Here is a 71213-nt window from a genome sequence, read left to right on the forward strand (position 1 = left end):
CATGTCATATTCTTCTCAGAGGTTCTAGGTCTCTCTAAATTAGTGTCTTTTTCCTCCAAGAATTTTCCTATAGACTCTCCTTTGCCCTTGCCTTTCTTCATTATCCTAAAACCTTGTGTTGGGGAGGGGCTGGTTGACTGGGGTTCTATGTCAGGATCCGTAGAAGCTTTACTCACCGAGTGTAATATCTCCAGCAGGCCAGTAGAGGGTGCTGGTTGCTTTCTCTGGAGTGTCTGTGACCTTGACTGAGGCCCTCTCCCTTGCCCTAGCTGGAGTACTTGAATGGGTTAAATACTTTCTTTCTTTGATCAATAGTGGGCTGTAGCCTGGGATCAGGTGATTTGTTCTCCCTATTGTCAACCCAGGTAGCTCTGATGAGGAGGCCTTAGCCTGGGGCAGAACTTGTCTGTAATTGTGTTTGTTCTGGGAAGAGGATTCAGCTGAAATGGAGGCATGGACTCTGACTTCCTCCTGACCTGAGGGGCTCAGGGATTGTCTTCTGCAACTCTCCTGCTCAGGAACTAGTCCTCCAGCCCTGCCTGGCAAGTTCCAGAGGGTAAGCACCACTACTAATTCCTCTGCTTCCTAGTTGACCCATGTCCCATGGTGGATTAGGCTGTAGCCCTGAAGCTGATCAAGCTGGTCAGTTTCTCAGGCCCTCAGGCTATGGGGCTCCAATCCCACCTCTAATCAGTCTAATTCAGGGCTGTTTCAGGCTCCCAGGCTCTCAAAGGCCCCATGCTCCCACCAGAGTCCACCCTCTGTGCCTGAACTAACCTACCATCTCCAGAAGACTGATACTGAAGTGGATGTTCTTCTCCTGGCTTTTCTTTTAGGTTTTGTTGATCAGATTTCTGTTAAGAGGTTTGTTTCATATTATTTATAATGGAAGATCAGGAGACTTTAGAACTCTGCCTGTCTTCTCTCCACCATCTTGGCTGGAATTCCAGGTCAAGACTATTAATCCTCTACTTAATTCAAAAATCAATATAGGATGGCAGAGAAGGTATGGAAGAAATCACAGATTTTCTTTTCTTTATTTATTTTTGTTTCTGTTTATTTTAATTCTTAAAGAAAATTTCTTTACTGCTAGGGAAAAACACACTTGAGCATGCCACTAAAAAAAAACTAGGAAAAGAACAAAATAAAAAAACCCCAAATTGAACATCAAAATGAGATCCTGAAAATCAAAAGAGAGATTAATTAAATATTAAAAAAAATCAATTGGGTTAAAAAAAAAGAACTATATTTTATCCTTGAATTGTGAGTATTAAATTCAACCTCAAATGCTTATGAACAGTGGGACCAATGCATGTCCAGTTCCTCAATTTATTCAACTTTAAAATGGGGACCATAGACAAAGCAATGGTCAAACATTCCAGTATCTTTGCCAAGAATTTTCCACTAAATGTGGAGCCATAAAAAGTCAAATATGAATAAAAAACAATTAAAGAAACAAAAAGAATTAATTATATGAACACATAATATAATTAAACCAGTGGATATTTTAATTCAAAGAAAGAAGTAAAATGATATGCTGAATTTTACACACAGAAAAATTTCAGATTATCTTGTGTTCATCTTTCTCATATTGGATAGTTCTTTTACTTCAAAGCAAACAAACATAGCTTTGGAATGCATATATATACATATATGCATATATATACAAACATATATACATATATATCCAAAATAGTTCCAATTTACTTATATATCTAGAAACATCTATACTTAAACTTGTTTACCTATAAGCCATCCTCAATATGCAAATTATAATTTTTCTTTTGGCAAAGCAATTGGGGTTCAGAGACCTGCCCAAAGTCCCACAATTAGGCATTCATATAAGTGTCTGAAGTCATATTTGAACTCAGGTCCTCCTTTATTCACCATCTAGCTGCCCCCTAACATACAAATTACTCTTCAGAATTCTTTAGAACCATTAGAACATTTTAGGTGATTTTGAATTTCCAACATGTGTTACTAATTCCACTTTAATAAAACAGCAATAAGAATAACACACAAATAACTAGATTGTACAAAGCAATCCATCCATTATTACATTATTCATGAACCCACAGATCTATCCCCAAAACTGTCATACTTTTTGACATTTTCCTGATTGCCCTTGAAAGTAATCACATTCATCCCAGGGTTTAACAACACAGCTTTTAAATAGTTTATTTCCAAGAGAAAATTAAATATTGCAAATACAATCTCTTTGCAGTTAAAAAAGAATATCACATAACTGATAAATACATCTCATTCACCAATATGTTACCTTACACTGGGGCCCTCACAATTGCTATTTTTTCAGAGCACCCCCCCACACACACACACACCAATCAGTTGTCTGCAGTTACCAAGAAAGAAGTTCACATACTTGGCTTCCTTAAAATGAAATATAAATTGTTAATATACATTAATCATAAGATTCTTATTTAAGCCTTTCATTTCCCTTAGAATAAGAGAAAAATGGATATACCACTATATTTATACTTTTGTCTCCCAGACCTCTTTACAAAGAACCTCTCAAAATCCAATCTCATACTTATGATATATATAAAACGTAAATACAATAACCTCTAAAGGTCCCAAAAGTTTAGACTGATAACAGCTTCAGAATATCTTATAGAGAAAATCTAACCCTCACATTCTAAAAGCTCCATCTAAAATAAAAATAAAAATTTTAGCATTATTAGGCTTAATATTAAACTGAATTAGAACTTTTTCCCAAAAGAAATCAGTAAATATCCCTGATAACATAGGTATATTTCCTCATAGTAACAAAATACTACTTTTTCCTTAACCCAAAGGTGTTACAATAAAGTTTAAAAATCCAAAATCATTTAACTCCTTTCAATAGTTATGATAGTGTTAATATAGTTTATAATTCCAAAATAAGTTAACAATTTAGGTTATTTAATTCTTCCTATTCTGTACAAATTTTGTCAAAATGTAACAACACTAATATCCCTCTTTTAAAATCCTCAGTGTGCTTCCCAAAACTCTAGTTCAGAAACCTGAAACAGTAAGAGTCATTACTTTAATGCCAGGTGGCCTAAGCAGACCTTCATTAAACATGGTTTTAATAGATTTCTCTCCAATCCCTGATTATATAATTTCTTTCTTTCCTAATCACAAATCCCACCTGTCATGGTATCTCTTTACCTTTAGGACTAAATTTCCTGGTCCCAACCCCTCCTCTCTCCATGTGTGGGTGGGTCTTGCAAGTTACCCCAGTTCAGATTTCAAGTGTTTACATAATGGAAGATGGGAACAATACTACCATGTGTCCAACCCACCAAGCCCTTTCCCTAACCCAGGAAGAAAGCATGGGATCTTTCCCAGACACTCATAGAGATAAGAAATCTTCCCTCCTCCAACTTCCCACTCTTTCTCTTAAAAGTTCTTTCTCTCAAACTCTTCTAAACTTTTCCCAAACCACAGCTTTTTCTCCTTTAGAATCCCCTTTCCCTTTTATCTTTAACTACACACCAGTACAGCTACAACCCATTCAGTGAGTGAAGGACTGATCTCCACAAGGAGGCTGCTGTGTACCTATTTCCTTCTCCCTCAGGTTCTGAAACTCCTGGACCCAACTCCCAACTCTTTCAGTTTAAAACTTAAGCTGAATCCTCAAACCCAGAAATGTCTAAAACAGACACTGACACAAGACAGGAAATAGAACAAACACACGCACACTTCCAGGAGAACATTCAAACTCATTCACACAGCACTACATCAATCTGGATCCTTGGCTTCCAGTTAGCAGCTACATGGCTTCCCTGCCCCCAAGTTTGGAGGCAACCTTCCTCCTTTAAGATTTTGTGGAAATTCCTTGAGAGGGAATTCAAATTCCACTCCTTCAGGGCACCCTATCATCCTCTGGCCTCTCCTTGGAGATACAGCTCCTGCATGGAGGACTTCTCTGGTTCTGGTCATTGAAAATGATGACTAAAAATCACCACTTTTTCATGGTTCTACTCTCAGACATTTTAATCATTCTTGGCAACAAACCTGACCTAATCTTCTCAGGAATCTTTGTGATATTTCCCCAGCAAAGAACACCAAGAAAATGAGTTTTCAATCAAACCATTTACATGCATTACTTTCTTATGTTTTTTCTGGAAAATTGTTATAAATGCCTCAAAGAATACCTAGTCCAGAGTGACTAAAATGGTTTTTTTACAGATATTTTAACAAAATGACACTTCTCCCTCATGATGGGGGAGAGGGGTGAAGAAACCTCAAACTACAAGCTCTTTTATGCAGTTTGAAAACCTTTGTTCCCACCCTTTCAAGTCAACCATAGGGTGGAGTCACAAACCTTATTAACACATTGTTTCCTATTCATTTACCCACCCTGCTCATTATACTAATGAGCAAGAACAGCTAGATCTCCTGGAGCATGCACAAAGAAGGTCAAGACTGTTGGTTAAGTTAAAAGCAGGTGGGGCAATCTCATCACTTTTTGATTAGATTTGAGGTCACCTGCCCATAAGGCAACAATAGGCAGAGCCCAGTCTTTGTAATGTCAGTTTACAATCCTTCCTTCACATTCTTGTGTAACCCAAACACTCACATTTTCCTTTCACCATGTAGATCTTTTTCCATTGTCCTCTTCTGAACAGGTCTTTTAATCTTTGTAGGAGCTTTCTTTTCTTACTAATTTTTTAGCCTAGTTCATGGTTTTTTAAATTTTGTTCTCCTGTCTATTTACAGTGGGCAATGTCCCTAGATTCTTGTGCTGGGGACCAGTGGGCTGTTCACTGAATTTCAGCTATGGGACTTCAGATGCAATTGGACTGATCACTGTACTAGGGTTTCTTAGTCTAGCTGTGTGACCTGTGCAGGACTTCTGTGGTTCATGTCTTGCCTAATGTCTTGAGATGGTGTGCTCAAAACTGGTCTGCTGTACTACTAGCTTTCTGAGCCATGACTAATTGGATTGGGTTCCTGTTCTTTATTGTGACTGAGAGCTTCTTTCTAGCTTTCACTGGCCTGTAATGGGTGTGCTGTCCTTCCCCTGAAGGAGATAGAACATTTCTGAAGAACTTTGAGGATATCCTTAGCTCAAAAATTACTCCATGCTGTCTTTTTTGTGGGTTTTATCACTCCAGAATCAGTTTAGAGGTTTTATTTAATGTTGCTTTTGAGGGAAGCTAGGAAAACTCAGGGTATTTATTGACTTCTCTCTGAGACATGACTCTGCCCCTTATCTTTTGTCTATTCTCGTTTTCAGGTTCTCACTTTCTTTTTTTTTATCTGTGCTTCCTTTACCAGGGAGTTGATTTTTCTTCTGATTTTGTAATGTCACTTTCATTTTTCTTTCCAATGTTTTCTCTATCTTTTTTGCTTGATTATCAATTTTTTTTGAATTTTTCCTTGACCTGTGTCTCATATTTTTGAGTCTTGGTGTGCTGGAATTTTTACTTTGTTCATTTATTAGTTAATTTTTGATCTTCCTTGTCACCATAGTAATTTTCCATGGTCAGATGTGTTTCCTGTTATTTGTTTATGTGTCTTTTCTCCTTTTCACAAAGTTTTCTGGATATAGGAAACATTCCAAGGTTCAGGGGATTTTGTGAAGTTTTTTTGGACATAATTTTTGGGGCCTGTAAATTTTCAGTTTTTTGAGGTGGTATGATATAAATAAATTGGTGTTTAATAGACTGACCTATGCTCTGGTCTCTACTCACAAGCACAATGAAGGTCAATGATCTGCTGCAGCCTCAAGCTCTGATGTGCTACTACTGCTACTGCTCTTCCTCGTCCTGGGACTGCTACCCCAATGTGCAACCCAGATATGAGTAATGGCAAAGCAACCACTCTGCCTTGTCCCCCCAGTCAGTAAAGTGTTCTTTTTAATCTCTGTCTGATTATTTGTTCAACGCCTTTTAATCACTATGTGTTCAGTGCTCCCCTATTATCTGCTGACTGAACTCTCTGGAAGCAGCTTAATCAACTTATTGATTAAGGTCCCTCAAGGTCTGTATCTGTTTTGCTGTGGACTAATCTCTGCAGGAACACCTTTCCAGCATTTTTAAAATTTCAAAATTAAAGCATTGTTTCCCCTAGGAGCTAAGATTATATTGGTTAAAATAGTATGTATACAGATAAGTATATGCAAATGCATACATACAATAGATATTGAGTGCAGCAGATATTTCCTGCCATTGGTTAGATAATTGTTTCACTTTATTTGTTTCGATGTTCTGCCTATCCACAATTAATTTAGGACATTATTTAAAAGTGGTCAGCCAGAGTGCTTTCTGTGGGGGGGAGGGTGGAAGGAAGCAATATTGGGGGAAAATTGTAAAACTCAAATAATATCTTTAATAAAAATAAATTTAAAACAAAATAAAAGTGGTCAGGGGAAGCTAGGTGGCACAATGGACAGAGCACTGGTTCTGGAATTGGGAAGACCCAAGTTCAGATCTAACCTCAGATGCTTAATAATTTCCTAGCTGTGTGACCTTGTGCAAATCACTTAACTCATTGCCTTAAATAAATTTTAAAAATTTAAAACGTGGTCAGAGGAGTTTTATAAAGAGGTCAGGAGAGTCCCTGCCTTCTTCTGCCATCTTCATTCTATCCACATATAAAGTTATTTGGAATAGGAAAGAGCCCTGAGTTTTAAACAACAATGATCAGCCACTTATAGAAAAATTTGAAAAGAGTACATTAATATATAGGTGTATGCAAAAAAAAATACTCTCACAGAAACCCTTGATGGTACGACAAGTACAAGAATTTAATATAGAGAGATTTATATGAAGGTATGTTATTACTATAAGTATGTTTGACCATTTGACTTACATTTCTATTAAGGATCATATTTTAATGCTTTAATAATTAATTTATTTTCATTTTCATTTTTTACTTTTTTCTATTAGATATGTCTTTTCATTTTTTCTCATCCTTTTTGACACTATTCATTCTCAAAACCAGATGTTAGTGCTTTGCTGCAAATGTATTTTACATTTCTTTTCCATGCTCTATGCAAGGTGAAGAAGCAAGGCATATTGTATAGGGAACTCAACCTAGCCACAGGTTTAAATGCCACATCTCATGCATTTTAGCCCTATCTTGGGTCAAGTCTATTAATATAAGCACTTTAGATAATTTTAACACCAAAATTGAGAAGAAGAAGAGGCATTCATTTAATGTAAGATTTGCTTGGCCTTTTCTGATTTTAGTTTTGTTTATTTTTCAAGTAAATTTTTTAGGTGATGTTAAAAAAATAAAAGTACTTTTTCCCATAGGGAGCTAACATTATATTGGGTAAAATAGTATGAATACAGATAAGTATGTGCAAATGCATACATACATATACATATACACATATACATACGTACATAAAATTATAAACATTTCATTAAAAATTGAGAGAAACATAGAGTAAGCTCCTATATTATCCATCCTAGCAGTGAATTAAAGGTAGAAAAAAGGGAGATTTCCCTGTTATTGAGAAATCTTGTTCTTCTGCTCCATTTCCTGAGCCTGGGGTCTAGTCTGGTACTCAGATTTCAGTATGGTAAAGCAACAGAGTCCTATCTCAGCAATAGCAAAGAGACCTCTTCACTTTCCCCTGAGCCCCATACCATCTGTGGGATGAGGTTTCTGGAAAGAGCTTTTGGGTGGCACCTCTTGCGGCCAGGTCTACACTAAGGCTTATGCTGGACTATGCTCCCCTCTCACACTTTTGAGACTGATTTTTCTTTCTGACTTTCCAACTTCTCCTTGGTAATCCCTGAGCTGAGAGGTCTAAAAACTTTACTACTTCCATGGACCCAGGCACCCTGCTGTTTATAATCTGGATGCTCTGCTACCACCTGGGCTGCATTTGTCTTTTCTAAACCTGGTATAACACTTTATGTAAATCTTCACAGTTATCTGGCTGTAAAATGTTTTCACCCACACATTTTTGGGTTTGTCCACTCTAGAATTTGATTACAGTCATTATTTAAAAATATTTGGAGTGGTTTGGGAAAAACCTCAGGCTAGTCATTGCCTTTACTCTCCCCTTATACTAGACACTGCATTCTTGATGAACCAGGACCTAAAATTACAATGAGCACATGTCATTATTCCTCTGTTATGTCAAATAATTGATGTCTTATACATATACAGAAGAGTGGCATGAACATGTCTGCAGTGTTTCTTTTTACCTGTTTTTTAAAAAAATTATTTATTTTTCCAATTATATGTAAGGAAAATTTCTAACATCCAATTTTGTAATTTTTTCTCTCCCCCCTTTTCTTTCTTCCTTCCCCACCCTACAATAGGAAGCAATCTGATATATTATACCTGTACAATTACATTATCTCTATATCCTATTACTAATATTATAAAAGAAAATGGAAAAATATAAAGATTCAAATAAAAAGTCAAAATAGTACTTCTTGTACATTCAGACTCCAAATTTCTTTTTCTGAATGTAGATTACATTTCCCATCACAAGTCTTTTAGAATTGTCTTTGATGATTGTATTGCTGAGAAGAGCGTTCTATCATGGCTGATTATTACATAATGTTGTTGGTACTGTGTACAATGTTCTCCTGGTTCCACTCATTTTATTCTAGATCAATTCATGTGTTTTCAGGCTTTTCCCTCAAATCTGCCTACTAAGTATTTCATGTGGAATAATAATATTCCATTGCATTCATATACCACAATTAATTCAGTCATTCCCCAATTCTTTGCCACCTCATAATAAGCTGATTTCAATACTTTGTTCATATGGACCTTTCCCCTTTTTTATGATCTGTTTGGGATACAGATCTACTAGTGGCATGACTGGACCTAAGGGGAGGCACAGTTTTATAACTCTTTGGGCATAACTGCAAATTGATCACCAGAATTGTTGGATCAGTTCACAACTCTATCAATAGTACAATTGAGTCCCAATTTTCCCCATCATCTTGATCATTTCCTTTTTGTTTGTCATATTAATTAATCTGATAAATATGAAGTGATACTTTAAAATTCTATAAATTTTTATTTTTTAAAATTAATAGTGATTTAGAAATTTTTGTGACTTCTTGTTGATATTTGTTCACACTTGAGAATGGAGGATTGGAGAATGACTAGTGTTTATATTTTTTTTATTTCTCTATTCATTTTACAATTATGCCTTTATTAGAAAGACTTGATATAGAAATTGTTTCCTGGTTTTCTGTGTTCCTTTTAAATTTTGTAGGTCCATATTGTTTCACAAAGAACTTACAAAATAATGTATCTTTTAGAATCACATTTCCTGGCCCCATTGATAATTAATTCCTCTGAGAGTTCATTTCTGGGCTTGGAAATAGGTCCCTAAAACTTTATAATAAGCAATTGAGATCTATTTCTCATGACAAAATAAAGAGATAAGAGGTATAAACATAGATGATCATTTAAAGTCATTTCTGAATTTGGTCTTAAAGACACGTTTATAATCAATGAGACCCCCTTCATATCTCAATTTGAGATTTGGTTTATTTTTTTTTCTTTTTCAAGAACGTAGTTTTGAATGAGGTTGAGTTTGACTAGATTAAAGTTGAGGGAAATTCAAGATGCAAGAATCTTGAGAATACCTCAAAAAAAAAAGATAGACATTATGTTTTTACTATTGTCACCATCTTCCTATCCAAAGATGATATCAACATGCAAATGAGAATTCTCTTGAATGCATGGGAGAGCATCCTGATTCATACATCATACTAAGGTAAATTCCACAACTCTCCAAAAACTCTAATGGAGCTGATATTATGTTTCATGTTTTCAGTAGTGACCCTTTACAATGATTTACTTGATGTTTTTTAAATTGATGACATCTATAGAATAAGATTTAATTCTTAAAACACACCTTGAAGGAAACCGAGAATATAGGTTAATTATTATATAAGTATCTGGATTACTGTTAGTCAAAAAATTCTATTTTTTTTCATTCAGTGTCTGACCTTTCACCTTTTAAAGCCTTATCATCTTTCCATGTAAAATGAAAATATTAACATGTCTAATGGTTGTCATCTGGAGTTGGGTTTAAAGGCAGTTCTTGATGAAATGTAAATCATCATATGAATGGGAATAATTTCCTGTTAATTGTGCAGTGAACTGAGGGACAAAGATGGTATAACTAACCATAAGTAACAGTGGCAGATGTAGAGATTCTAAGTCAATACAATGCTTATGTTAGACTGCACTGCTGTTAAAGAACAAGAATAATCCAACATTTTAAAATTGAAATTCTTGAAATGCATATTAATATACATACATGTATATATATGTATACATGCATGTATGGTGAAATATCATGACAAAACATAAATCACCAGTTATTGCTGAGTAAATCTAGATCTCTCTTCTCTTAAAGACTTCAGATACTCTTGAAGAATAATTTAAAATTCAAAAATTTAAGTGATGCTTTTCTGTATTTCATATTGTTTATGTACATGTGCTTAAATCGAGCACAGATGTTTAAATGAAAACTAAAACAAAAAGCAAAGGGAAATTTAGAAGGAAAAAGACAGGATTTGGAATCAGAAAGCCTAAAGACATGATTAAAAATTTAACTGGATGGAATAAAGTTTTCTCATTTAAGAAAAATTTTTAACTTCAAATTTATTTCATTTAATATATCAAATATAGTTGAAATCAGAAGAAAAATAGTGACAAAAATCCCCTTACAATACTTTAAGAATGGGCAAGAATCCTTGAGGATATGGGGAGAAGGATAATCAGACATGGTTAATTATTTCACAATTATATAAAGTATTAATTATCACAATAGGTTAGCAGCTACAGTAATTATTTAAATAAAACCTGTAAAAAGTGTGGTGACAATCTTAGCAGAAAGAAGATAATAAAGTTTAAATGTATTTGATATATAGAATTGATGTTACCTGGTAAGTGATTTTATGCAGGTAATATAGGAAAGGGGATATTCATGAATTAAAAACAGGATGATAATGTTATGTATTGTAGAGAAAATAGGTTAAAGTATAGGAAAATAATTTTATTTTACTCTACAGTGTTTTGTATTCCTCTAAATATATCGGATGAGGTGTCAGGTCTATGTGTATTCACAATGTACTTGCATCTATGAAAGGAAATGTTAGCAACAAGCATGAGAATGTTGTGACAAACAAGAAAGTCCAAGTCAAAGGTGTGAAGGATGTTAATATAAAACAAGAAGGCTGTGCTTGATGATTCAGCAAAGGTGACAAAGAAAGAACAATTAGACAGATAAGATGAGAATCGGTAAATGACTGTACCATGGTAGTCAAATTGGGGAAAAATATTTAGAAAGACAAAATCATTATTATATGTATTTAAAGCTAATAAAAGTTACATATTTCAAAAGTTCAGAAGAGTGAAGGAGGATAAAGAAGAGACTTGTAAGTGATTCAGTGGTTCCGAAGTGTACCATTCACTTTACTACTTACTGGATCCTTCCTTTATGATTGATTTCATTCAGGTGGAAAGGGGATAAAGAAAAGAGAGAATCAGCATCAATTAAGCACTTATTATATAGCACGAAGTTTGATAATATATTTTTAGAAATATTACTTCAGTGGGATAGAGAGTTCTTATAAAGCTTTTGAATGTGTCAAGGGGAAATACTACAAAAAATTCTGGATTAAAATGATAAATATATGGAAGAAAATATCTGACTTTTTAAAATTCTTTTATCAGTGGTATAATAATATAATTCTGAATGAATGAATAAACTATATTTTCAGTAGACTTCAATGGTCATAGATCTCTAGGAGATAGAATGGCAAAGGAGAGAATAGGATTGTAAGGAATAGAATTAGAGGTTTTGAACATTCATTTTTGATGGATGAAAGAGACAATCAATGATCCCCAAAATGATTGTCTTTCACAATTAAGACTACTTTGAGATTAAATAACATAAAATTTTAATGGATCCATTTACCTCAGAAATATACCTGCAAGGTATAGAAATCCTGGAAACTATGAGTGAATAAGACTGATTTTAAACAAAATAGTATGAATGGCAAAAGTGAAAGAAATTCAAAAATGAAAGTTAACATAAAGGTCAACTGGGAACATTTAGGAACAAGATCAATACTTTGGCTAAAGGGAAATTTTGGACAGAAGAGATATGAAGAACTGGGAGAACAGAAAATATTGGAAGGATTGGATTTTTTAGAAGTAGGGATAGAATAGAATAACGGAGGTTAAAAAGAGATTTCAATGACTTCAGATAAATTGAGAGAGGAAATTTAAATCTCAATATCACTGAGGTTTTCTAGTTAAGTGATGAGGAAGTCTAAACTTTGAGCCATGTTTTATCTTCTGAGCACATTGGACTGTTCATAAACACAGCAAGTGACTGATAAATTCTTATTGACTAAGTTGATGAATTTAATGAACTGATAGTCAAGGGTATACAAGAAAACAAGCATGTTGAAGTTTCCAGTTATAAAAGATAGCTTTGAATTGGGTAAAAAAAGTAAGAACCAGATACTGAACTTTCAAAAAATAATGGAGGATTATCTAGAAGGCAGTTGATTATCTTAAGGAAGATCTTGGTAGCGATGGATTAAGATAACATATATATATATATGGATTCATTAGATATCAATTATATGGTGATAGAAATGTAAGATAGATATTAGATAGACAGACAGACAGATAGAACCTTAAAAGAAAAGGATGTAGCTTATTAATTGCAGTAGAAGGAGGCAGAGTCTGAATGTGCTAATGAAGAATGTTTAAATCAACTCCCTTTATTCATCTACTATATTAATTATAAAACAAAAGCACAAAGAAGTCTCAAATTCTATTTCAGATGGTAGAGAACATTACTGATTTTTTTTTCTGGTAATCTGATTGCTTTTATGAGTGAAACACAGAGTATTATAGAAGTGATTGAGAAAGAAGGCATATTTGCTAAAGATCATATTTATATTTAATATGGAATAATACAAAGGAATCTTCAGTGAAGAAAAATAAACTGAGCTTCTCCAGGTTACCAACCAAATCCAGGTTTTCATTTAATGCATCCTTGACTGTTGCTGAAGATATCACACTATAGTGGCGGCTAGGTGGCATAGTGGATAAAGCACCGGCCTTGGAGTCAGGAGTACCTGGGTTCAAATCCAGTCTCAGACACTTAATAATCACCTAGCTGTGTGTCCTTGGGCAAGCCACTTAACCCAATTTGCCTTGCAAAAACCTAAAAAAAAAGCAATCACACTATTCTCTCTCCTTCTACTCTTTTGACTCCTTCTGTCATGCAGTCCAGTGACAACCTGAGATGCCTTTATGTTATGAATATAATAAATAGAGATATATAAATTTCAGAAGATTACCAAGGAATCTAATGGAATTAAGTAATTATCAGATTTTATGCATGTCAGGTTAATGTCTTTCACTCCATTCTGTCTTTTCTGTTTATCTTGACCACAGTTTCCAAAATATGATCCTATAACTTCCCTCTTGAGAACTGTCATTGGTTCCTCATTGCAATAGTGATAAAAAACTGAGTACTTCATTGTGGCAAATAGTCAACAGACTACCATTTGATTCTTATCTCTAAAAATTTTAATATATGGAAATGTCAAACCAGTCATATAGGTCTGTTCCCTTCCCAAAAAAAGCCTGAAGTCTCTTACATTCAACATATTTAAAAAAAGCATTTCTTATTTCTTGTTATATTGAAACTTCAACATTACTTGGAAGAGATGAAGTTGTTTTTAAATGATTGCTAAAAATGTTGTTCACTACCAAGCCAGAGGAATGTGTATTTATGAAATAGACAACAGACAGAAGCATTGTGGTTTTGATATAACTCTGTGCTTTTTGGTGTCTGTGTTTGTGTTTGTGTATGTGTTTTGTGTGTGTGTGTGTGTGTGTGTGTGTGTGTGTGTGTGTGTGTGTGTGTGTGTGCAGAACAAGTCAATACAGAACTCAAAGATTTCAAGATTGGAGGAACTTCTGAGATCAATTTATGCTCATCCTCCTAAATATTTCCAGTATAGTCTTCCCAGCAATGTGAAATCCAGATATTGTTGAAGACCAGAGCATGAGAACCAGAGAACCTATTTGCACCTTAAACAGCCATTCTTTTTCCCAATTGCTCTGATTTTAAGATTCCTCTTTTATCGCCATAACATAAGAAATATATATATTCAGTTCAATGAAATTAATACTGCATTGGGCATCAAAGAAAATAAATGGAATGGTTTCAAATCACACCTTAGTTATTTAATACTACTGACCAAAGAATTCAATTAAAATCTTTTTCCTTGGTGCTATGTAAAATGAGTGGAATGAAATAAATGCCCCCTCCATGTTCCATTTTTGTAATAAAACTATGATGATATGACCACTTTACAACTTCCAGCACTATGTTTTAATATATACAGGTATATGGAACAAATTCAATTCCTATTACATCTGACACCTCTTATTTGCTCTCTAAATCTTTTCACTTTGTTTCAACTTGCAAAATTCCTTCAATTGATCATCATAAAAATTTAAGTTTATCCACCTCAATCATCTCCCCTTTGGAAAATCTACCTTTGTATCAATGTCGTTCCTATAATATCATGTGCAATTGAACAGAATATTCCAATCGTGCACCATTCCTGGAAGAGACAAAAGGGACTATATCTTCTTCATTCCTCTAAGCTAGGATTCCAATTTCACACATACACACACACACATACCCACACACACTGATCACATTAACTTTTACAAAACATTGCTAATTCATATGGAGTTTATAAACCTCAAAATCAAGGGAGTGTGATTGTCATTTAACCAAATTTTTATCAGTTTGTCACCATGAAATTGATATTTTTAAAGCCAAGCAAACAAATGTATTCGATCTTATCACAACTTATTTAATTTGCCACAAGGTTTTAATCTGTAAAGGATTTGTGGAAATACACACACAGTCATGCTGTTCTCTTTCCCTCCTAGACTGGAGGTTATGAATGTCAAAATGTCAGATTATGAATGTCAAATATGCCTTTATCCAAGTCAATATTAAAATATTACACAATCTAGGACAAAGCAGAAATGTCTATGCTCTTAATGGACATGATTCTAAGATAATATTAAATCAATGTTTGATCTTTGTTTCCTAAAATTCAATGAATTCCCAATCTAAGTATATTATGAATTAGGCCATATCACTTGGTTTTGTCTACGAAAATACAAAACAAACCAAGAGAGATTAGATGGAACAATACTTCAAAATGGCTCTTTAAGAGTTAAAAAAGCATTGTTCTCATAAGTTCTGACTGAGCTAACAAATATAGGGAAGGGATCAATTCATCCAACCATTATACATATTAGGAAACTGAGACAAAGAAAGATTAAGTAACATGATCTGGATTATACAACTAGGTAGAATAATCAATAGAATGGTGAATTTGAAATATGACACAAATGAGTTCAAATCTTGTTTCAGAAACTTACAAGGTGTGCTGTTATGGGAAATGGTTTAACCTCTCCTGGCTTCAATTTCCTGATCTTTTAAAATGAGTAGAAAAATAAAAATTTTCTTTAAAGAGTTGTTCTTGTAGTAAAATGAGATAACATATATAAATTCCTTTATAAATCAATTACAAGCATAAAGTAAATATGTATTATTTTGCCAATAATCTATAAATGCTAGATACTATAATGAGTAGTGGTATTCATGTGAGAGGGATTTAAATTCAGGCTAACTGAAAATCAGAGTCTGCTCTCTATGCACTAAACCAGATGTATCTTCTCTAATTTTAAGATTCAAAGGGTGTGAACTGACTACTTCAAGGTCACCCAGCAATGGAGGTTAAAGGGTTAGGACAGAATGTAGTCTAGGCTAGGTTGTTTCTACAACTTTCTAAAATAAAGTCCAATAAAATTAAGGCTCAACTCTTACGGAAAACTGTGACTTTCTTTACAGAAAAAACATCTCTTGTCTGAATTTAACAACTCCATGGAATAAATGGATAATGGAAACAATGTGACTGAATTTATCCTTTTGGGACTGACTGAGAATCCAAAGATGCAGAAAATTATTTTTGTTGTATTTTTCTTTATGTATACCATAACCATGGTGGGTAACATACTCATTGTCATCACCATTATCAACAACCCTAGCCTGGATTCCCCCATGTACTTTTTTCTTGCCTACCTATCCTTTATAGATGCTTGTTATTCCTCTGTTAACACACCCAAATTGATTAGAGACTCACTTTATGAAAAGAAAACCATTTTATTCAATGGCTGTATGATGCAAGTGTTTGGTGAACACTTCTTTGGAGGTGCAGAAGTTATTTTGCTGACAGTAATGGCCTATGACCGTTATGTGGCAATTTGCAAGCCCCTACACTACATGACCATCATGAATTGGCGGTTATGTAGCATCTTGATGGTTGTAGTATGGATAGGAGGTTTGCTCCATGCAACAATACAGATACTGTTCATAGTCAAGATACCATTTTGTGGTCCCAATGTCATAGATCATTTTATGTGTGACTTGAATCCTTTGTTGAACCTTGCCTGCACTGACACTCACATCCTTGGTCTATTTGTTGTAGCCAATAGTGGTTTCATTTGCCTGTTAAACTTCCTCTTGTTAATGATCTCTTATGTTGCCATATTGAGTTCTCTGAAGACTCACAGTGCAGAGGGGAGACGCAAAGCCCTCTCTACCTGTGGTTCTCACATCACTGTAGTAGTTTTATTCTTTTTTCCCTGTATTTTTATCTATCTGAGGCCTGCAACAACCTTTCCCATTGATAAAGCTGTTGCAGTCTTCTATACAATGATTACTCCGATGTTAAACCCTTTAATCTACACACTGAGAAATGCCCAGATGAAAAATGCCATCAGGAAACTATTTAGCCAGAAGGAAAATGTAGCTGGCTAGTTAAGAGAACGTCATAAAATCAGGTTTGAGTGTGAAAAAGCGAAGAGATAAAAGAATAACAAATTGAAGGAATTAGCATCCCGTTAGAGAATGGCTGAGCAAATTTTGTCATATGAATATAACAGAATGTTAATTTTGCATAAGAAGTTATAATGGATGGGACTTTCATGAACTGCTGCTGTGTGAAATAAGTACAACTGCAAAAAACATGCATTCTAATAGAAATCTGGTATTCTGATCAATTATAATGAACTTGCTTAATGTTTCACAGTAAAATCATCACAGCCAATACTAAATGACTTGCATTCATCCATGTCCAGAATACGGACCAAAGCTTACCATTTTCAATTTTTAAAATTTGTTTTATGTATTATGGGTTTTTCCCTTTTTTGATATGATTCTTCTTAATAACAATATTAATATGGATATGTCTTTAATATAGTTATACATGTGTAACTTGATTGCTTTCTGCTGAGGGAGGGAGAAGGAAAAAATGTGAAACTTGAAACCTTTTAAAAATAATTATTAAAAACTATCTTTTCATGTAATTGGAAAAATAAATGAACCAAAGAAAATTTACATCATATCCCTTAATTTTTTGAATTTATACATGTATTTGAAATTTAAATAAAATGAGCATCAGATGTTTTCTTCAGAAAAGAAAATGATAATACAGGAGTCCTTTTCATTAAAAAGATCAATCAAATTTTGCAATTATTTTGTATTTGTCTACTCCATCTAAAATGCCAAGAACATAATTTTTAATTAATTCTTACTAAATTCTAACTGAATTCTTGGTATAGAGGCATATTTAAGCAAAAATAAAATTATTGGTGCCCTTATGAGGCTTGCATTAGGTTTTGGGGAAAGCCATGAACAATAAGCAGTAAATATAAAAGAGATACTAAATGAATACTAAGCAATTTTGAAGGGAGTCCTTTAAATTGGGGTCTTATATGAAATTAGGGTCATTTCATAGGAAAACATGACACTTTGTCCAAGCATGAAATTTTTCAGAAAGTATACTAAATACAGAAAAGAAGATATTGTCTACCAGTCATGGGGACCAGAAATTATAAAGGAGAGGGAATATAGTATGTGTGGAGGAGCACCAAGGCCCATTTTGGAATGTAGAACCTGGGAAGGAGAGCAGTATTGAAATTCAAAGGATGACAAACACATTTGGGAGTCACATCTCTGAAACTCTCCTCCCACAATGCAAGCATTATTGGGTTCCAAATCCATCCAACCGTGCTCTAAAGTAACTTACATTTGTTCTAACTCTCCATTCCTTTTACAAAAATAGAACAAAAATCTTGGTCAAATTTACTGATAATATCTCAGAAAACCATGCATTACTCATTAATCTGATCTATCAAGATATATTTTAGATCTATTTCCACATTGATATAAATTAAGGAGATAATCAATATCTTTATAATTTATAAAAGTTTTATTTGGCATAACTTTTTTTTAGGTAAAGAAAGAATAGACTTTGTGTTGACTATTTTTCTATTCACTCCTTAATTAACTGGATGTAAAAAAGTGATCTCAAAAGCCATGGAGATTATTGCTCTCACCTTTTCAGAGGGTTTTGAAGGTTAAAATTATTTTGTAATAATACAAGGTATGTTTATTTCCTGAAGAAAAAATTCAATTGCTTTAATACACCTGACCAAAGGGTTTCTGACAATGACTTGCATACTTGTTCTTCAGTTATAGCACTCACTCATACTCCACTCATTTCCTAAAAGGCCCCGTGAATTATATAAGTCTGTTAAAGCTCAAGCACATGGTGAAACAGTTTAGTGCAGTTTGTAAAAGTAGGACAAAAATCAAGAAAATTAATAAACATATTAAAGAATGCTGCACCTCGGTTCCAGTCTTCGTTTTTAGTTTTAGTTCTTTCTGGTTCTCAGCTCTACAGAGCTGAATCAACAGGGACATTAGTATTTTCTAATACTTTCTATTTTCTATTAAGAGCTATATGGTACACTAAAGGAATTGTGAAGTGTTGTTGAGGCTTTGATTGTATCTTCATTAGTGGTCTGGACAGCTTCCTTCTATAATGTTTCATTGCCTCTGCCTGGACTGGTTCTCTATTGTATCTCCATCACCAGGCTCTGAACAAGGATTTTGTCAACAAACTGACCTGATAATCACAAATTTAATATAACTGAGACAGAAAGGGTGAACATGCCTTTGTGGGAACCATGACATCCAGCTCTTCCCCTTACTCTTCAAAGCTTCCAAAAGCTATTTACAAGGTCAAGATTCTGAAGGAAAAAAAAACAAATCTAGATCAGGTTTAATGAACTATGAAGCATGGCTATGTCCTTAATTTGAGTTATGCAACCTTTTGTGTTTAATATTTTATATGAACAAAATTGATCATCATAAACTCCCATTCAATTAACATTTTTATTCCTTTAAGTTATTATTATGAGAACGGCGGAGTTGAGAAGTAGTCAGCCAAATGGGTCATCAGATACAGATATTCATTTGTATACATAGACACACAAACACACAATGGTTACGCAGTTCTGGAATAGAAAAAAGGTACATCCCTGGGATAGTATTAACAGAAAAGGAAATTTTCAGCATATAAAGTTATAAAGGGACAAGAGTCATATAGCAAGTATGATTTATATGTCTATTATTAGATATCATAACAGGCTATTGAACTGTGAGGAAAAGAGTACTTTCTAGGTCATACCAGCATGTATATTGGAGTCTCCAAGTGTGAGATCAATAATAGCAATAGAGAGGAAGTCTTGATCAAAAAGTAAATTTCTTGAGAAAGTAGGGAACTGAAAATCATTGTATATGTCAGTGCTAGAAGGATGAAACGGGGTGAAATTCAAAAGAGGAAAATTGAAGAATAAGGGAGAGTGAGAAAAAGTAAGATGTGACAGAAATCAAGATATGCTGCATTTACTCATATGCATAAGAAAGAGACTTCTGGTCAGGATGGCACAAAGGAGTTTTAAGTGTGCTTGTTTCCCCACAGAATCTACCTGAATCTAGTCTCTTAGATTTTTTGTATTGGAGTAACCCACAGAAGTAACCACAGAGGAGAACATCTTAAGCAAAATCTGTCATGGAGCAGTGTGGGCTGGGAAGAGGGCAGAGAGCCAGTCCTGGGGTGGCCGGACTAAGCTGAGAGCCCCAATGAAAGCTTTTGCTATGTCCCCATAACAGACTGGGAGAGCTCCAGTGCAGTTGCCCAGTATGTTCCATCTTGCCAGCTCAGTTGTTCTGGATGACTTGAGCCTAGAACACTGAGTTTTCAAGGGAGCTCTGGTGTTACTGGGGGAGGGTAAACACAGAAACAGTTCCAGGTGTTTGCATCTTGCCCTAAGGCTGAGGTATGGACCATAAATCTTTCCAAGTTCTGATTATCCAGAGAAAGCCTCTTTTATTCTAGCCCTGAGAGCCTAGCACAGATTGTGTGAGGACAACCCAGATCCAGGCCCAACTTAGGGAGTGGGCCTCTGACCCCTCTTACAGACATTTCATAGAAACTTCTGGCTTACTGGTTGGTCCATAGAGTATCTCCATAGATTTCCTAACTTTAGTAAGCAAGGCCTGCAGGGATCTCAGTAGCTAAGTTCTGCAAACTTAAGGTCTCCCTTACCATAAGGAAAACTAATATTCAGAAAAATGAGTCTTCTTGCCTTGAGAAATTAGAATCCAACAATATGTTAGTCATAAGAGTCAAAATTGAAATAAAAACACACAAGAAGGCTTAAAATAAAGGTCTGCAGCAAAAGCCAATCTTTTACCTGAGGTTAACAAAGCAAAAGCAAGGGTAACAATTAACAGTTACAAAGAGGTAACATTAAAACTTTTTATTTTAGGAAGAGCTCAGAAAAGACTTTATTTCTCAAGTACATAGAACACAGACTCAAATGTATTAATAAAAAATTAAATAAGAGCTATTCTTTAATTCTTAAATGGTCAAAAGATATAAAGACAGTTTTCAGAAATAAATGAAAGCAAGCTACTATAATATTTAATAATGTTCTAACACATGAATGATTAGAGAAATTCAAATTAAAGTACCTCTGAGAAACCGACTTACACTTATCAGAAATAATATATGTTAGAGGTAATTAGAACCATTATATGAATTAATAAAATGTTAATGGAATATTAGACTAGTCCAGCCATGCTGGGAAGCAATTTGGAACTATTCTTAAATGTTTATAAAACTGTGCATTTATTGACCCAAGAATAGCACTTTTAAATTGATATCATCAAGAGACTAAAGAAAAAGAATCTAGATCGACAAAATTATTTTATTGCCTCCTTTGCAGTGGCCAAAACACCGCAAAACTTGCCTGACCTAGTTTTTGCATAAGATTGTGATGGAGTACTATTGCAGTACATGAAAAGATGAGGAGATATTTGTTCTTTCAGCTACACTTGACATCTCCATATGACTAATTACCTCACCTCTGCCCTGAGCTACTGCTACATAGAGATATCTGCAAAAGATCCCCTTCTCAGTTCAGTTGAGATCTCCCTTTGGAAAGTCATTCCTATTTGGGAATATGACACCCACACCTAGGCATGCTCCTATACCTCACTGCTGTTGTTAATCTCCTATACTCGATCTCTCCTTTAGCTTCTGCTAACTACAATAGTATATAATAAATCTTTTTGTCCTTAAATTAAAGAAAAGATGAAGGGATAGTTTCAGAAAAATTAAGATACAGCCTTCATAAACTGATGCAAAATGAAGTGGTCAAAATCAGAAGATCTTTGCACACAGTAATAGCAGTAATATAATAATGATTAACACTGAAATACTTTGAATACTGTTCTCAATAGAGTAATCTAAGACAATTACAAAGAACTCACGATGAGAAAATTCTGTGCACATCCAAGGAGACAACTGATGGACTCTGAGTGCAAACTGAAGTGGGGTCTTCTCACTTTCCTTTTTTTTGGCAATCTAAAATTATACTTTCTAAGATTTGACATAGATAATGTCATCAATCTTGCCTTGTCAGTTCGTAGAAGAAAGCGTGGGAGGTAGGGAGAGAATTCAGAACTCACAATTTAAAAAAGAAAATATTATTAAATAAAAATTTTAAGAAGACTTAGCCTTTCCCAATCTCTTGGTTTTTAACTTGTATCCACTTTCTAAGACTTGTTTAGTATAAAAGAAAAATGTATACAACTTTCAAATATGATGTGTTCTATTCAGTTCAAATTATCTTCGTCATCCACAAAATTTTCATACATACTCTTGAAAAGAAATTTTTCCTTCCTTTGGTTCCTCTCCTTGACTTATCTGTCTATTCATTGTCTGCCTACTCTACTGAAGTTTTGTGGTATCAGAAATTTGGCTACAAACTATCTCCACTGACATTCATAGACTTTCTTTTCAATGAGCTCTATATTCCTATCTAACTGAATTATTTACAAATTCCAGAATATTTCTGCTTCCTTGTACTCATACAAATTGTCTTTAATAATAATGTATCCCATTCTCCTTTTTTCTAAAGATTCTCTTCTTCAGAGCAAGGCTCCAATAACAACTGTGTTGTGATGTTCATCCTCATGCTCCCTTTTTAAATATCCTTTCTCTCTCTCTCCTTAAATATCCAATGATAATACTTGCATGGGCATACATTATATCCAGTCACCAAAAAATAAATTTATTTGAAAGTAGAGATAGTTTAATTTGCGACTGTTCTTCCTGTAAGCCAGCATATCACATTATACATATTAAGATATCAAAATCTTTTGGAGATTAAAATGAAATTGGGGTGCAGATAGGTGGTGCAATGGATAGAGCACCAGCCCTAGAGCCAGGAGTACCTGCGTTCAAATCTGACCTCAGACATTTAATAATTACCTAGCTGTGTGGCCTTGGACAAGCCACTTAACCCCATTGCCTTGCAAAAAAAAAAAACCTAAAAAAAATGCAATGGGACCAATTTCCACAAGATGTTGTCTGAAACTCTCTCTGTATTCTGAATTTCTTCTTCTGTCCCAACTTCTATCTTTTCATTATCCTCTTAAATGTGACAATCTTAAAGTTTAGTCATGACATGAGCAGGGTAGCATGCAAGGAGAAAGATCACCTCCTACTCCCAGTTCAGAGGAAATACAGGAAAGGGGACCTTGGAATTTTCAAGATATTTGGAGATACCCCATTTCCTGGCTAAGGCCCAGAAATTAGGCTGAGCGCTGAGTTTAGCATAGCAACAATCCTTTGAGCTCACCCTGTGATGTTCTCACCCTTTGGTACCAGGTGTCCTCTGAACTTGAAGCATCATCTGCTTTATCCATGTTCTGACCATGAAGCGCTGCTATGACTCAAACTTGTTACATTGTTTCTGTTTCCCCTCCTTGCGCTTGCTACAACTTTGGTCCCTCGCCAGTAGGGGCGGGGCTTCAGCACATGGGTCTGTGCTTAAAGTTGTTTTCCTCAGTTTGAAATTATACTTTGGGGGGCAACCATTTGATGCAGTGGATAGAGCATTGACATTGGAGTCAGGAGGACCTGAGTTCAAATGTGGCCTCACACTGTGGCCTCACACACTCAAAATTGCCCAGATGTATAGCCTTGGGCAAGTCACTTAACCCCATTGCCTTGTAAAAAAAAAGAAATAAACTTCTGTTTGATACTGACTATACTGTCTCTACCCTAATTTATTCAGCTCCAGTCAGCCACAGATTCCAGACCAATTCCAGACAACGATATGTCTTAGTGGGAAGAGTCATGATAGTGAGTGATGGTGCAGTATACTTTTCCCTAGCCAAACAACCTCAATTGCTGGTCACCTACCCTCCTTATTTGTATTTCCTATTAAGACTCAGATCTAATCTAATAATACATGTTTCCATCATCTATGAAAGCCCAAGTGTGCATAAAATTCAGCAAGTCTCTCACAAAGAAAATAAATGCCCCAAACCCTCAGTTGGTAATATGTGTTTGTTCTCAGATCATCTGAGCATTTATTTATGTAGATTTTAGAAAAAAAGAAAAAGACATGAGAATGTGAAATTATAAAGGAGGAAATCAGAGCCCTTTGGGTATATAAAGATTAACAACATCTTTGCCTTTGGATTTCTTTGTGTTTCATGAATCTTCTTCCAACATCACAATCGAATTACAGTAAGATTGGCCAAACCTTGAGTACTTATTCAGTTAGTCAGTCAGTAAAGAAGAGTTTAGGAAGCAATCACTTTGTATGAGGATCCATATTTAAGAAAAAGGCAAAAACACATTTCTCCAGAGACCAGTAAATATCCCTTTTCTAAAAATGGAATTATATTAATTGCTTAAATTATAGTGAGGTGTAAATCTTTATGAATGATATTTGGGCAATTAGTTTTTAATATTGGGAACAAAGTAACTGAAAAAAAGATTAAAGCAGGTAGTATTAAAAAGGAATCCCTATGGAAATATCGGCAACCCTTTGCAGAACTGACTTCTCTATGTGAGATGAAATTGAAATAAAGCTTTTAATCTTCCTAAGGGCCATGAAAATATACATTTAATTAAAAGCAAAAGGTAAAATCATAAGAATTATTGACATTTATCTCTCCATATTATGATTTCCAAATGACTTAATAATTGAAACATTTGAAAAAATGAATAATTATTCCCAATCTCTCTCTTTTTCTCTCTCTCTCTCTCTCTCTCTCTCTCACACACACACACACTCAAACACACATATATATTACTTTATTTCATATATCTAAAATCATTTCTAATCAAATACTGTGTCATACTCATACATGTTTATAAAATAATGATACCAGCTTTGAGAAAAGGAAGAAGTCATTTTTCTCATAATTTCAGAAGATCAAAAATAAGCCCATGGTTTAATTAAATATTTTATTTATTATTCAATTACATGTTAAAATAGTTTTAAACAATCATTATTCTGAAAAGTTTTTGAGTTTCACATTTTTCTTCCTCCATCACTCCCCCCCTTTCCCTTACAGAAATATAGTCTAATACAGCTTACAACTAATATAGGTATATAACTATGCTAAACATATAACCATACTGACAATTATATATTTGTCCTTCATTCTCTAAGAAGACCATAACCTCAGGGAGATGATAAGAATTGGATTTGAATGAGGAGGGGTTGTCCTGAGTTACCAGTCTCACTTTCTCTTCCAGAGTTATCTGGATCCAGTGGTCAGATATGAATCAGGATGACTGGAAATGGATGTGAATATCAGGCACTCAGGATTAAAAGACTTGTCCAAGATCACATAGCCAGTAAGTGTCAAGTGTCTGAGTCAGGATTCAAACTCCCATCCTCCTGACTCCAAAGCCAATGCTCTGTCCTCTGTGCCACCATATTAATCATATTGTGACAGAAGAATCAAATTGAAAAGGGGAAATGAACATTTGAGGAAAAATATATATGATTCATAAGACAACTTTTAAAAATTAAAGATAGTAAACTTTGGTCTGCATTTAAACTCCATAGTTCCTTCTCTAGATATGAATAGTATTTTTCCTCAAAAGTCTTTCATAATTGTCCTTAATTATTCTACTGCTATATTAAGCAAGTCCTTCAGAGATGATCATCACACAACGTTTTGGTTATGATCATTTCATTCACCATTAATACAAGCAAGTTTTTGTAAGTTTTTCTAGCATTTTTTGAAGTCCCTTTTGTCAAGATTTCTTCTAGAACAATAGTGTTCCATCCTATTCATATTCAGCCAGTCTGCATTCCAAGGCCTGGCTCTCTATTTCCAATTCTTTCCTTCTATGTAAAGAGCTCCTATAAATATTTTTGCATATGTGGAGTTTACCCTTTTTGTGGTCTCTTTGAGATTCAGATCTGGTTGTGCTCTTGCTATTTCAATGTTTAAGCACAATTCTATTGTCCTTTGGAGAGAATTCCGAATTCCTCTCCAGAAAATTTAGATCAGTTCACAACTGAATCAACAATGGATGTGTCCCAGTTTTCCCACATTACCTCCAACACTGATAATTTTCTTTTGTTGTCACATTGTTCAATATGATAGGTGTGATTTGGCACCTCAGTGTTGTCTTAATTTACTTTCTCTAAACAATAATGTTTTAAAAGATTTCCATATGATGAGATTAACTTTAATTTATTCATCTGAGAGTTGCCTTTTCATATCCTTTGACCATTTTTCTAATGGGGAATGATAATTCTTATAAATTTTACTCAGTTCTGTATTTATTAAAAAAAATGAGTCATTTGTCAGAAACACTCTCCATAATATAGTTTCCCAAGATGCTCTCTTCCTTTGAAACTTGGTTGCATTGCTTTTATTTGGGTAAAAACTTTTCAATTTTATGTTATCAAAATTATCCATTTTGCAATTTTCTCTATCATTTCTTTGATCATAAATTTCTCCCCTTTCCATAGATCTGACTCATAAACTATTCCTTCTCCTAACTGGCTTATGGTATCACCATTTATGCCTGAATTCCATATCCATTTTGACCTTATCTTGCTATAGGGTGTGAGATTTTATCTGTTCCTAGTTTCTAGCATGTTATGATCCAGTTTTCCAGCAAAAACTGTCCATATTATTGGTCAGACTAAACAATACCCATTCACAACAAAAACAACAAAAAAGGAATACAAAACAGACATTCAAAGTTTGTCTCAACACCAGTGGAGATTGTACAGAAACTTTCTATGAACTATGAACATCAAATATGGTTTCTTCCATGGAATGTGCCAACTTAAAATCAGGCAAAACAGAATTTTAATGGAAATATTTTCTTCTTATGTTATATGAAAGTGTGTTTTAAAACCTTTTCACATATGTCCTAACTTTTACATTTCTTGTCCTGAAGTACCTCAAAAGCAGGTGATTCATTTATCCTTCATTATCTTTAGAAGAAAATTCTATCTTAAAGGTGAAATACATGTTGAATTGCCTAAATCTGCCCAGGGCAATCTGAGAACTAGCTAGGACTCTATTCAATGGTTCTATTTTTTAGATTCAGGTTTTATTATCTACCACGTAAACTTACTTAATTTTATAGAATGTCTTTATGCTGAATCAAACATGTTCTTTTATGCAGTCTCTAATTTCTTGTATTAGTTATACTTTCCAGAGTCAATAAGATCAAGACTATTACAATTGTTTTTCATATTTCAAGAAAAATATATATTTTTACCTACCTCAATATCATTATCATTCTAAATCTACATCTATTATAATACTTAACATAGCTTCATGTTATTCATGTTGCTGAAGAAGAATCACATCCAAATGGAAAAGAAAAAGAAAAAATCAAAGAGAACAATTTACATATGTCAAGATAATGTTTCATTTTAATTGAAGATACTGAAATTTGGTCTGCCTTTAAAAATTCACACTTCCTTTTCTGAATATGGATGGTATTCTCCATCACAAGTCTTTTAGTACTGCCCTTGATTATTGAACTTCAGAAATGATCAAGTCCATCCTAGCTGATCCTCACCCTAAGCTTCCCTTAATTTGTATAATATTATTCTGGTTCTGCTCACTTCATTATTTCTTATGAAACAATAGTATTACATCACATTTATATACCACAAATTTTTAAAAAATTTAAAATTTAAAAATTTAAAAAATTAAAATTAGAATCAATAAGTGTTTTTGCCTTTTTTTTGCAATATCTTTGGGATATAGATCTAGTAGTGGTATTGCTGAATCAAAGGGTATGCATAATTTTATTGCCCTTTCGTTTTTGCAAAAAATAAGTGCTTTTCGTATACTCAGTTAATAGTAGACTAAGAAAATTGAGACTAAAAAAGGTTAAATGACTTGCCAAGGGCCACAAAATTATTAACTTCTAAAGTAGAATTGTGCTCAGGTTTTCTTTAATTCAAGTTCAGCATTTTTAACAAGTGTAACAACAAAAATTTATTGATATTGAACTTCTAAGTATGATGAGATTGCTATTTTCTTTAATAATTACAAAAATTTCTGCTGTCATTTTTCATGTTATCTATGAATATACACATTTATTTATGTATATGTATACACATTAATGCATACATACATGAGATAGTAAGAAATTAAAGATGGCATTTAAATAGTGAACTTGAACAATTGAGAGGATAGTGTTGTTCAATATAGTAATAGAGAAAGTAGTAGGTGGGGGCAGATTTTAGGATGAAAGATGATGATGAATTCTATTTTGGAGGTGTTAAGTTTAATATATATATATATATATATATATATATATATATATATATATATATGTAGTACATCTTGTTTGAGATGTCTGAAAGGCATTTGAAGATGTAAGACTATAGATTACCAGAAAGATTGACACAGGAAATGTAGTTTTGAGATTCATCATCATAGAGATGATATTTAATTTTAGATTGAAGTTAATTCCATTGGAACAGATAAGACCTTGAAGTGAAAAACCATGCGGGGGGAAGACGATCATTTCATAATCCCAATGAATGCCTTCTATTTGGAGGTGTGATTTGAAGGAAAATCCAGGAAAAAGTTAAAAAAGGAGTTGTTAAACTTGGAAATAGTAGTGTCCTGAAAATATCTAGAAAAATAAATTTTCAGGAGTAAAGAATGATCAAAAGTATCAAAGGCTGCAGAAAGTTCAAGGAGAAAGAACATAAGAAGATTTGACATCTAAGCAATAATTAATAACTTTGGAGAGAACAATTGAAATATAAAGCCAGAAATTAAGTTTAAAGGTATTAGAGATAAGGAGGAGAGAAAATGGAAATATCATAGTTGGTTTCCAAAGAGGTAAGCTACAAAAGGCCAAAGAAGAAAAGGACAATTAGAAGTGATGGAAGCATTATGGCCAGATTGGATTTCTAGCAGGAATGCAGGGTTCATTTTATATTAGAAAAGCAATCAGCATAATTGACCATATCAATAATAAAATTAGCAAAAATCACATGATTATCTCAACAGATGTTGAAAAATTTTCTGACAAAATACAGAACTCATTACTAATAAAAATACTAGAGATCATAGAAATAAATGAATTTTTCTTAAAGTGGTGAGCAGTATAACACTACAATCATTAGCAAGCATGATATGGACAAAAGCCAGAAGCATTTCTAGTAAGATCAGGAGTAAAACAAAAATGCCCATAATCATATCTATTATTCAGTGTTATATTAGAAATTCCAGGTTCAACAATAAGATAAAAAAAATTAAAGCAATTAGAATAAGCAATGCACGAACAAAATTCTCACTTTTTGAAGTAATTTTTGTTATTTTTTTGTTATTTTTAGAGAATTCTAGAGAATTAACTAAAAATCTACCTGAAACAAGGAACAACTTTCATAGCAGCATATCAAATAAACCCACATAAATCATTAGCATTTCTATAGATTATCAACAAACCCCAATAGCATGAGATAGATTAGAAATAATAAATATTTAGGAGTCTACCTGCTAAGATAAACACAGGAACTATATATAAAATATTGGAAAATACATTTCATGCAAATAAAGTAAATTTTAAATAATTGGAAAAATTACTGGTAAGTTGGGTTAATAGTATTAAAATGACAACTCTACCTAAATTATTTCATAGAGATAAAGAAACAATAATATGTATCTGAAAGAATAAAAGCTCAAAAATATTAAGAAAATTAATGAAAAATTGCAAATGAAAGTAACCATACCAGTTCTAAAACTATATTACAGAGTGACAATTATCAAAACTATTTGGTACTGTCTAAGAAATAGAGTGGCAGATCAGTGGAATCGATTCAGTATATAAGGTAGAGTAAGTCAATAAGTAATATAATCTACCCTTTGATAAACTCAAAAACTCCAGCTTCTGGTATAAAAATACACTATTTTAAAAATAAAACGTGCTGGGTACAATGAAAAAAGTATGGCAAATACTAGTGTAGGGTGATTCAATAAGCAAATTAGAAGAAGAATTCTTTGCCTATCCGATATAAGGAAAGGAGAACATTATAAAGTGAAAAATGGTTAATGTATATACAGAATTAATGCAATGAAGAATAGAAGGAAATCAGAAAACTGAGAAAAATATTTTTTTCTGGTAAGGAACTCATTTCTAAAATATATAGAGAACGGAGTCAAATTTATTGGAATGCAAGCCATTACCTAGGTGATAATGGGTAATGAATGTGAAAAAGCAGTTTTCTGATGAAGAATTTAAAGCTATTTATAGTCATATGAAAAAAAATGCTCCAAATTATTATTGATTAAAAGAAATACAAATTAAAGAAATTCTGTGACAGTATTTCATATTCTGATAGGTATTCCAGTCTCATAATTTGTTATTATTAAAGAAAAGGGAAATGATCAATGTTGAATGAGGTATGGGAAACTAGGGCATTAATGCACCATTGGTGGATTTTTGAACTGATCCAACCATTTTGAAGAGTAATTTGGAATTGTGCCCAAAGATTTATAAGTTTATCCATATCACTTATTCAGTCATACCTCTACTAGAATTCTATTCCAAGAGATCATAAAAAAAGATTCTCATCTAGAAAGACATTCATAGCACCTCTTTCTGTAGTGGCAAAATATTGGAAACTTATGGGATGGTCATCATTGGGGAAATGTCTGAATAAGTTGATGAGCTGAACTAGAAATGATGAGAAGGCAGATTTCAGAAAATAAAACTCAAATGTGAATTGATCCTGAGTCAAGTGAGGGGAACCAGGAGAACACTGTAAACAGTAACAGCAACCTTGCATGCAGATTAAAGAAAATTCTGATTTCTGATGGAAAATGCCATCCACATCCAGAAACAAGAAATTTAAAGTATGAATGTAGATTAAAACATGTGATTTTTTTTAGCTTTTAATTCTTTCTTCTTTCTCAACATTTTTTCCATTTGCTCTCATTCTTCTTTTACAGCAGAAAATATGTGTGATATAGTTGTACATATGCAGCCTATATCAGATGTACATGTATAACCTATATCAGATTACTTGGAATGGGTAGAGAAAGGTAGGAGAGAGAAAACTTTACAAAAATTAATTTTGAAAACTTTACCTATAATTAAAAAATAAATTACTTTATTAATAAACAATTTAAAAAAATAAGTAGATGGATTAAGTGACTTTTTCAGCATGTTGGTGAGCTGTAGGAAAGGATAAAAGCAAAAAAGGGAATTAAAAAGTGGACAGTTTATTGAAGGAAATTCGATGAATCTGATCATTTTATCAAATAGAGGGATTAGGTTTGGTAAAGAATGAGACCACTTCATCACTTGAAATAGGGGTGATAGAGGAGAGAGTAGATGGTACCTCTTGAGTTACAAGAGATAAGGAAGGAAGGAGAAGAATTCATTCAATGTGAATATCATCACTCTTTCTATAAAATATGAAACAAGCTTTTTTGCTGATTGTGGTACTAGAGAGAACCATGGGAAGTTTGAGAAGAGCAGTGAAATAGAATCTTGAAAAGGGAGGCATAATAGAATTGCCTAGTAGCAGTGATGAATCATTTGAGATTATTTAACAAAAATTACTTTGGAAATCATCCCTTTCATCATTTTTATAGCATTATGGCATAATAAATCAGAATTTCATCCAACACTCTCCAATTGATTGGCATGTCTTCATTTCTTTTTTAAAACATAATAATATTAAATTCTTTTAAAATTTCAATACAAAAATGGGAGCACAAAACATTTCCATGTACACAAAAGAACATAAATAGAGCATTCAATTAAAAAAACAGGAATTTTATTTTTGGAAAAAATGTAATAAATACTATACATTATTTTTAATTTCTCTCCTATAAGTTTTTTGTTTTATGCTGTGAACTTTTCCCACTGTTCTCCCACCTCCAACTCTACTCTAGAGGAAGTTACAATTAAATATGAATATTCTCATATATACCTGTGTATGTAAACACACACCCAAATAAATCAATATTTATATATCTTCACAAACTTATATATCTGTAAAACCATAATTACATCTTTTTATGAGTTCTTTATTTGGATGTTGTTAGCATTATCCTTCATAAGTCCAAGTTTTTTAGTCAGCTCATTTCTTTTAGTGCTGTACATCATGATCATTTACCATAACTTGTATTTAGACATTCTCCTATTAAACAGCCTACACTGTAACCAGTGTGATAAGTATAAGATGATATCTCAAATTTTTTTTTACTTTAAAATTTTCTCATCAATAATGATTCAGGGCATTTTCCATATATTTATTCTTTAATCTAAAATTGATTATTCATATTCTTTGACCATTTATTTAGCAGGGAATGACTCATTCTTATAAATTATTGTTTTGTCTAATTCTTATAAATTTAGCTATGTTCTTTAGAAGACAATTTTCCATTCATAAAAGGTGCTCCTTTAAATATATATGTATATGTATATTTGTTTATGCATCATATGTAAATTCATTACAGTTCTTTGTGGTGGCAAAGAAATTAAACTGAGGGTAATATATAAAGATGTATATTTCACATGTACAAATATAAACAGACATGTATACTTGTGTAAATCTATTTCTCTTTGTAGCAAATCTTTCTACAATCCAAATGGGCACCTTTTCTCTTTTATTCTTATCTTTTATAAAAAGTATCTAATAGTTGGGTTAAAAAGTATACATAGTTTGACAACTTTTGTTATACATTTTGAAAGTTCTTTCATGAATGATTAGACCAGCAGACCTTTCCAACAAAAATACATCAGAATACTGGTTGTCTCACAATCCCTCCAGCATTTTCCATTTCCCATTTTTGTCAACTTTGACAGTATGATGGATACGATGTAGAGTCTCAGTGTTATTTGAATTTGAAATTTTCTAACTATTAGTGATTTAAATGATTTTACCAATGACTATTGACAACCTGATTTGGGACTTCTTACTCCTAAAAAAGGCTGTTTTTATTCTTTGAACATTTATCATCTAGGTAAAGCATACCTTGATTTGCCTCTCATTCTAAAGGATTTTAAAAAAGGTAAAGGTGAAAATCATCACAGAAACAATCTGTGTTGTTCTTTATAAGGCATTTCTTCATTACGTATGCTTGACATCACAAAAAGAGTTGCTTTGTTGATGTTCACTTTAAGTGAGTGGAACTGAAAGATTGAGATCTTTGCTTTGTTGCAATAAGTATAAATGAAAGATTAAGAAACAATCAAAACAAAAGAAAACAAGAAACTTACATACAACAAGAGCAATAATAAAGAAAAGTTGGTTGTTCCTAATATACCCTGTTCTATCCAAGTTTGTTGTTGAGGTTCAGACATTTTTTCATTTATATCTAATTCTTTGTAATACCATTTGGGATTTTCTCAGCAAAGACCGTTAGAGTTGTTATTCTACCCTCTCTAAATCCTAAGATGCCTACCTAATGCAAAGGGTTAAATGACTTATGTAGGATCAGAGAACTTCAAAAAATGTGAAGTTAGATTTGAATTCAAGAAGATGCCTTCTTTTCCCCACTAGTTAAATACAAAAAGAGTTTTAACATGCACTTCCAAAACCTTGACTTCCAAATTCTCTCCCTCCCACCCCATTCCTCCTCATTGAAAAAGCAAGATACTTAGCATAGGCCAAAATGTGCAGTCATGAAAAACACCGCTACTAGAGTCATCTGGTAAAAGTAAGCATAATTCCCCCCCCTCCACAAAAAATGAAAAGAGAAATCTCAAGAAAAATAAAGTAGGAAAAAAACATGCTTCAGTGTATATTCAGACATTAGCTCTGTCCCTAGGATAGCTAATATTCTGTACTGTAAGTCCTTAAGAGACTTGCTGAGAAAAGGTAATTCATTCACAGCTGATCATCCTGAAATATTGCTGTTACTTTGTACAAAGCATATCTTCCATTGTATCTGCTCATGTAAGTTTTTTCTTTACTGAGACCATCCTGTTCATCATTTATCACAACAGAAAAGCAATAAAAAGTTCTTTTCTTCTGTATTTCTTCTTTTGAATATAGAACCAGCCGAGGCACTGCTAGGCCAAAGGGTAGACATGGTTTATATCCCTTTGTGTTTTGCTCCACAAAATCACTGAATTATTTCATAGCTCCTACATTTTTCTGCTATTAGCCAATCTAATAGGTATTTATTAATTAATACCTCAGAATTGCTCCACTCAGATTTTTCCTATCAATAGTAAGTTAGGACATTTTTGAAAAATGATTTAAGTAGATTTCATTGATGATCTCATCTGAAAACTGTTCATCTCTCTTGATCATTTATCATTTGGGGAATGGTTCTTTTTTATAAATTTGACTTGGTTTTCTACATTTGAGAAATGAGGTCTTTATCATAGAAACATATTTCAATATTGTTTCTTACAGTTGCTATTTCTAACTGTATTTCTATCCATCTTATTTTCCCCACCCCCATTTATTCTTTTCTCTCTTTCCTTTTACCCTGTCCTTCCTCAAAAGTTTTACACCTGAATATCCTCTCCCACAATCTCCCCTCCCTTCTATCACCTATACCCCTCACCCTCTCTCCATCCCATTTCTCCATCTATTTCCTCTCCTACCTTCCTCTAGCATAAGATAGATTTCTTTTTTATTTTTTATTATATTTATTTTATACATTACTAAAATATTCTTTAGAGTAAACTTAATGCCCCCTCTCCCCAAAAATATTGACCCTCATGAGCAATAAAGTAAAGGAAAGAGAAAAAAATTAAAATTAAAATAAAAAATAATAATGGGGCAGCTAGGTGGTGCAGTGGACAGAGCACCAGCTCTGGAGTCAGGAGCATCCAATTTCAAATCTGGCCTCAGACACTCAGCAATAACCCAGCTTTGTGACCCTGGGCAAGTCACCCCAACCCCATTGCCCTGCAAAAACAAAAAAATATATAGTAATAATAATAATAATAATAATAATAATAATAATAATAATAATAATGAAGATGATATTGATAATGATAAATGTGCTTCAGTCTCTGTTCCAATACCACCAGCTCTGTTGTGGGTGGATCACATTCTTCATCATAAGTCCATCACAGAAAAGCTACTCTCATATTTTTCCACTGTTGCTATTGCTGATTGCAGCTCCCTCCATTCATACTTCCCCATTATCATACAATATATTTTTTCTCTCCTCTCACTCTGTGCCTTTCTTCTTAAATGTGCTGTAGTATAGTTGAGTGGTGCAGCAGACTGATCACCAGCCTTGGGGTCAAGAGACCCCGAACCCACATACCATGCCTAGGGCCCAGCAACTACCTGGCCCTGTGGTCTTAGACAGGTCATCCAATCCCAGACCCTAGAAAGAAGTAAAAAAGAAAATGTGTTATATATGACCATTTTCCCCAATGGTCCACCCTCTCCTCCATCACTAACATCCCCCCTTCTCCATGTCCCCCTTTTCTCCTTCTTACTCTAGATGTCTATACCCCATTGAGTAAATATGCTGTTTCCTCTCCAAGCCAGCTCTGATGAGAGGGAAGGTTCCTTCATTTCCCCTTGCCTTATCCACTTCCATATCATTGCAATAGTTCATTGTAATAAAAAAATTTATATGAAATTATCTTAGCTTATTTTACCTTTCCTTTCCCTTACTCCTATTACATTTCCCTTTTAGCCACTGACTCCATTTTTACAATATATTATATCTTCAAATTCAAATCTCTCCTGTGCTTCATCTATAAAAGCTCCTTCTACCTGCTCTATTAAATGAGAACGTTCTTATAAGTATTATCAGTATCATTTTTCTATGCAGGAATACATGCAGTTCATCATCAACTACCCCATATTACCCTTTTCCTCCACTCTCTATGCTGCACCTGAGTCCTGTACTTGAAGACCAAAATTTCTGTTCATCTCTGGCCATTTTAATAGGAACATTTGAAATTTCTCTGGTTCATTGAAAGTCCATCTTTTTCCCTGGAAGCGGATGTTCAGTTTTGCTGGGTAGTTGATTCTCGGTTGCATTCTGAGCTCTTTTGCTTTCTGCAATATTATATTCCAAGCCTTACAAGCCCTTAATATAGTCACTTCTAAGTCCTGTGTGATCCTTACTGCATCTCCATGATATCTGAATTGTGTCCTTCTGGCTACTTATAATTTTTTTTCTCTTTGACTTGGGAGTTCTGGAATTTGGCTAATTTTACTGGGGGTTGTTTCTTTTTGGATCTCTTTCCAGGGGAGATCGGTGAATTCTCTCAATTTCTGTTTTGCCTTCTGCTTCTAGGATTTCTGGGCAATTTTCCTATAGGAATTCTTTAAAAATGATGTCAGTGATCGTGACTTTCAGGTATTCCAATAATTTTTAAATTATCTTTCCTGAATCTGTTTTCCAGAGCAGTTGTTTTTTCCAATGATATGTTTCACATTTTATTCTAATTTTTCATTGTTTTGGTTTTGAATTATTGTGTCTTTACTTCTTGTAAAGTTAATAGTTTTCTTTAGCTCAATCTGAAGGATTTATTTTCCTCAGAGAGCTTTCTTATCTTTTGCCATCTGGCCAATTCTGCTTTTTAAAGCATTCTTCTCAATAACTTTTTGAACTGTTTTATGCATTTGACCTAGGCTGCTTTTTAATATATTATTTTCTTCAACATTTTTCGGGTCTCCTTGACTAACCTGCTGATTTGTTTTTCATGTTTTTTCTGCATCTCTCTCCTTTCTTTTCCCAATATTCCTTCCATCTCCCTTACTTTATTTACAAAATCTTTTCTGAGTTCTGTCATAGCCTGAGCCCAATTTCTGTTTCTTTTTCTTGCAGTCTTTAGATGCAGGAGCTTGTACTTTCTCATCTTCAGATTGAGTATTTTGATCCTTCTTGGGATCATAGACAATGTATTTCTCAATGGTGTTCCTCTTTTTCTCAGTTTACTCATTTCCCCAGCCAGTGCCTGGTTTGGGGGTGCTTCCTGAACTTTTGAGTATTATTGGGACATTCCCCCTCCACAAGGATTTCAGTGTGTGAGATTCTGTCTTCCCTCCTGGTCTGTGAATGACCACAACTGCACCCCTCTGCCACAGGGATGAGGTAGGGGGACCCTGCTATGAGGCCTAGACTGTGATCAGGATCTGAATGGGGTCAGAGCCCTAGAGTCCTGTTGCAAGTACAGAGGATGGATCTCAGAATTCTCTCTCCACTCCCCTACCTTTGTTAGGCTGAGCACTCAAGGCCCAGTTGCCTGGGGGCCTCCTGCCAACTGGCTCCTCCTGCTTCCATTTCCTGGATCTGGGCAGCTGCCACCCCCCACTGCTTGCTGAGTGCCCTGGGCTTCACAAACTTGCTCTGGAAGAGTTTTCCCACTGATCTTCCAAGTTGTGCCTGGTGCTCCCCAGGTATAGGCTGGGAAACTGACCCTGCTGCCAGGAGCCATGGTTCCCAGGTGTCCTGGGGCTGCCTCCAGGAGGTTGAAGTTACTTTACTCTGACTGACTGTCCTTCTAAGCCTGTGGCACAGAGTCTTTCCGCTATTTTCCTGGTTACAATGTTCTGGAGAACTGCCTCACTAGATCACTCTGTGGGTTCTGTCTCTAGAAATTTTAGAGTCATAGTTTTATGAGTTTTGAAACATTATAGAGAGAACCCCTAAGAGAAGCTTTTCTCCTGTCGCCATCTTGGCTCTGCCCCAAGATAGATTTCTGTACCCAAAAAAGTGCATATTTTATTCCCTCTCTGAAACAATTCAGAAGAGTAAGAATCACTCACTGCTCTTCACCTTCTATCTCATCCACTTGATTGCCAAAGATTTTTCTTTCCTCTTCATCTTTTTAATAGTAATTTCATTCCCATTTATGGCTTGACCATATATAGATATAGATATATAGATATATATGCATATCTATCTATCTATCTATCTATCTATCTATCTATCTATCTATCTATCTATATTCCTTCTAACTTCCCTAATAAATAAGAAAGTTCTCATGAGTTATCAGGTTCATCTTCCCTGAAATATAAGCATTTAAATATTACTAAGTCCCTTATAATTTACCTTTTCTGTTTACTTTTTTATGTTTCACTTGAGTCATATTTCAAGAGCAAATTTTCTGTTCAATTCTGGTTGTTTTATCAGAAAAGTATGAAAGTCTTCCATTTCATTCAATGTCAATCTTTTCCCCTGTAAGAGTAAGTTCTGAGTATATGTGTGTGTGTGTGTGTGTGTGTGTGTGTGCGTTTACATATATATATATATATATATATATATGTATATATATATATATATATATATATATATAATTATCCAAGCTCTATTTTATCTTCTGGAATATCATATTCCAAGCACGACAGTCCCTTAATATAGAAGTTATTAAATCTTTTGCTATCCTGACTGTGACTCCATGATACTGGAATTGTTTCTTTCTAACTGTTTGCAATATTTTTTCCTTGACTTGGGACTTCTGAAATTTGACTACACTATTCCTGACAGTTTTCATTTTGGGATCTCTTTCAGGCGGTGATTGGTGCATTCTTTCAATTTCTATTTTATCTTCTGCTTCTTATCAGGGCAATTTTCCTGGAAAAATACTTTTTCTGTTGCTTTTGGTGTTGCAAGGCACTGGGATTAAGTGATTTAACCAAGGTTATGCAGCTAAGTAAATATTAAATATCTGAGGCCTGATTTGAACTCAGGTCCTCTTGATGCTAGGGCTGGTGCTCTTTCCCTTGTGCCACCTAGCTGCCCCGTCCTGGATAATGTCTTGAAAAATGATATCTAGATTTTGTTTTTTTGGTCATTGCTTTCAAATAGTTCTTTAATTTTTAAATTTTCTCTCAGGGATCTGTTTTCTAGGTCAGTTGTTTTTCCTAATGAGATATTTCATAATTCTACTTTTTCATTCTTTTGTTTTTGTTTTATTGTTTCTTGATTTCTCACAGCAATCAGTTTCCCTTTGCTCCTTTTTATACTTTAAGAAATGACATCCTCCAAAGAGTTTTTGTATCTCCTTTTTCATTTGGCAACTCTGCTTTTTAAGACATTCTTCTCCTCATTGTCCTTTTGGATTACTTTACTTTTTCCATTTGGCTCAGACTGGTGTTTAAGATGCTATTTTCTTGAGTATTTTTTGTATTTCCTTCACCAAGATACTGACACAGTTTTCATGATTTCCCACATTGCTCTCATTTCTCTTCCCAATTTTTCTTCTCTCTCTTACTTGATTTTCAAAATGTTTTTTGGATTCTTTCATGCTTGAGACAAATTCATATATTTTTATTGGAGGCTTTGTATGCAGAAGTTTCTATTGGGATATCATCTACTGAGTGTGCATTTTAATCCTCCATGGGACATATGTAATTGTCTATTGTCTGATTTTTTTCTTCTGTTGTTTACTCATTTCCCCAGCCTATAGTGTGATTTTAACTCTTTGTTAAGTTTGGACTCTGATTCCAGGATACACTGTCCTAAATTTTTGAGGGTTTTTGCAGCTGTTTTCAGAGATATTCCCCAGGGACCACCAAGTTTTCAATTTCCTCAATGACTCATGAGAGGCTCTAACTGTACTCCTGCTCTGTGCTCTGTGTATGACCACAAAAACTTCTTCTGTTCTGGAACTATGAGAAAGGTCCTTGCTCCACTAAGGTTATAGACTCTTGTTCTTCTGCTCCATTTCCTGAGACTGGGGTCCTGTCTGGAACTTAGATTTGAGTATGGGAAAAGCAACATAGTCCTATCTCAAGTAGAGCAAAAAGACCTACGAAATTTGCCCTGGCCCCCTTACCTTCTATGGGGCTGCAGCCCCTGGAAGGAACTGCTGGATGGCTCCTCCTGGGGCCAGGTTTTTTCTTCTGACTTTCCAAGTTGTCCTTGGCCATCCTTGAGCTGAGAGGTATAAAAACACCACCACTTCCATGGACCCAGGCACTCTGCTATTTTCTGGATGCTCTGATGCAAACTGAACTACATGCATGTCTTTTCTAACCCTAGTGTTGTAAACTCTTTACATGAATCTTCACAGCTGTCTGGCTGTAAAATTGTTTCACCCACACTTTTGTGGGTTTGTCCACTCTCGAATTTGGTTAGAATAATTATTTAAAAGTATTTGGAGTGATTTGAGGGAAACTTCAGGCTAATCACTGCCTTTACTCTGCCATCATGACTCTGGTCCTCTGAAAATGAGTCTTCTTAACTCTATATCCTCCATTCTATGCGCTGCACCACTACCTGCCCTGTTTCCTCCAAAACCTTATAGGAAAAACCTTTCATTTGCATCTTTAATTGAAACACATAGTCATTAGATTTCTTCTTATTATCTCATTTGCCCACAAATTTGAAGTTGACAAATGCCAGATGAGTTGACACAGTAAGTGGGGAATCACCTGAAGATCCATAGGAATTCAATTTCACTAAGCTCATATGAAGGGTGTAATAAGGATGTCACATTTGTATGACATTTTTCATTCTTCCCCTTATATTGGACACTGTATTCTTGGTGAGTCAGACCCTAAAATCACAATGGGAACAGGTCATTATTCCTCATCTTGGTCAAATAATTGATGTCTTACATATATAGAGGTGACATGAACATGTCTGTAGTGTTTCTTTTAATCTGTTTTTAATTATTAATTAAATTATTAATTAATTAATTAAATTATTAAATTATTTACTTTTCCCATTATAAGCATGGATAGTTTTGTAGTTTTTTTGTCTCTCCCCTTTACCTTCTTCCTTCTTCAAGCTACAATAGCAAGCAATCTGATATATTATACCTGCACAATTATGTTATCCATATTATCATATTACTAATACTTTAAAAGAAGAAAAATGGAAAAATATGATAATACAAATAAATATTCAAAATAGTATACTTCTTCTATATTCAGACTCCAAAATTGTTTTTCTGGATGAGGATTATATTTCCCATTGCAAGTCTTTTAGAATTGTATTTGACCATTGTATTGTTGAGAAGAGCTTTCTCTCATGGTTGATTATTACATAATGTTGTTACTGTTCTGGTTCCACTTATTTTATTCTGGATGAATTCATGTGTTTCCAGGTTTTTTTCCTGAAATCTGCCTACTCAACATTTCATATGTAATAGTAATATTCTATTGCATTCATATACCATAATTTATTCAGCCATTCACCAACTTTTGAACACTTTGAACATGTTGACCTTTCCCTTTTTTATGATCTCTTTGTGATACAGATCTGGTAGTGGCATGACTGGATCAAAGGGGATGCACAATTTTATAACCTTTTGGGCATCACTGCAAATTGCACACTAGAATGGATGGATCAGTTCACAACTCCATTAATAGTACAATTGTGTCCCAACTTTTCAACATCTCCTTGATCATTTCCTTTTTGTTTGTCTTATTAGCTAATATGATAAGTATGAGGTGATACTTCAGAATTCTATTAATTTTTCAGTTTTCTAATTAATAGTGCTTTAGAAATGTTTATATGACTTCTTGTTGATATTCTTTGACTATTGGAGAATGGAGAATTGTAGAATGACTGTGTTTATTTTTTTATTTCTCTATACAGTTTACAAATGATGCCTTTATTAGAAAGACTGGCTATAAATTGTTTCCAAGTTTCCTGTTTTCTTTTTAAAACTTTGTAGGTCTTTAATTTGTTTCACGAAGAACTTCCTAAAATAACGTATCTTCTAGAATCAAATTTTCTTGCCTCATTGATAATTAATTCCTCTGAGAGCTCAGTTCTGGGCATGAAAATAGGTTCCTAAACTTTATCATAAGCAATTCAGCTCTATTTCTCATGACAAGGTAAAGCGATAAGAGGTATAAACATAGATGATCATTTTAAGTAATTTTGTATTTTGTCATAAAGACATGTTTAGAATCAAGGAGCCCTTGTTAATATCTCACTTTGGGATTTGGATTATTTTTTTCTTGTTCGAGAACGTAGATTTGAATAAGATTGAGTTTTACTAGATCAAAGTTGAGGGAAATTCAAGATGCAAGAATCTTGAAAATACCTCAAAAAAAAGATGGACTTGATGTTTTACCATTGTCACCATCTCCCTATCCAAAGATGATAGCAACATAAAAATGAGAATTCTCTTGAATACATGAGAAAGTATCCTGATTCATACATCACACTAAGGTAAGTTCCACAATACCTCCTCCAAAAATTCTAATGGAGCTGATACTCTGTTTCATGTATTTAATAGTGACCCTTTATAATGATTTACTTCATTTTTCTTAAATTCATTTCATCTATAGGATAAGACTTGATTCTTAAAGGAAACTATGCAGCAGAGAATCTAGATTGATATATTTTTAAGTATTTGGATTGTTGTTAGTACACAATTCGATTTTTTTCATTCAGTTTCTGACTTTTCACCTTTCGAAGCCATATTTTCCTTCACTATAAAATAAAAATTTTAACATGTCTAATGGTTGTCATCTGGAGTAGGGTTCAAAGAACAATATTGATGAAATGTAAATCATCATATAAATGGGATTAACTTCCTTTTAATAGTCCATCTAACTGAGGAACAAAGATGGTGTGACCAAGTATAAGTAACAGTGGTAGATGCAGACATTCTTAGACAATGCAATACTTATATTAAATTGCACTCCTTTTAAAGAGCAAGAATAATCCAAAATTTTAAATTCTTGAAATATATATATATATATATATATATATATATATATATGTATGTATAGTGAAATAACATAACAAAACATAAATTACCAGTTATTGGTGAGTAAAGGTAGATCTCTCTTCTCTTAAAGACTTTAGGCTACTCTTCAATTATAATTTAATATGTAAAAACTTAGGCAATACTTTTCTGTATTTCACATTGTTTATATACATGTGCTTAAAATGATCACATATGTTTAAAAGAAACCTAAAACAAAAACAAAGGGAAATTCAAGAAAACAAAAACAGGATTTGGAATCAGGAAGGTTAAATACATGATTAAAATTTAACTGGATGGAATAAAGTTTTCTCATTTAAGAAAACCTGTTAACTTCAAATTCTATTGCATTTCATATATCCAATATTGATGAAATCAGAAGAAAAATACTGACAAAAATCCTCTAATGATACTTTAAGAATGGGCAAGAATCCTCGAGGATATGTGGATAAGAATAATAAGATAAAATCAATATTTTATATAATTAAATATCAATATAGGTTAGTGGCTATTGTAATTATTTAAACGAAACTTGTTAAAGAGTGGTGACAGTCTTAGTGGAGAGAGGAGAATATAGTGTAGCTGCCTTTGATAGAATTTATGAGACCTGGTAAGTGATTCGATGCAGGTGATATGGGAAAGGGGATATTTAAGGACTAGAAACAGGATGATGATCTTATAATATGCATTGTAGAGAAAAGTAGGTTAAAGTGTAGGGAAATAATTTCATTTTACTCTACAGTGTTTTGTATTCCTCCAAATCTGTAAGATGAAGTGCCAAGTCTACCTGTGTTGACAATGTATTTGCTTGCATCTATGAAAGGAAATGTTAGCAACAAGCATGAGAATGTTGTGAGAAACAAGAAGGCCCAAGTCAAAGGTGTGAAGGATGTTAATATAAAACAAGAAGGCTGTGCTTGATGATTCAGCAAAAGTGACAAAGAAAGAACAATTAGATAAGATGAGAATCGGTAAATGACTGTACCATGGAAGTCAAATTGGGGAAAAATATTTAGAAAGACAAAATGATTAGATTTATTTACAGTTGATAAGAGCTACATATTTTGAAAGTTCAGAAGAGTGAAGGAGGATAAAGAAGAGATTGAAAAATGACTCAATGGTTTCCAAATGTACCATTCATTTTATTACTTCCTGCATCCTTCCTTAATGTTTGATTTCAGTCAGGTGGGAAATGGAGAAAATCAGCATCAATTAAACACTTATTATGTAGCATGAAGTTTGATAATATTTTAAAGAAATATTTATTTAGTTGAAGAGAGAGTTCTTGTAAAGTTTTTGAATGTGTTTAGGAGAAATACAACTTCTTCAAGAAAGCCTGGATTAAAATGACAAAAATATGGAAGAAGATATCTGGCTTTTTAAAATTTTTTATCAGTGGTATAATGGTATAATTTGGAATGGATAAACTATATTTTCAGTAGACTTTAAGATTCATAGAACTCTAGGAGATAAAAGGGGAAAGGAAATTATAGGATTGTAAGGAAAAGAATTACAGGGTTTGAAATCCATTTTTGTCACGGATGAATGAACCAATTAATGATCTCTAAAAAGATTGTATTTCAAAATCAAGAATACTTTGAGAATAAATGACTTTAAATTATAGTGGATGGACGTTCTCTCTTTGGCCCATTCATGATCAGAATGAAGACCATTTTAAGCAACTAGACTGTGGACATTCCAGAAAATGTTGACATTTCTCTGAAGGGTCAGACAGTTATTGTGAAGGGGCCCAGAGGAATCCTCCGAAGGGATTTCAACCATATCAATGTGGAACTCAGTCTCCTTGGAAAGAAGAAAATAAGGCTCCGGGTGGACAAGTGGTGGGGAAATTGAAAAGAACCTGCAACTGTACGCACAATCTGTAGTCATGTGCAGAACATGATCAAAGGTGTTACTCTGGGTTTTCGTTACAAGATGAGGTCTGTGTATGCTCACTTCCCCATCAATGTTGTTATTCAAGAGAATGGCTCACTTGTTGAAATCAGAAATTTCTTGGGTGAAAAATATATCCAAAGAGTACATATGAGACCAGGTGTTGCTTGTGCGGTTTCTCAAGCCCAGAAAAATGAGTTGATTCTTGAAGGAAATGATATTGAACTTGTATCAAATTCAGCTGCCCTGATCCAACAGGCCACTACAGTCAAAAACAAGGATATCAGAAAGTTTTTGGATGGTATCTATGTTTCTGAGAAAGGCACAGTGCAACAAGCTGATGAATAATTTGGAAAAGATGCCAAAGGCTGTGTCCTGAGCAATCAACACTTATTCAGATGTCAAAATAAAAATACTCTTTGTCATTTGAAAAAAAAATTAGTGGAGGCATTTATCACAGTGATCTTGTATCTGCCAAGGTATAGAAATCCTGGAAACCATGAATGAAGTAGACTAAAATAATAGCAGTATGTGAATGGCCATAATGAAGGGCATTCAAAAATAAAAGAAAAATATAGAGGTCAACATTTAGGAACAGGATCAAGATTTTGAAGAAAGGGAAATTGTGGACAGAAGAGATATGAGGAACTGGGAGGACAGAGAAAATTGGAAGGACTAGGTTTTTGAGAATTAGCAGCAGAATAGAATAAAGGAGGTTAAAAAGAGATTTGGATGACTTCAGATAAACTGAGAAAGGAAATTTAAATCTCAGTAACACTGATGTTTTCTAGTTAAGTGATGAGGAAGTCTAAACTATGACCCACCTTTTGTGTTCTGGGCACATTGGACTGTTCTTAAATACACAAAGTGATTAGTAAATTCTTATTGACTAACTTGAGGGAGTTAATGAACTGATTGACAAGGGTATTTGAGAAATCATACATGCATTGAAGCCACCAGTTATAAATGGTAGTTTGAATTGGAGAAAAAGAGTAAGAACCGGATACTGACCTTTTTGAGAAATAAGAAGACAGTGGATTATCTTAAGAAAGATCTTTGTAGAGATGGATCAACATATATATATATATGGATTCTTTAGCTATAGGTCATATAGTGATAGAGATGTAAGATAGATATTAGATGGACAGACAGACAGAACCTCAAAGAAAGGGATGTAGCTGATTAATTGCAGTAGAAGGAGGCAGGTTCCAAATGTGCTAGTGCAGAACATATAATTCTACACCCTTTATTCATCTACTATATTAGTATAAAAACAAAAGCACAAGGAAGTCTCAAATTCTATTGCAGATGGTAGAGACCATTAATGAATTTTTTCCAGTAAATTGGATTGCTTTTATGAGTAAAATAGAGTAATATAGAAGCAATTGAGAAAGAAGACATATTTGCTAAAGATCAAATTGATATTTAAAAATAGAATAATATGCAAAGGAATAGTTTCAGTGAAGAAAAAGAAAACTGAATTACAGCAGGTTACCAATCAAATACAGGTTTTCATTTAATGTAGCCTTGACTGTTGCTGAAGAGAACACACTATTCTTTTGCCTCCCAGTCCTTTGACTCTTAACCTGGTGTCATGGAGTCCTATGACAATCTGAGATGCCTTTACATTATGAGTATAATTAATATAGATATATAAATGCAGAAGATTACCAAGGAATATAGTGCAATTAAAAGCTATCATCAGATTTTATGCAGGTCAGGTTATTGTCTTTCTTCTCTGTTTATCTTGACCACAGATATGACCAAAATATGATCCTATAACTTCCCTCTTGAGAACCTTCATTGATTCCCCATTACAGAAATGATGAAACACTGCATACTTCATTGTGTCAAATAGTCAACATATTACCATTTGATTCTTATCTCTAAAAATTTTAATAGATGGACATGTTGATATAGTCATATAGGTCTGTTCACTTCCTGAAAAGAAGCCCGAACTCTCCTACATTCTAAATACTTAACAAAAGCATTTCTGATTTCTTGTTATATTGAAACTTCAACATTACTAGGAAGAGATAAAGTTGATATTAAATGATTACTAAACACATTGTTCACTACAAAACCAGAGGAATGTGTATTTATGGAAGAGACAAGAGAGGGAAGGACTGTGGTTCTGATATGGTTCGTTGTGCTTTTTGGTGTGTGTCTGTGTGTGTGTGTGTGTGTGTGTGTGTGTGTGTGTGTGTGTGCACAGAACAAGTCAATACAGAACTAAAAGACTTCAAGATTAGAGGAACTTCTGACATCAATTCATTCTCATCCTCCTAAATAATTTCCACTATATTATTCCCAGCAAAGTGGAATATAAATATTGTTGAAGACCAGCGCATGAGAAGCAGAGAACCTATTTGTGCCTAAAATGGCCATTTTTCTTATCCATTGCTCTAATATGAAGGTTCCTCTTTTACCCCCATGACATTATAATTAAATATATTCAATTCAATGAAATTAACTGCATTGGGCATCAAAGAAAATAAGTGGACTGGTTACAAATCCCACCTCAGTTATTTAATACTTCTGATCAAAGGAAGTTTAATGAAGTCGTTTTCCTTTGTGCTATGTAATAGTGGAATGAAATAAGTGCTCCCCCCAAGATCCCTATAGCAATGAAACTACAACGCTATGACCCCTTTGCAGCTTCCCACACTTGTTCCAAGTTTTACAACATAGAGACATATGGAACAAATTCAATTCCTATTTCAACTGACACCTCTTATTAACTCTCTGAATCTTCTCACTTTGTTTCAACATGCAAAATTCCTTCAATTTATATTCATCAAAATTAAACTTAATCCACTTCAGTCATCTCAGTTCTTCCCCTATGGAAAAATCTACCTTCTTATCAATGTCCTTCATACAATGACATGTGCAATTGAGTACAATACTCCAATTTTGCCATTCTATTGGAAGAATCACAAGGAACTATATCTTCCTCATTCCTGTAAGCTAGGAGCCCAATTTAACATACATACACTCACACACACACACACACACACACACACACACACACACCCCTACATACACACATCACATTAACTTATATAAAACATTGCTAATTCATATGGAGTTTTTAGACCTCAAAATCAAGGGAGAGGGATTATGATTTAACCAAAATTTCATCAGTTTGTCACATGAAATTGATATTTTTACAATCAAGAAAACAAACGTATTCCTATCTGATTGCAACTTATTTAATTTGCAATAATGTTTTAGCCTGTGAAGAATTTGTGGAAATCCACACACAATCATGCTGTTCTCTTTCCCTCCTAGATTTTTGTCATTTGCAAATAGATTATTAATGTCAAATATGCTTTTATCCAAGTCAATATTTAAATATTACACAATCTAGGACAAAGAACAGATGCCTATGCTCTAAATGGACATGATTCTAAGATAATATTAAATCAGTGTTTGATATTTGTTTCCTAAATGAATTCCTAATCTATCTAAATATATTATCAATTAGGCCATATCACTTGGTTTTGTCTACCAAAATACAAAACAAAACAAGAGAGATTAGATGGAACAATACTCCAAAAAGACTCTATAAGAATTAAAAAATCATTGTTCTCATAACTTCTGACTGTGGTAAAAAATATAATCATAACATAAGAAAATTTACAGCTTGAAGGGACCATACAGGGATCAATTCATCCAAACATTATTCAGATTTGAAAACTGAGGCAGAGAGATTAAGTAACATGATCTGGATTATACAACTACGTAGAGCAATCAATAGAACAGTGAATTTGAAGTCTGACATAAAAGAGATGAAATCTTGTCTCAGAAACTTATTAGGTGTGTTATTTTGGGAAATCTTTTAACCTCTCCTGTCCTCAATTTCCATATCTTTTAAAGTTGAGTGCAATAATAATAATTTTCCCTAAAGAGTTGTTGTGAGAATGAAATGTAAATACCTGTATAAAAGAACTGCAAGCAAAAAAGCAAATATGCAATACTTTCAAAATAATCTGTAATTGCTAGATACTATAATAGGTGGTAATATTCATATGAGAATGATTTAAATTCAGGCTGACTTGACTTCAGAGTCTGTACTCTATGCACTAAAACTTATGCATCTTCTCTAAATTTTAAGATCATAGAGATTAAAAGGGTGTGAACTGACTACTTCAAGGTCACCCAGTAACAGAGGTTAAAGGGTTAAGACAGAATGTAGTCTAGGCTAGGTTGTTTCTAGAACTTTCTAGAATAAAGTCCAATGAAAAGAAGGCTCTACTCTTACTGAAAACTGTAACTTTCTTTACAGATAAACATCTCTTGTCTGAATTAAACAACTCTATGGAATAAATGGATAATGGAAACAACGTGACTGAGTTTATCCTTTTGGGACTGACTGAGAATACAAAGATGCAGAAAATTATTTTTGTTGTATTTTTCTTTATATATGCTATATATGCTATAACATACTCATTGTCTTCACCATTACGAACAACCCTAGCCTGGATTCCCCCATGTAATTTTTTCTTGCCTACCTATCCTTTATAGATGCCTGATATTCCTCTGTTAACACACCCAAATTCATTAGAGACTCCCTTTATAAAAGAAAACCATTTTATTCAATGGCTGTATGATGCAAGTGTTTTGTGAACACTTATTTGGAGCTGCAGAAGTCATTTTACTGACAGTAATGGCCTATGACCATTATGTGGCAATTTGCAAGCCCCTACACTACATGACCATCATGAATTGGCGGTTACGTACCATCTTGATGGTTGTAGTCTGGATAGGAGATTTGCTCCATGCAGCAATACAGATACTCTTCATGGTCAAGATACCATTTTGTGGTCCCAATGTCATAGATCACTTTATGTGTGACTTAAACCCTTTGTTGAACCTTGCCTGCACTGACACTCACATTCTTGGTCTATTCCAATAGTGGTTTCATTTGCCTGTTAAACTTCCTCTTGTTAATGATTTCCTATGTTGTCATATTGAGTTCCTTGAAGATTCACAGTGCAGAGGGGAGAGGCAAAGCCCTCTCTACCTGTGGTTCTCACATCACTGTAGTTATTTTATTATTTTTTCCCAGCATTTTTATCTATCTGAGGCCTGCAACAACCTTTTCCATTGATAAAGCCTTTGCAGTCTTCTAAACAATGATTACCCTCATGTTCAACCCTTTAATCTACACACTGAGAAATGCCCAGATGAAAAATGCCATCAAGAAACTATTCAGTCAGAAGGAAGTTGTAGTTAGCTGGTAAAGTATACCTCATAAATTCATGTTGGGGGTGGGTGAGAAGCGAAAAGATCAAAAGAAAGATTCTGTTGATCAGTAAAGGGGAAAATTCAGGAATATAGTAAAAAGAAATTACTAACTAGCATTCATTGTGTTCTTGGTGGTTTTGTTTATCAATTTTATTTTTTTAATATTTAAAGAGCTATATAATTATCCTTTTTAAGTTATTTTAGTACAGTTTATGCATAAATTATAGAGGGGACATGAGAGACTTATAACTCCTATGAATAACTGCCTTACATGGAGTAGTGAATTGAACTAGCATTTTTGGAGAACAATTTGGAATTATGGCAAAAGGGAAATAAATGTGTGCATAACCTTTGATGTAGCAATTCCTAGGTCTGTATCACAAAGACATGATAAAAAGAGTATCCATAGTTACAAAGATATTAATAGTGAAAACACGGTGGCAAAGAATTAGAAATTGAGGGAATGGGCATCAATTTGTACAAAAATATTCATAGCATCCCTGTTTGTGGTGGCAAAGAATTGGAAATTAAGTAAATGTCCTTCAATTGGGGAATGGCTTGACAAACTATGGAATATGTGTGGGATGGAACACGATTGTTTTATTGGAAACCAGGAGGGATGGCAGTTTGGGGAAGCCTGGAGGGATTTGCATGAATAGCTGCTGAGTGAGATGAGCAGAACCACAAAAACACTGTGCACACTAACAGCAACTTGGGGGCAATGTTCAACCTTGATGTGATGGACTCACTCATTCCATCAGTGCAATAATTGTCAGGGAAAATTTGGGGTCCTCTGCAATGGAGAATGCCATCTCTATCCAGAGAAATAACTGTGGAGTTTGAACAAAGACCAAGGAATATTACCTTAAATTTAGGGCGGGGGGAAGTGATATCTTATTGTCTGATCTTGCTATCTCTTATACATTATGTTTCTCTATTTTTTTTTTTTAGTTTTTTGCAAGGCAATGGGGTTAAAGTGGCTTGCCCAAGGCCACACAGCTAGGTAATTATTGTCTGAGGCTGGATTTGAACTCAGGTACTCCTGACTCCAAGGTCAGTGCTCTATCCACTGTGCCACCTAGCCGCCCCTATGTTTCTTTCTTAAGGATATGATTTCTCTCTCATTACACTCAAGTTGGAGTAATGTATACCACGGAAACAATGTAAAGACTGATAAATTGCCTTCTATGAGGGAAGTAAACTTAGGGGGGAAATTGTAAAATGCAAAATAAATAAAATCTTTATTAAAGAAGAAAAGATATCAGATTTTTTTCTAAATTAAAAAAATTAGAAAATGGCTGAGCAAATTCTGACCTATGAATATAAGGGAACATTAATTTTCTGTAAGAAGTTATGATGGATGGGACTTCAGAAAAAGCTGGAAAGACTTTCATGAACTACTGTTAAGTGAAATAAGTAAAACCGGAAAAACTTTGTACATTCTAATAGCAATATGGTATTCTGATCAAGTATAATGGACTTGCTTAAATCAACAGTACAATAATCAAAGACAATACTAAAAGGCTTGTGATGGAAAACATCATCCATGTCCAGAATACAGACCAAAGATTACTCTTTTCAATTTTTAAAATTTGTCTTGTGTATTATGGGGTCTTCCCTTTTGGATTTGATTCTTCTTTAATAACAACATTAATATGGATATATGTTTACTACAGTTATATATTCACAACCTTATTGTTTTCTTTGAGGGAGGGAGACAGAAAAAATATGAAACTTAAAACCCTTCAAAATGATTATTGAAAACTATATTTTCATGTAATTGGAAAAATAAATAAACCAAAGAAAAAATTACATCATATTCCTTGATTTTTGAATTTATACATGCCTTTCCAATTTAAATAAAATGAACATCAGATTTTGAAACATCAGATTTCAGAAAATGAAATGTTAATATAGCAGTTGGCTTCATTAAATTGATCAGTTAAATTTCACAAGTATTTTGTATTTGTCTTCTCTGTCTACAATGCCAGGGACATAGTTAATTTTCATAAATGCTTGCTGAGGAACTAAATTTTTGATATAAAGGCATATTTAAGCCACAATAAAATTATTGTAGCTCTTATGAGGCTTGCATTATATATAACCTTTGATGTAGCAATTCCTAGGTCTGTATCACATGAACATTAGGCAGTGAATTTAAAAGAGATACAATAATAAAACCTAAGTAATTTTGAAGGGAGTCCTATAAATTGAGGGTCCATATGAAATTAGGGTTCATCTCACAGAAAAATTTTGTCCAACCATAAAGTTTGCCAGAAACCATACTAAGTAGAGAAAAGAAGATGTTGTCTAGCAGTCATGAGGACCAGAAATTGTAAGGGATAGGGAATACTGTATGTGAGGAGTTGGCAAGAAGGCCTATTTTGAAAAGTAGAACCTGGGAAGGAGAGCAGTATTGAAAATCAAAGAGTGACAAAGATGTTTGTGAGTCATATCTCTAAAGCTCTCCTCCAACAATGAAAGCATTATTGGGTTCCAAATCCATCCAACTGTGCTCTAAATTAACTTGCATTTGTTCAAACTCTCCATTCCTTTTACAAATATAGAACAAATGTCTTTGTCAAAATTTACAGATAATATCTAGGAAAACTCTGCATTCTTCATTAATTTGATCTATTAAAGAATAGTTTAGATCTGTGTCCAAATTAATCTAAATTTAGGTGATAATCAGTATCTTTGTAAATTATATGATTTATTTGGCATGACTTTTTAAGGAAAGAAAGACTAAATTTTGTGTTGACTATTTTTCTATTCACTCATTAATTAACCAGATGTAATCTGAAGTCATCTCAAGAGCCTTGGAAATTATTGCTCTCACCTTTTCAGAGGGTTTTGAAGGCCAAAATTATTTTGTAATAATACAAAGGCATGTTTATTTCCTGAAGAAAAAAATTCAATTGCTTTAATACACCTAACCAAAGAGTATCTGACAATGACTTGCATACTTGTTTACTTGTTCTTCACAGTTATAGCACTCTCTCATACTCCACTCATTTCCTAAAAGGCCCCATGAATTATATCAGTCTTTTAAAACTCAAGGGCATGGTGAAACAGTTTAGTGTGATGTGTAAATGTAAGATAAAATCAAGAGAATTAATAAACATATTAAAGGATGCAGCACCTCTGTTCCAGTCTCCCTTTCTAGTTGTAGTTCATTTCTGGTTCTCAACTCTACAGAGCTGAATCAACAGGAACATTAGTATTTTCTACTGCTCTCTCTGTTCTATTAAGAGCTATATGGTACACAAAAGGAATTGTGAAGTGTTGTTGAGGCTTTGATTGTATCATCATAAGTGCCCTGGATAGCCTCCTTCTATAATGTTCCATTGCCACTGTCTGGACTGTTCCTCTATGTATCACTTCACCAGGCTCTGAACAAGGACCTTGTCAACAGAGTGATCCGATAGTCACAAACTTAACACAACTGAGACAGAAAGGGTGAACATGACTTTGTGGGAACCGTGATAACCAGTCTTCCCCTTACTTTTCAAAGCTTCCAAAAGCTATTTACAAAGTCAACATTCAGAAGAAGAAATAAAGTAATCCAGACCGGGTTTAATGAACTATGAAGCCTGGCTGTTTAAAAGTTAGAAGATATGTCCTTAATTTGAGTTATGCAACCTTTTTGATTTAATATTTTGATATGAACAAAATTGATCTTCATCATAATCTGCCATAGAATAAACATTTTATGCCATTAAGATATCATGAGAATGGAGGAACACAGAACTAGTCAGCCTAAGTGGGTCATCAGACACAAACAGATATACATTTGTATGCATATACAAACACACACGCACACACAAACACACAATGATTAAGAAGTTCTGGAATAGTAAAAAAGGTACATACTGCGATATTATTAGCGGAAAAAAGAATTTTCAGAATATAAAATTGTAGAGGTCCAAGCGTGATAGCAAATATGATTTATGTGTCCATTATTAGATATAGTAGGCCATTGAACTGTAAGAGAAAGAGCACTTTCTAGGTCATATCAGCATGTATACTGTAGTCTCCAAGTGAGATCAATAACAGTGATAGTAAGAGTAAATTTCTTGAGAAAGTAAGGAACTGAAAATCATTGTATATGTAACTGCTAGAAGGATGAAATGGGGTGAAATTCAAAAGAGGAAAATTGAAGAATAAAGGAAAAGTAAGATGTGGCAGAAATCAAGAGATCCTACATTTCCTCATATGCATAAGAGAGAGACTTCTGGTCAGGATGGCAGAGAGAAATCAGGCAATGTTTTAAGTGCTCTTGTTTTCCCTCAGAATTGATATGAATCTAACTGCTTAGATTTTTGGATCAACATAACCCACAGATGAATCCATGGAGGAGAACATCTTAAGCAAAGTCTGTCATAGAGGAGTGTGGGCTGGGTAGAGACTCAGTCCAGGAGGTTGACAGGATGAGGTCTGGGGACTAAACTGAGAGCCCCAATGGAAGCCTTTGCTATGTCCCCATAGCAGACTGGGAGATCTCCTTCTAAGCCAGCACATTTGGTCTGGATGACCTGGGCCTTGATCCCTGAGTTTCCAAGGGAGCCCTGGAGTTCCCTGAGGAAAGGTAAACAAAGAAACAGTTCCAAGTGTTTGCATCTTGCCCTAAGGCCTAGGTATGGGCCAAAGATTTTTCCCCATTCTGATTATCCAGAGATAGTCTCTGTTATTTCTAGCCCTGAGGGCCTAGCACAGATGGTGTGAGGACAGGCCAGATCCAGGCCCAGCCTAGGGACTGGGGTTCTGACCACTCTTTCATTGAAAGCTTCTGGTTTACTGCTTGGTCCACAGAATAATTCCATTAGTTTCCTAACTCCAGTAAGCCAGGGCTCCAGGGATCTCAATACCTAAGGTCTGCAAACTAGTGTCTTCCCTAACACAAGAAAAATAAATATTCAGAAAAATGTGTCTTCTTGCCTTGAGAAATTAGAATCCAACAATATGTGGTCACAAGAGCCATAATTGAAATCAAAACACACAAGAAGATTTAAAATAAAGGTCTGGAGAAAGGTTAAAAAATAAAAGCAGGGATAACAATCAACAGTTACAAAGTGGTAACATTAAAACTTTTTATTTTAGGAAGGTACTCAGAAAAAGTTTCATTTCTTAAATACATAGAAAACGGACTCAGATGTATTAATAAAAAATAAATAAGAGCAATTCCTTAATTCTTAAATGGTCAAAGGATATAAATAGGCAGTTTTCAGAAAAAAGTGAAAACAATCTACTATCATATTTAATAACCTAACACGTTAATGAATTGAGAAATTCAAATTAAAATAACTCTGAGATACCAACTTCCACTTATTAGAAATAATAAATGTCAGAGGGGATTAGAACCATTATATGGACTAAAAAAATTTTAATGGAATATTGGGCTAGTCCAGCCATTCTGGGAAACAATTTGGAACTATGTTTAAATGCTTATATAACTATGTGTTTATTGACCCAATAATAACCCCTTTTAAGTATATATCACAAAGAGGCTAAAGAAATAAAATCTTAATCTACAAAATAATTTTATTGCCTCCTTTGCAGTGGCAAAACTACCATAAAAATTGACTGACCTAGTTTTTGCATAAGATTCTAATGGTGTACAATTGTACTACATGAAAAGATGAGACCTTTGTTCTTTGAGCTACACTTCTCATCTCCATATCCCTAGTTATCTCACCTCTGCTCCGAGCTACTGCTACATGGAGATGTCTGTAAAAGTGCACCTTCTACCCAGTTGACTTGAGGTCTCCTTCTGGAAAGTCTTCCTATTGGGAAATATGACACCCAAACATAGGCATGTTAGTTATCCTCTGATGGCAACAACTGAGACTGGACACAAACCTACATAAACTGATGCAAAATGAAATGGGAACAGCCAAAAGATCTTTGAGTACAGTAATAGCAATATTATAATAAAGATCAGCACTGAAATACTTGACTACTGTTCTCAGTACAGTAATCTAAGACAATTACAAAGAACTCATGATGAGAAAATTCTGTCCACATCCAAGGAGACACCTGATGGATTCTGAGTGCAAACGGAAGTGTGGTCTTCTCACTTTCGTTTTTTGACAATATAAAAATATATTTTGTAAGATTTCACATGCATCGGGGTGGCTAGGTGGTGCAGTGGATAAAGCACGGGCCCTGGAGTCAGGAGTACTTGGGTTCAACTCAGGTCTCAGACACCTAATAATTAATTAGCTGTGTGGCCTTGGGCAAGCCACTTAACCCCATTGCCTTGCAAAAACCTAAAAAAAAAAGATTTCACATAGATAATGATATATTTCTTGTCTTCTCAGTTGGTATAATAGAGTATGGGAGATAGGGAGAGAATTCAGAACTCAAAATTTAAAAAAAGAAAATATTTTTTAAATAAAAATTTTATGAAAAGTTATCCTTTCCCAATCTTTTGGTTTTTAACTTGTGTCCACTTTCTAAGACTTTTTTAGTATAGAAGAAAATTGTGTTATAACTTTCAAATATAATGTGTTCTATACAGGTCAAATTCTCCTGTTCATCCACAACATTTTCATATGGGTATCCACAGTCTCTTCAAAATATAATATTTGCTTCCTCTCTCATTGACTTATCTGTCTATTCCTTATCTGCCTACTTTGCTGAAATTTATGGTCTCAGAAATTTGACTACAAAATACCTCCACTGACATTGACAGACTTTCCTTTCAATGAGCTCTTTATTCCTATCCAAATGAATTATTAACAAATTCCAGAACACTCCTGCTTCCATGCCCTCATACAAATTGTCTCTAACAATAACATATCCCATTCTCCTTCTTTTGGAAGATTCTTCCTTTCTTCAGAGCAAGGGTTCAGTAACAACGTTGTTGATGTTCATCTTCATGCTCTTTTAAAATATCCTTTCTCTCTCATTAAATATACAAGTATAATACTTGCATGGGCATACATTATATCCAGTCACTAAAAAATAAACTTATTTGAAATTAGAGATAGTGTCATTTGTGTCTTTTCTTCCTATAGACCAGCACATCACTTTAAACAAATTTAGATACTGAAATCTTTTGGAATTTAAATTAATTGGGACCAATTTTCACAAGATGTGTTCTAAAGCTCCCTCTTTATTCTGAATTTCTTCCTCTTCCCCAGCTTCTATCTTTCACTATCCTCTTAAATGTGACAATCGGAAATTTTAGCTATGACATGAGAAGGGTAGCGTGCAAGGAGAAATATCACATCCTACGCCCAGTTCATTTTGCTCCAGTTCAGAAGAAATACAGGAAAATGGACCTAAGAATTGTCAAGATGTTTGGAGACACCCTATTTCCAGGCTAAGGCCCAGAACGCAGGCTGAGCCCTGAGTTTAGCACAACAACAATCCTTTGAGCTCACCCTGTGATGTTCTCACCCTTTGGTACCAGGTGTCCTCTGAACTTGAACCATCATCTGCTTTATCCATGTGCTGACCATGAAGCGCTGCTATGACTCAAACTTGTTACATTGTTTCTGTTTCCCCTCCTTGGGCTTGCTACAACTTTGGTCCCTCGCCAGGAGGGGCGGGGCTTCAGCACATGGGTCTGTGCTTAAAGTTGTTTTCCTCAGTTTGAAATGAAACTTTGGGGGGCAACCATTTGATGCAGTGGATAGAGCACTGACATTGGAGTCAGGAGGACCTGAGTTCAAATGTGGCCTCACACACTCAAAATTGCCCAGATGTATAGCCTTGGGCAAGTCACTTAACCCCATTGCCTTGCCAAAAAAGAAATAAACTTCTGGTTCATACTGACTCTACTGTCTCCACCCTAATTTGTTCAGTTCCAGTCTCCTACAGCTTCCAGACCAGTTCCAGACCAAGTGACAGAGCTTTGTTTACTTGTTTATAAAATAATTATACCAGCTTTGAGAAAAGGAAGAAGTCTTTTTGCTCTTAATTTAAGAAGATAAAAAACAAGTCCATGGTTTTATTAAATATTTTTATTGTTATTCCAACTACATATAAAAATAGTTTTAAACAACCATTCTTCTGAAAAGTTTTTGTTTCACATTTTTCTTCCTCCCTCACTTTTCCCACCCTTTCCCTTACAAAATATGGTCTAATATGGGTTACAACTAATATAGGTATATAACTACGTTAAAGATATTGACAATCATATTTTTGTCCTTCATGACATCAGGGAGATGATACCATTATAAACCCATGAATTGGATTTGAGTGAGGAGGGGTTATCCTGAGTTACCAGTCTCACTTTCTCTTCCAGAGCTATCTGGGTCCAGTGGTCAGATAAGAATCAGGATGACTGGAGATAATCCTGAATACCAGGCAATCAGGATTAAGTGACATGCCCAAGGTCACACAGCCAGTAAGTGTCAAGTGTCTGAGTCAGGATTCAAACTGCCATCCTCCTGACTCCCAGGACAATGCTCTGTCCTCTGTGCCACCATATTAATCATATTGTGACAGAAGAATCACATTGAAAAGGGGAAATGAACATTTGAGGGAAAATATACATGATTCATAAGACAACTTTTAAAAATTGAAGATAGTAAACTTTGGTCTGCATTTAAACTCCATAGTTCCTTCTCTAGATATGAATAGTATTTTCCCTCAAAAGTCTTTCATAATTGTCCTTAATTATTCTACTGCTATATTAAGCAAGTTCATCAGAGATGAACATCACAGAACGTTGGTGTAAATATGTACAATGTTCTTCTGGTTCTGCTCACTTCATTCAGCATTAATCCATCCAAGGTTTTCCAGGTTTTTCTGAAATTCATTTCTTCATGATTTCCTATAGAACAATAGTGTTCCATCCCATTCATATTCAGTCATTCCCCATTTGAAGCCCTGGCTCTCCATTTCCAAATCTTTGACACTGTGAATGGAGCTGCTATAAATATATTTGTATATGTGGGGTTTTACTGGTTTTTATGACATCTTTGGGATAAAGATCTAGTAATGCTTTTGCTCTTTCAAAGTTGATGTACAATTCCATTGTTGTTTGGGGAGAATTCCAAATTTCTCTCCAGAAAATTTGGATCAGCTCACAATTGCAGCAACAATGGATGTGTCCCCGTTTTCCCACATTACCTACAAAATTCATAATTTTCTTTTTTTGTCATATTGTTCAATATGATAAATGTGATTTGGTACCTCAGAGTTTTTAAATTTGATTTTCTTTAAACAATAATGATTCAAAAATGTTTCCATGTGACAATAGTTAACTTTAATTTCTTCATCTGAGAGTTGCCTTTTCATATCCTTTCACCATTTTTCAAATGGGGAATGACAATTTTTATAAATTTGACTGTTCTCTACTTAATTTAAAAATGAGTCATTTGTCAGAAACACTAGCCATGAAATTGTTATCCAACTTGCTGTCTTCATTTTAAACTTGCCTGAATTGGTTTTATTTGGGCAAAACCTTTTCAGTTTCATGTTACCAAAATTATCCATTTTGCATTTTGTAATGTTCTCCATAATTTCTTTAATCATAAATTGTTCCCCTTTCCATAAATCTGACACAATCTGCTAATTGGCTTATGGTATCATGGTTTATGTCTGAATTCCGGACCCATTTTGACCTTATCTTGCTATAGGGTGTGAGAGTTTATCTGTTCCTAGTTTCTAGCATATTATGTTCCAGTTTTCCCAGCAAACAACACCCCATATTAATGCATCAACTAAGCAATTCCCCTTCATAACAAAAAGAAAAAAAAAGGAATATATAATAAACATTAAGAGTTTGTCTCAACACCAGTGGAGATTGTACAGAAAATTTCTATGAACTGTGATCATCAAATATGGTTTCTTCCATGGAGTCTGCCACCTTTAAATCGGGCAAAATCGAATTTTAAAGGAACTATTTTCTTCCCAGGTTACATGAAAGTGTGTTTTTAAAGGTATTTAATCCTTTTCACATACTCCCTTTTATATTTCTAGTCCTGAAGTACCTCAATAATAGGGGAATTATTTAGCCTTCATTATCTTTAGAAGAAAACTCTGACTTAAAGGTGAAACACATATTAAATTGCCTAAATCTGCCCAGGGTAATCTAAGAAGCAACTAGGACTCTATTCAATACTTCTGTTTTCTGGATTCAGGTTTTAATATCTCCCAAGTAACCTTACTCAATTTAATAAAATATGTTTATGTAGAATCACACTTGTGTTCTTTTCTGCTGTCTGTAACTTCTTATATTAGTCATAATGTCCAGATTCAATAAGATCAAGGTTCTTACCGTTCATTTTCATATTTCAAGAAAAAATATCATATTTTTACCTGCCTCACTATCATTCTAAATCTACATATATAATAATACTTAACATAGTTTCATATTACTCATGCTGCTGAAGAAGAATCTAATCAAAATGGAAGAATAATGAATAATCAAAGAGAAAAATTTACATATGTCAAGACTGGATTTTTTTGTAAATTAACGATGCTAAACTTTGGTGTGCCTTAAAAGTCCTTTTCTGAATATGGATGGTATTCTCCATCACAAGTCTTTTATTACTGTCCTTGATTATTGAACTGCAGAAATGATCAAGTCCACCACAGTTGATCATCATCTTAAGCTGCCATTAATGTGTATAATATTCTTCTGTTTCTGCTCACTTCGCTCAGCATCAGTTAATGCATGTCTTTCCATGCTATTCTGAAATACTTTCCCTCATTATTTCTTATAGTGCAATAGCATTCCATCACATTCATAAACTTTTAAAAACAAATTAATATTAAAATCAACAAGTGTTTTTGCCCTTTTTTTGTGATATCTTTGGGATATATAGACCTAGTTGTGGTATTGTTGAATCAAAAGGTATGCATAGCTTTATTACCCTTTAAGTTTTGCAAAGAATAAGTGCTATTCTTATACTCATTTTATAGTTAACTAAGAAAACTGAGAGGAAGAAAGGTTAAACAACCTTCCAAGAGCCACAAAAATTATTTAGTTTCTAAGGAGGAATTGTGCTCAATTTCTCTTTGATTCAAGTTCAGCATTTTTAACATATGTAACAACAAAAAATTCTTTGCTGATCTTGTGCTTCTAAGGATAATGAGATTGCTATCTTCTTTATTAAAAAAATTTCTGCTCTCTTTTGTAAACCTATATGGGAATGAACATAGGTCTATGCATGTACATATGTATGGTCCTTAGTCCTAGATGTGAAGGAAGAAAGGGGAATGAGTGATAGTTAGAAATTAAGGATGGCATTTAAATAGTGAAGTTGACAGATTGATAGGAGAGTGTTACTCAGCAAAGTAATAGAAAAAGTAGTAGATGGGGGCAGATTTTAGGATGAAAGATAATTAATTCTATTTTGGAGGTGTTAAGTTTAATATATCTATTGTACATCTTGTTTGAGATGTCTGAAAGACACATGAAGATGTAAGACTGTAGATTACCAGAAAGATTGATGGTGGAAATGTAGATTTGAGATTCATCATCATAGAGATGATATTTAATTCGAGACTGAAGTTAATTCTATTGGAACAGATAAGATCCTCAAGTGAAAAACCATAGAAGGAAAAAGAGGACTCAGTTCATAATCGTGAGTAATGCCTACTATTTGGAGTTGTATTGTGAAGGAATATCCAGGAAAAAGTCAAAGAAGCAATTGCTAAGCTTAGAAATAGTGGTCTCCTGAAAATATCTAGGGAAGTTAATTTCCAGGAGTAAAGAATGATCAACAATATCAAAGGCTGCAAAAAGTTCAAGGAGAAAGACGATTGAGAAAAAGATTTGTCAGCTAAGTAATCATTAGTAACTTTGGAGAAAACAATTTCAATGCATAGTGAGAAACCATTTCTTTTTATGGAATTATAAAGAGTGGAGGAGAGAAAGTGGACATCGTAGCTGGTTTCCAAGGAGTTAAGCTATAAAAAGCAGAAGAGGAATAGCACAATCATTAGAAGAGATGGAAGCATTATGGCCAGATGAGATTTCTTGCAGGAATGCATGGTTTGTTTAATATTGAATCAGCATAATTTAGCATATCAATAACAAAATTACCAAAAAATCACATGATTATCTCAACAGATGCTAAAAAAGTTTCTGACAAAATACAGCACACATTACTAAGAAAAATACTAGAGATCATAGAAATAAATGGATTTTCCTTAAAGTGGTAAGCAGTATAACACTATAATCATTATCAAGCATGATATGGGGAAAAGCCAGAAGCATCTCTAGTAAGATCAGGAGTAAAACAAGAACGCCCATAATCATATCTATTATTCAGTGTTGTATTAGAAATTCTAGGTTTAACAATAAGAGAAAAAAATTAAAGCAATTAGAATAAGCAATGCATGAACAAAATTCTCACTCTTTAAAGTAATATTATGTTATTTTTAGAGAATTCTAGAGAATTTACTGAATTAATTAAAAATCTACTTTAAACAATGAACAACTTTCATAGCAGCATATAAAATAAACCCATAAAAATTATCAGCATTTCTATAGATTACAAACAAAGTCCAATAGCATGAAATAGATTAGAAATAACTGTAGACTACATAAAATATTTAGTAGTCTACCTGCCAAGATAAACACAGGAACTATATAAATAAAATTGTAAAATACATTTCATGCAAATAAAGTCAAATTTAAATAATTAGATAAGTTACTCACTGGTAAGCTGAGTTAATAGAATTAAAATGACAACTCTACCTTAATTAATTTGCTTATTTAGTGTCATACTAATCAAATTACCAAAATTATTTCATAGAGCTAAAGAAACAATAATATGTATCTGGAAGAATAAAAGCTCAAGAATATTAAGAAAATTAATGAAAAATTGCAAATGAAAGTATCCATACCAGTTCCAAAACTATATTACAAAGTGACAATTATCAAAACTATTTGGTACTGCTCTAAGAAATAGAGTGGTGAGTCAGTGGAATAGATTTGGTATATAAGGCAGAGTAAGTCAATAAATAAAATAATCTACCATTTGATAAACTCAAAAACTCCAGCTCCCAGGATAAAAATTTACTATTTTTAAAAATCTGCTGTTAAAAAATGAAAAACAATATGGCAGATACTAGTGTTAGGCCAACATCTTACACCCTATAAAAGATCAGGTCAAAACTGGTACATGATTTCAACATAAAGGGTGGTTCAATAAGCAAATAAACAGACCAAAGAATTTTTTGTCAATCAGATATAAAGAGAGGAGAACATTTTGAATTGCAAAATAGTTAATGTATATATAGAATCAATGCAATGAAGAATAGAAAGAAATCAGAACACTGAGAAAAATCTTACAAGTTTTTCTGATAAAGAACTCATTTCTAAAATATATAGAGAACTGAGTCATATTTATTGAAATGCAAGCCATTACCTAGTTGATAATGGTTAATGAATGTGAAAAAGCAGTTTTCTGATGAAGAATTTAAAATTATTTATAGTTATACAAAGAAATACTTCCAATCATTATTGATTAGAGAAATACAAATTAAAAAAATTCTGAGATAGTATTTCATACTCTGATAGGTATTCCAATCTTATAATTTGTTATTATTATTATTATAGAAAAGGGAAATGATAAATATTGAAGGAGGTATGGGAAACTAGGGCAATAATGCACTATTGGTGGAGTTTTGAACTGATTCCACCATTTTGAAGAGTAATTTGGAATTATGTCCAGAGAGTTATAAATTTATGCATACTATTTATTCAGTCATACCTTTACTAGATTTCTATTCCAAGAGATCATAAGTAAGACAAAAAGATTCTCATCTAAAAAAATATTCATAGCAGCTCTTTCTGTAGTGGCAAAATATTGGAAACTCATGGGATTTCCATTATTTGGAAAATGGCTGAATAAGTTGATCAGCTGAACACAAAATGATGAGTAGGCAGATTTTAGAAAAAAAAAAACCATGAACAGATGCTCGGTGAAATGAGGAAAACCAGGAGAACACTGTAGACAGTAACTGCAACATTGTGTGCAGATTAAAGGAAATTCTAAAAGATTTGTGATGGAAAATGCCACCTACATCCGGAAAAAGAGCTATAAAGTATGATTGTAGATTAAATCATTCAATTTTTTGGCTTTTAATTTTTTCTTCTTTCTCAATATCTTTCCCCTTTGCTCTGATTCTTCTTTTACACCATGACTAATATGGAAATATGTGTGATATGGATGTACATATATATATATATATATATAACCTATATCAGATGTACATCTATAGCCTATATGAGATTACTTGCTATCTGGGATGGGGAGAGAAGGGTAGGAGAGAGAAAACATTACAAAAAAGAATTTAAAAACTTTACCCATAATTAAAAAAATAAATTACTTAATTAATAAAAATTTAAAAAACAAGTATATGGACTAAGTGAATTGTTTTCAGCATGTTGGTAAGCAGTAGGAAAGGAGTGGGTGGAGCAGAAGAGATCAAAATAAAAGGAAAAAAGGGAAATAAAAAGTGGACAATTTATTGAAGGAAATTTGATGAAGCAGATCATTTTAACAAATTAGAAGGATTAGCTTTGGTAAAGGAGACCACTTTGTCACTTGAAATAGGGGTGATAGAGAAGGAAGTAGATGGTACCTCTTGAGTTATAAGAGATAAGGAAGAAAGGAGAAGAATTCATTCAATGTGACTATCATCACTCTTTCTATAAAATATGAGGCAAGCTTTTCTACTGACTATGGTGCTAGAGAGAAGCATGGGAAGTTTGAGAAGAGCAGTGGAATACACTCTTGGAAAGGGAGGCATGATAGAATTGCCTAGTGGCAGTGATGAATCATTTGGGATTGTTGAACATAAATTGTATTGGAAATCTTTCCTTTCATCATTTTATAGTATTATGGCATTCCATACAATTAAAAATCTGAATTTCATCAAACACTTTCCAATTGATTGCCATGTCTTCATTTCTTTTTTTAAAAATAATAATAATATGAAATTCTTTTTAAACTTCAATACAACTGGAGGGGGAAAACATTTCCATGTACACAGCAGAACATAAAGACAGTATTTAATTAAAAAAACATGAATTACATTTTTGGAAAAAATGTAATAAATATTGTACATTCTTTCTCTGCTATGTTGTGTTTTCTTTTGTTTTCTGCTGTGAACATTTCACATTGTTCTCCCATCTCCAACTCTGCTCCAGAGAAGGTTACAATTAAATATGAATAATTATATATATATAGATATGTGTATATATATATATATATGTATGTGTGTAAACAAACACTCAAATAAATAAATATTTATACATCTTCACAAATACATATATCTACATATATGTAAACCCATAATTACATCTTTTTATGAGTTCTTTATTTGGATGTGGATAGTGGTTTTCTTCACAGCTCCTAGTTTTTCCATATTTAATCAGTTCATTTCTTTTAGTGCAGTACTATTACATCATGATGATTTACCATAACTTGCCTTTAGACATTCTCCTTGTGAAGGACAGCTAACATTTTAACCATTCTAATAAGTATAAGATGATATCTCAATTTTTTTTTAATTTAAAATTTTTCCATCAGTAATGATTCAGGGCAATTTCCATATATTTGTTTTTTAATGAAAACTTATTATTCATATTCTTTCACTATGTATTAGTTGGAGAATGACTCATTCCTTTAAATTTAGCAAAGTTCTTTATAAGACAATTCTCTATTTCATTTGTGTGCCACTTTAGAAGGTGCTGCTATAAATATATATATATATAAATATATATGTATATATAATATATGTTTATGCATCCTATGTAAATTCATAACAGTTCTTTGTTGTGGAAAAGAAATTAAACTGAGGGTAGCACACAAAGATGTATATTTCACTTGTACAAACATAAAAAACACATGTATACTTGTGTAAATTTATTTCTCTTTGTAGCAAGACTTTCTATAATCCAAATGGGTTCTTTTTCTCTTTTTTCTTATCTTTTAAAAATGATCTGATATTATTATAGTTGGGTTAAAAAGTATACATAGTTTGACAACTTTTGTTATATATTTGTTATGAATTTGGAAATTTCTTTCCTGACAGCAATACATCAAAATACTGATTTTTCTCACAAGCATTCCAGCATTGTCCATTTCACATTTTTGTCAACTTTGGCAATATTAATTTGAATTTTTCTAACTATTAGTGATTTAAATGTTTTTTTCCAGTGACTATTGATAACTTGATTTGGAACTTCATATTCCTACAAAGGCTATTTTTAGTCTTTCTTGCTTGATTTGCCTGATTTCTGATTTGCCTCTTGTAAATTATTTTACTGACAAAGGTGAAAATCATCACAGAAACCATATGTGTTGTTCTTTATAAGGCATTCTTTCATTTCATTTGCTTGCCACCACAACAAGAGTTGCTTTGCTTTGTTGATGCTCGTTTTAATTGAGTTGAACTGAAAGATCCATCTCTTTGCTTTGTTACAATAAGTATAAATGAAATGTTAGGAAAAAGCAAAAGAGAACCAAAAAAACCTACAGACAGCAAGAGCAATAAATACAAAAAAACCATCTGGGTTGTTCCTCATATACCCTGTTCTATCCAAGTTTGTTGTTGAGGTTCAGATATTTTTTCAGTTACATCTAATTCTTTGTAATACCATTTGGGATTCCCTCAGCAAAGACATTGAAATTGTTACTCTTTACCCTCTTCAACTCCTAGATGCCTACCTAAAGCAAAGGTTTAAGTGACTTGTGAAGGATCACACAGCTTTTAAAAATGTGAAGGAAGATTTGAACTCAAGAAGATGTCTTTTTTTCCTCACTAGTTAAATGCAAAAAAAAGTTTCAACATTCACTTCCAAATCCTTGACTTCCAAATTGTCTCCCCCCTACCCCATTCCCCCTCATTGAAAAAGCAAGATACTTAGTATAGGCTAAAAATATGTAGTCATGCAAAACATTACTACTAGTACTACTCATAAAAGTAAGCATAAACATAAGTAAAAATAATCCCCTCTCCTACAAAAAAGAAAAGAGAAATCTCAAGAAAAATAAAGGAAAAAAAAAACATGTTTCAGTGTTTATTCAGACATTAGTTCTGTCCCTAGGATAGATAACATTCTTCACCATAAATCCGTAAGAGATTTGCTGAGAAAAGGTAAGCCATTCACAGCTGATCATCCTGTAGTAGTGCTGTTACTTTGTATAAAGTATATCTCCCATTGCATCGGCTCATGTAAGACTTTTTACTGAGACCATCCTGTTCATCATTTACCACAACAGAAAAGCAATTTAAAAAGTTTTTTCTTCTGTATTTTTTCTTTGAATGCAGATCCAGCAGAGGCACTGCTACGCCAAAGGGTAGACATGGTTTATAACACTTTGTGTTTTGCTCTACAAAATCACTGAATCATTTCACAACTCCTCCATTTTTTTCCTATTAGGCAATCCAATAGGTATAAATTAGTACCTCAGAATTGTTCCAACTTGGATTTTTCCCATAATAGTAAGTTAGGACATTTTTGAAAAATGCTTTAAGTAGATTGCATTGATTATCTCATCTGATTACTGTTCATATTCATTACTGATCATTTATCATTAGGGAAATGGTTCTTTTTTTTATCAATTTACTCAGTTCTTTACATTTGAGAAATGATGTCTTTATCATAGAAACCTGTTTTAAAATTGTTTCCTACATTTGCTATTGACAACTGTATTTCCCTCCATCTTATTTTCCCCACCCCCATTTATTCTCTGCTCTCTTTCCTTTTACCCTGTCCTTCCTCAAAAGAATTTTGTATCTGAATATCCTGTCCCACAATCTCTCCTCCCTTCTATCAACTATTCCCCTCACCCTCCCCTCAATCCCTTTCTCCACCTATTTCCTCTCCTATCTTCCTCTAGGGTAAGATAGATTTCTATTCCCAAATAAGTGTATATGTTATTCCCTCTCTGAAACAATTCTGAAGAGAGTAAGGCTCACTCCCTCCCCCTCAACTTCTGAATCATCTGTTTGACTGCCAAATTTTTTCTTTCCTATTAACTTCATTTTTTTTTAATAGCAATTTTACTCCCACTTATGCCTTGGCCATATATACTCCTAACTGCCCTAATAAATGAGAAAATTCTTCTGAGTTATCAGGATCATCTTCTTCAGAAATATAAGCAGCTTATTATTATTAAGTCCCTTATAATTTCTCTTTTCTATTTCCCTTTTTTATATTTCATTTGTCATATTTCAAGATCAAATTTTCTGTTCAGTTCTGGTTGTTTCATCAGGAAAGTTTGAATGTCCCCCATTTCATTCAATGTCAATCGTTTCCCCTGAAAGAGTATGTTCAGAATACATATTTGACTACACTAGTCCTAACAGTTTTCATTTTGGGATCTCTTTCAAGACATGATTGTGATATTCCTTCAATTTCTATTTTATCCTCTGCTTTATATCAGGGCAGTTTTCCTGGATAAATACTTTTTTCTTTGTTTTTTGTTTTTGCAATGCACTGGGGTTAAGTGATTTAACCAAGGTCACACAACTAAGTAATTATTAAATGTCTGAAGACTGATTTGAACTCAGGTCCTCCTGATGCCAGGGCTGATACTCTATCCATTGTGTAACCTAGCTGCCCCCTCCTGGATAAATTCTTGAAAAATGATGCCTAGATTCTTTTTTTTTTTGATCATTGCTTTCAAATAGTTCATTAATTTTTACATTAGCTCTCCTGGATTTGTTTTCTAGGTCAGTTGAATTTCCAATGAGATATTTCATATTTTCTTCTACTTTTTCATTCTTTTGCTTTTGTTTTATTGTTTCTTGATTTCTCACAGCCATCACTTTCCCTTACCTCCTTTCTGTACTTTAAGAAATCACATACCCCAGAGAGTTTTTGTATCTCCTTTTTCATTTGTCAAATCTGCATTTTATGACATTCTTCTCCTCACTGAAATTTTGGACCACTTTTTCCATTTGACTCAGACTGGTTTTTAAGATATTATTTTCTTGAGTATTTTTTGTATTTCCTTCACCAATGTACTGTCACGGTTTTCATGATTTTCCTGCATTGCTCTCATTTCTCTTCCCCTTTTTTCCTCTCTCTTAAAATCTTTTTTGACCTCTTTTGAACTCATGACTGAGACTGTTGTGTGCTGGCCAGCTACCTTATACTTTACTCATAGCCTATATTACTTGACTCAGTCCAGCTGTAGTCAAGTTCTCAGGAGAACTTTGAAGAGGCAGGAGACAAAGATGTCAAGTTCTCCATTTATTTAACCAAAACCAAGTGCTTAAATACCCCTTTTTACTCCCAATTTGGTGGCATTTTCTAATTACCAGTCAAACAATGCTCCAGTGATTGTGGACAGTAGGTGATAACACTTTACTTCCTCAGGTTAGTATTCTCACACATTATTTCAGAAAGTGCCAAAGCATAGGGAACAGATGGGAAGATTCAGAGAGTTGACTCAGGTAAGTAGACCATTGGTGTACCTGGGCAATAGCATCTTCCTGTGACCTTCAACAGTCTCTTACAAATCCCCCTTTTTGTTTTTGAGGCTAATTTCCTTTAGGCCATCCACAAGAATGCAGATTATTTTCAGACAATACTGAATGAGAAATACTATGATACAGATATTTATCACAAACATTACCATCACTGATACACCATGCATGTGGAGGGTCCAAGTTTCTCAAACCTGTCAATACTATCTTATACAGCAGGATCAGCAGGGAGATCTTGTTTTGAAGCATTATCAATTTTACTTGCTATTTTTCCCCAAATCAATTAAATTCAAAACCCAATCCAAAAGGAGTAACATTTAACGTAACAATATCATTTGCTATTTTTCCCAACACTGCAATTACAACAGGTTATGTACATTATTCATTGCAGCAATAGCTTTCCATACCACCATATAATGATACACTATAACTGTCATGCCATGACTGAATCACAAAATTATCAATGATCCCATAGCAAGTTCTTAAATAGGATGACAATCTAAAATTTGTGGATAAACATCTTTTTCTCTCAAATGTCCCATGTAACAGGATATTGACAAGCCTTTTGCATACTACTACAAACACTTCTCATTGTCTCATTACATACAGACCCCAATATTCCTGACACTGACATGATAAAAGCCCACCTCTTGTCCTCACTGAGATTACTTCCAAGGGTCTGCTCCTACATCTCCTTATCTTGCATTTTGATGGCCTGCATTTCTTCCTCCTAGTGTTGGTTCTCTCTTTCAGTGATAATACAGACATTTCTTTAAGGAGTCCATAATTTTCTAATACCTGTGGAAATATAAACATCCTGACCCTCAAATTACTTTCCTAGTTGGGTCCTATCCACTCTCCTTCCCTATCTTTCCACATATCCTTTTCTTGCATAGGGTATTCATACTGACTTTCTTGAGACACCTACTTATTCTGTTCATACCATTCAATTCCCTAATATTTTATCATCAAATTTCCAAAAATTTATAGTATAAATTTCATAATTCAATCTATTGGTGTGCATATCATATATTCCCCCTTTTTGGTTTTTGAAGGACATATGCTTTCTTTAATTCAATTAGATGCATTTTCAGATTGCTGAAAAGCCCTTTTTATAACTATGAGATCTTTATACTTCTCTAAAATTCCAAGAGTCATATCTAAAATAACCTTAAATCATTTTGTTTTCAAAGCCCAAAATGCTTGATGAGAGACAGAACTGTAAGCTGGCAAGTGGCAGAGAGGGGGAAAGTTGGGGAGAAGAATTCTGGTACTACAGAATCACAGCAAAGAAGCATGGAAAAGAAAAATTCAACAGCATTTAATCATTTTCAGTGTTTTCCCTTTTTTCCTATCTTGTGCCATCATCACAGCTGTATGAAAAGTGTTAGAACCTACATCCATGCTCCTTATAAGGAACTGAATCTTCGAAAGGGTGAGAAAAGCATACTTACTCTCTAAGGCTAATTGTTTAATTATAATATCTAATGCAGGGCCTGTTCCTATAGACCTCTGAATGGCTTCTAGTAGCCAAGAAATATATCTGTAAAACTTTCTGAATTATTTTGTATCTTATGTATAGGAGTAACTATTCCTTCTAGGCAGCCCAAGCACAGTGCCCCAAAATCTGATTAACTTTGAGAACATAACAGAACCTAAAAAGAGTAACATTTAAAAAACTAGAAGGTCTATAAGGGCGAGAATTATACTTTATAATCCTAAACTAGTATCAAAATACCTTTTATGAGACCATGGGTTCTGATAAAACAGATTCATTGATGGATGTCTCATAAGTTGTAACAAAAGCTCAAGTAGCATAAAGAAATTGTACTGAAAAAGAATTTTAAAACTGCATGTGATCAAAAATTTGCAACTAAATTTTTCTATTTTGCTTTGACCATGTTTAGAATTAACAAAATTCCAGTTGAAGAATGGATCTCTCCTTTAAAGCCGTTAAATATGCCAATATGCATTATCCTGATCTACTTGCTCACTTTCATACTTAATATGATGCACCTGTAATGATCATGGCAATTTGCTTTACAAAGGAGGGAGGGACACAAGGACATGTTCCCTTATACAGACAATATTTTTCAATGGGTCAGGTGAGGGAACTTTTAAAAATAATCCTACCCAGCTTGAGGCTAGGGTCATTTTTTTCAAAGGTCACATACTCCATCTGAACAACAAACCCCATAGAATTAAATGGCTTCATTGGCATAATGTCTTTGTATTTTATCATACCTGATGTCAGGT

General features: G+C 33.7%; 1 protein-coding gene and 2 pseudogenes across 1 annotated transcript; all 3 read left to right on the forward strand.

The window, feature by feature from the left end:
* Positions 1 to 15940: 15940 nt before the first annotated feature.
* LOC141517086 (olfactory receptor 4C46-like) lies at positions 15941 to 16882 on the forward strand. The gene has a single exon (XM_074228007.1). The coding sequence runs from the start codon at positions 15956 to 15958 to the stop codon at positions 16880 to 16882; it is 927 nt and encodes a 308-aa protein (XP_074084108.1). The 5' UTR covers positions 15941 to 15955.
* A 27178-nt stretch (positions 16883 to 44060) lies between these two features.
* Positions 44061 to 44658, forward strand: LOC141517087 (large ribosomal subunit protein uL6-like; annotated as a pseudogene).
* A 3962-nt stretch (positions 44659 to 48620) lies between these two features.
* Positions 48621 to 49537, forward strand: LOC141519676 (olfactory receptor 4C46-like; annotated as a pseudogene).
* Positions 49538 to 71213: the final 21676 nt, after the last annotated feature.

This window comes from Macrotis lagotis, chromosome 3, assembly GCF_037893015.1.
Source record: "Macrotis lagotis isolate mMagLag1 chromosome 3, bilby.v1.9.chrom.fasta, whole genome shotgun sequence".
Taxonomy (NCBI): domain Eukaryota; kingdom Metazoa; phylum Chordata; class Mammalia; order Peramelemorphia; family Peramelidae; genus Macrotis; species Macrotis lagotis.

Coding starts and splice junctions, on each gene's coding strand:
- LOC141517086 (XM_074228007.1), top strand. CDS start 15,956: ATGGATAATGGAAACAATGTGACTGAATTTATCCTTTTGGGACTGACT.